Source organism: Hippopotamus amphibius, chromosome 5 (assembly GCF_030028045.1).
Source record: "Hippopotamus amphibius kiboko isolate mHipAmp2 chromosome 5, mHipAmp2.hap2, whole genome shotgun sequence".
Lineage (NCBI taxonomy): Eukaryota > Metazoa > Chordata > Mammalia > Artiodactyla > Hippopotamidae > Hippopotamus > Hippopotamus amphibius.
In genome coordinates this window covers 13360448-13412086 of record NC_080190.1, presented here as the reverse complement: position 1 = coordinate 13412086, position 51639 = coordinate 13360448, and the positions used below count along the sequence as shown (strand labels likewise).

Genomic DNA, 51639 nt, shown 5'->3' with positions numbered 1-51639 from the left:
CTGCTCTTTTCTGTTTTCCCACCTGTTGTAGGGTGGTTATAGGCAAGAACTCTACTGTGGTTATATCTGTACCATCTCCCCAGCCTTTAGCCCACGTCACAGTCCCTTTTGCAGATGCTAGCACACTGAGCAAAGGAAACCAAGTCTTTTTTTTTTTTCCCCATTTATTTATTTATTTATTGGCTGTGTTGGATCTTTGTTTCTGTGCATGGGCTTTCTCTAGTTGTGGCAAGCAGGGGCTACTCTTTGTTGTGATGCATGGGTTTCTCATTGTGATGTCTTCTCTAGTTGTGGAGCACGGGCTCTAGGCGTGCGGGCTTCAGTAGTTGTGGCACATGGACTTAATAGTTGTGGCTTGCGGGCTCTAGAGCACAGACTCAGTAGTCGTGGTGAATGGGCTTAGCTGCTCCTCGGCACGTGGGATCTTCCTGGCCCAGGGATCGAACCTGTGTCCCCTGCATTGGTAGGCAGATTCGTAACCACTGGGCCACCAGGGAAGTTCCAGGAAATCAATTGTTACTGATTCTACATTCTTGCTAATTTAATGCAAAATGATTACCCAAGCCCAAATATCGCGTAAAACTATTACGCATTTTGGGCTAAATGTGTCTCTTTTAAGATTCAGCAAATGACCTTGGTGAAGTGGAAAACACAGAATATCCGGAGTCTATGGATTTAACATGTTTTCTTCTTTTTTCTATTTACCATGTTTCATCAAATCTAGAAATGCAATAAATGATTAAGCACCTCATTTTTTGTACCATTAAGAAAGAAAAAAACACTCCCAATATAATTACAGGATGCATCCCAAGTTCAGAGATTTAAATATTTGAACTATTGGATGCAAGGAAATACAGCATTTTTAAAATTGTGAAATAAAGTAATAAGAGGAGGGACTTCCCTGGTGGTCCAGTGGCTAAGACTCTATGCTCCTAATGCAGGGGGCCTGGGTTCAATGCCTGGTCAGGGAACTAGATCCCACATGCTGCAACTAAAGATCCTGTGTGCCACAACTAAGACCCAGTGCAGCCAAATAAATAAATAAAATATTGAAAAAAAAAATTGATGGCCCCAGAAAAGACACTTAAAAAAAAAGTAATAGGAGGAGAAAAAAATTGCTGAAGTCTTACCTACCTAAAGAAAACCATGGTTACTAACAATTGAATATTTTTCAATATTTTCTATATTTTTACACTTATGGACCTTATAGCTAGTATATTTAATGCCTTAATGTACTAAATATATGCATTTATAAATATTTGTAAATATATACATTTATGTACTATCCATTTCTAAATATTTATATTTGTGTTTTTATTATACAGTCCACAATATTTGGGGTACACAGCCCCAAACCTTCCTTCACACCATCCCCCTATGCTCTTCCTCTGAGGAAACCGCTGTCAGCAGCTGGGTACGCATCCCTCCCACCCTATATATACACACACATACACAGAGCAGCTTGGAGCTTTACACACAGACGGGATTATAATGAGTTAGTACAAATATGTCTACCTCACTCTTCTTCATAGCTTTGTACCATTCTGTACTATGGAATATACCGTGTTTTTTTTCAATTTCTTCATTGATATTAGCTAAAAAAGATCCCACATGCCACCAAGCAACTAAGTCCGTGCGCCACAACTACAGAGCCTGCTCTCTAGAGCCCGGGAGCCACAACTATTGAGCCCACATGCCACAACTACTGAAGCCCGAGTGCCTAGAGCCCGTGCTCTGTAACAACAGGAGCCATGGCAATAAGAAGCCCATGCACTGCAATGAAGAGTAGCCCCCACTCTTAGCAACTACACAAAGGCCGTGAGCAGCAACGGAGCAGCAATGAAGACTCAATGCAGCCAATAAAAAAAAAAAAAGGATAAAGGACACGGGTCAGATTGGATTAGAACCCACCCTACCAGCCTCATTTTAACTTAATCATTTCTTTAAAGGCCCTATCTCCAAATAAGTCACATTCTAAGGTACTGGGGGTTAGAGCCATACTATTTAACAATGGGTTATTTCAGTAGCTGCCATATGTGATTTCATATAGTTATCCTAGTTGATTGGGTGACAGTGGCCTTCACTAAAAGCAGGTACTTAAGGTGCAGGTTGGTACAGGTTGATGTATTATTGAGGTTGTTAAAGGGAGCCCACAAGAGAATCTGTTTTCCTTGTAAACACTTTCCTGTAGACCCCACTAGGCATTGCAAAGGCCAATGAAACATGAGTGCAAGTATCTGCTTGGCTTCCAAACGGATTCTGAATCTGCATCCCACTCCTTAGCTCCTAATACCTGCATATTTTCTTTGGGAACTAGAAACATTAACAACTATTTACTACAATAGTGAGCACAGGGAATCCCAAAGTGGATAGTTCAGGGTGCTGCCCTCCAGGAGTTCGGTCTAATGGGAGAAACAGAAAAGCCATGTACACACCTGAATATATACCAGTCCTAGCTCTATGGCCAAATACTATTATTAGACCTTGGAAGAGAGACAATGTAGTTTTGCCCGAATTTAGGGAAGAAATCATACTTGAGACTGGATGATGAAGAATTTCCCAAGGTAAAGAGCAAGTAGAATGAGGAGACGTTTAAAATATAGCAGCACTGTAATGATAAAGTAAAAGACAGGAAACAAACATAATGTCCATCAACAGACAATGGAAATAATCATATTTTCACATACAAAATATCACTCAACAGTTAACATTACTGAACCAGAGCTATAAATATTAACTTGGATAAATCACAAAGCTGAGCCAAAGAAAAAAAAAAAAGAAAAAAAAAAGAAAAACAATTTACAAAGAAATACAAACAGCATGCTATTGCACAGGAGGGGCTGTGTAGCACCGTGACCCAGTGTGTGGCTGGAATCCCACAGCCTGGTGCCACATCCTGGCACTGCCACTTGCATGCTGTGTTAAACTAGGCAAGTCAAATCTCCTTTCAGCTTTCTCACCTGTAAATTGAAGATCATAATAGGACTTACAGGCAGGGGTACTGAGAAGATTTAAGAAAGTAATACAAGTAAAGTTTGTAGACCAGTGCCTGCCACTCAATAAATGTTTATTGTTGCAATGGTATAAAGTTTTAGAAGGAGTACAATATTTTGTTGAGTGATACATACATATATACCGAATCTTAAAAACATATAGGAAAACAACAATTAACAAAGTTCATCTCCCTGACCTGGGCAGAGTGGCACCTGGTTGGTGGTTCCTGTCTCATATCAGCCAGGGACAGAACAACTCCTTGTTTATTCCAGCTTGGCTTTTGGTTTGTGCCCGTGCCTGGTTCATGTCCTGGACACGTGGAACAAAACCAAAAAAACAAATTTAGAATAGTGGTTACCTCTGTAGAATAGGGAAGTTTAGGAGATTAGGGAAGAGAAGGAGAGTGCTTCGACTACATTAGTAATACTTCATTTCTGTTTATTTTACTTTATTTTTTGGCCACTCCTTGCAACATGTGGGATCTTAGTTCCCCAGGATTGAACCTGTGGCCCCTGCTGGGGAAGCCCGTAGTCTTAACCACTGGACAACCAGGGAAGCCCCTGTAATACTTTATTTCTTAAGCTGGGTGGTAACCATATGTTTTTCTTATATTGGTATGTATGTATGAAATATTTCATATTAGAAATTTTTTTTTTAAAAAAAGATCAAATGAGATGAGGATGGGATTGTATTCCTATAGACTCCAAGGATCCTTCCCTGATTAGTGTTGTGTGATTTGGGTTTGGAGGCACAGGGAATCCAGAAGGAAGGATCCTGGAGCCACCCAAACTGTCTGGCTCCTTCCCATCATTCAGATCTTGGTTCAAATATCCAAATATCCCTTCCTGAGGGAAGCCTTCCTTAACACCCATTTCAGATCAGCATACCCACATCCACTCTCTAACAAACGGCACTATTTTATTGCAATAGGCTTATCACTCTGGGCTGTTTTAGTAAGTCCCCCACTGGAATACTCTCTCTTGGTCAATGTTATATTTCCAAAGTCATTTTAAATTCTCAAAAAAAAGTTTTTTTGGCGGGGGGGATAGCTGGATGAATAAGCGAATGAATGCAGGAGACCATTCTTCCGTTCTCAGGACGCTTCTTTTGAGCCAGGCTGGAGGGCAGAGGTAGAGTGAGGAAAGCCAAAGGAGAAGAGTGAAGATTGGAGTGGGCTGAGGAGGCGCCCGATGAAGATCTGGATTAGGATCTGAGGATGAGAAACTCACGGCCAAGGTGAGTGGAGGGGCAGGAAGTCCGGGAGAGCCGGACGGGGGCGGGGCCTGGAGGGAGGGAGGCGGGGCCTGGAGGGAGGGAGGCGGGGCGGGAGCCTGCGGGGCGGGGTCTGCGGGAGAGTGGGGCCCGTGGGCGGGCAGGCCCTGGGGAGGGGCGGGGCCTGGGGAGGGGCGGGGCCTGTGAGAGGGGAGCTGGGAGCGGTGTTCTGCGGCGGCGGCGGCGGCGGAAGATGGCTGCAACTGAGGCTGCGGACCCTCAGCTGATGCTCGGAGTCGGGCTGATCGGTGAGGACGAAGGCGCCCTGCCCCGCAGGCCCGCGCCCAGTTCCGTCTCCGCCTGGGCCCGGGGCGGGCCCCGGCACCGCCCGCCGTGGGGAGGGCGCGGCCCCCTCCATGTTGGGCCTGGGCTGGGGGCTGCTGGGCCCGGCCTCCCCGGAGCAGGGGCCTGGCCGGCCGCCGCGGGCCCGCGCGCCCGCGGCTTTGTGTGGAGTCTGCCGGGGCCGGGAGGCGGGGCGGAGGATCCCGGAGGCTTCCTAGGTTCTGGGAGGGAGCTTCTCCTGGACGCCCCGGGCCGCACACAAGCCCGGACGTGAAGGGTGACCGTGCTGCACGGGCGAGTCCCCGGGCAGGCCGAGAGGAGCTTGCAGGCCGCGCGTCTGTGAGGCTGCTGGGCCGGAGTCCCCCCAGACGAGGGGGAGCCACGCGTGACGGCTGCCCCGGCGGCCGGCTGGCCCCGGTCATGTGATCGAGCGATTCCAGACGCCGTGGCCAACTGCCGCCCGGGTGCTGCGTGTTGTGCATGGATTATTTCCTGTCTGGCTCTCACCTCGGCTCCAGGGGGTCTGGGTAATGTTTGATGCCCACTTTACGGAGCAGATAGAGGCCCAAGGTGTCATTTGTGCAAGAACGCACAGTAGGAAGTGGCGGACCCAGGATGGGGGACCCTTGCAGTCTAGCCCCAGAGCTCCAACTCATACCAGTGGAGAACTCCTGCATCCTAAGGTAGAGGTCGTGCGTGTAACACAGGTATCTACGTAATCACAGTGGATGGAATCCCGGCTCGTTTTGAGGAATTAACGGGTAGGGAAGTGCGTTGGGATCTCTGGGCAGCCCGCAATGTGTGCCGGAGCGTTGTGCAGTGGTTTTTGAAGCAGCCGTTCATCCGACAGCGACAGTGCGCACGGGGTTGCTTGAATGAACGTCTGTCGGTTCCCTGCGTGCATTGTCCTTTGAAAAAGTATTCTCCTGAGATTTGTATGTACCCCTAAACCCTGGTGCACAAGCACATTGCTTGGGTTTAGCAAAGCTGGCGGAAATGTGGCGAAATGTTGCTATTTTCACTGTCTCAAAGGAATGTGTGTTTCTGGGAACGGCTTCCTGCGTTCATCTCTAAAGTTGATTTTAAAACTGTTTCAAATGAAGCAGAACCTGAGTACCTCAGGCATCTTTAGTCCTTCTTGAAGGCACTTCGGAATTAAGGCTGAATTAAACTCTGACTTTATCTAGTAACATCAAAAAAAAAAGATGACACGTATTTTCAATTCAGTTTTTTTATTTTTCATGTTGACATGAATTTAAAAGGGATTTGCTTTAAAATAATGGGGGGAGGAGCACTCCTTTCCCTTATGAACCGAGGAGGGCCAGGTGTTGATAATTGCTGAAGCTGAGTGGTGGTTCATTTTATCATTCTACTTTTTTTTATACTTGATATTTTCTATAATAAAAGGGTTTTTTTTAAAGCCTGTAGATCCAAAACTGGATTTTTACTGCTATATGTTAAGTTACCATTTCTCTAAAGTTTAGGCAGTTTTTGTCTGGAGTTATTATTAGCTTGTTCCTATTTTGTTACTGAGGTGTTGACTTTGATGGTGAAACTACATATATGATTGTTTAACCATTATTATTAAAATTTTAGATATAGAATTCATACTGTCAGTACATAGCATGATATGATAGAGATTTCACCATTTTCTTAATTTCCACTTTTCAACAAACCCTTTCTATGTATTTATTAAAGTTCCTTACAACTAGATCAAAAGGTAAAGTGGTTATAAGTTTATGCGAATTTGTGTGGGAGGAGATAGGGAAGACCCCTGCCAAACCTCCACGACTACCTTTTCATTCATGATTTGTTAGAAAAGCTTTTTACTCAGGTGGCCTAAAATTCAAGATCAGGAGAGGTAGCTAATGTGACCAGGAGAGGTAGGTGAGAATTTGGGGGTCTCACATGCTCTGGGTTGCTTTGTAAAATGGGGTGTTAAAAGTGATTCCACAAAGTGCTTCTGAGTAACCAATCAATTCACTTCCTTGCTGCTGTTTGACATTCTCACAGTGACCATCTTTCCACCATAGAAAAGGACACAAATGGAGAAGTTCTGTGGGTGTGGTGTTATCCTTCCACGACAGCTACTTTAAGGAATCTGCTGCTGAGAAAATGCTGCCTTACAGAGGAAAACAAACTTCTCCAGCCCTTCGTCTTTGGTCAGTACAGAAGAACATGGTTTTATATCACAACAGTTGAAGTTCCAGATTCTTCCGTTTTGAAAAAGGTATGACTGTACGAGGGTCAAAAAATGAAAAATATTTTAAGTGATGTAAGGTTATTCCAATAACCCTTGACTTTAGACTTCATAATTCGCAATACACTTTAGAAAAATGTTAAATATATGACTTTCACTGGGCATGTTCTCTTTCACATTTTGCTCTCATTCGTTATATTTATTGGTGTATATTATTTGACCAACCTGTGGTTGGCATAGAGAACCCTTTCCCAGGTTATACTTGGAAGGAGTAGAAATGTAGAAGTGTTTTCAAAGCCTGGACTCTGATTAAAAGTGGGGAGAAGTATTTTCATAATTAAAAACTATTTTAAAAGATATAATTATCCTTGTTAAGAAACCTTTTTCATTTGTTTATGGATAATGAGGATATGTTAAGAATAGAAAGAATAACTAAGGAAATTCGTATGTTTAGTAGACTGTGTGTATCATTTGATGTGAACACCATCAAGGTGACAGGCTAAAAACCAGTAAGTATGTGGTCGTTGTGGACTTTCCTAGCCCCACACAACCAACAGGTTCTTTCAGAGGAAGGCATATTGGAAAGAAGTGGCTGAGCTCCTGGTTGGTTTCTAGATGGGGACTTCTTTTACCATTTCAGGGCTAATTTTATAGTCAATCACCAGAAAGTATGAAACATGTCCAGTTTAAATGTAAGGAGTTATATTTAAAATAACAGGAAGGCAACAATTTAGAAACTATACGAGATTTAACACAAAACAGAGATTAATAATTAGAAAATGTAAATTGCAAAAGATATTAATGGGAATAATAGATATATGACTATCAGAAATTTATATGTATGATAATAGAGGCATGTAAATAAATGAAGGTTATCATAACAGTGCCCTCTAGCTTATATAGCATTCTACAGAGAATTTACTATTTTGGGAACTGTATGATTTTTACTGTATGAATTTTACTGAAACATATTTTTGTTGTTTTCTATCCTTCCATTTCATTAATGAAAAATAGTCACTAAGAGGTAGGTCTGATATAGTATTCCTAGTTGTGCTTCGATGAGGGTAGGGGGCTTTAAATAAAAACTCACATTTCTGATATTTGAAATATTTTTATGTTTTTGAGGAAAAAAATTCTAACTCTAAAAAGAAATTAAATATATATGTATATATAATTTTTTTATGTGTGTATATGTACATAAAAGTATAAAGAGGCAAGTGAGGCCCTGTTACATTTTGGTCTTCTCTTTTTAATGCTAGTATGTCTTGTACAAGAGGCTTGTTAGGATATAGTAATAAAGATTAATTCTATTAAGTGTCTTTAAAGAGTGTACTTTTTTTTGTTTGTTTTGGACAGGTGACTCATTTTTCTGTTGTTCTGACCGCCAAAGATTTTAATCCAGAGAAATATGCCGCCTTCACTAGGATATTGTGTAGGTCTGTATGAAAACTATATTAAATGCTGATATACAAAATGAAGATCTTAGTAGTAATATAGCAGATTTCTACACTCAGGAAGCATATTTCAGCCTTCTGTTTCCCCAACTTTAACTTTATAAGACACTGTTTTATAAAGAGGAACTTTGTCTTCTGCTTCCATGGTACTGCTCCTCTTATTAGGGAAAATGGTAGAGGAGAGGAGAAGAGGCAGTTTGTACAACTATTGTAATTTCTGGGTACTTTGAGTCACTTGCCACTTTGGGTCTGTTACTTCTCATTTCCAATCTGGAACTTTTCTTAGGTTGTAAGTGGTAATCTGGTTCATTTGCATCAAGGTCTCTGTGGGAGTTATTTGGGGAGGGTTAATGGGCATTTTGAATTATGCTAAAGCACAGGAAAATATTTCTTAGCTGGAATGCTGAGGAGCTGGTTAATGGTGATTCAGGTGGACTCCTTCAGTTTCACCCCAAGCTGTCAAAAAAATTTATCTAAAATACACCAGTCTGCTTTTTTGCCTTGATAAGTATATCTGGTGGAATTAACGAAATCTGTCTTCTACATTAGGGACATTGGCTTTTTCTTTAATCAAAGCTTTTGCAGGGTTTGGGGTTTTGATTTTTTTTCTAATATGGACTAGATAGAATTATAATTCTCAGTGTTAGGTATTACTCTCAGCCCAATAAGTAGGGTTTTTTTTTTTGGAAGGCAGAGGGGATAAGGGGAGTTGTTTTTGTTTTTCTCACTATAAGCCTGATAAATGGTTGCCTTCTTGCCATTTTTATGTATGTACACACACACACACACACACACACACACACACACACACACACACACACAGTGTAAGGATACCATCTCATGAACTAAGTGTTTCAGTTAGGTTGTATTTCGACAAAATGAAGTGTTAGTGTTTTTGCAGTCAGCTGTGATAAGAAAGCTTCTTGCTCTCAATGAGATAAGTCCCAGGTGTGTGGTCCGCTGTGGAATATAAACAGTTGTCTGCAAATACGGCACTGACACAAAGGGAGATTATTAGTGTTAGAAGGGGCTCTATTCAGGAGCCGTGAACTAAATGCTGGACTCCCATTTCATTTGATTGAGTCAGGGTTAGGTTACTCAACTGAATTCACTGGGAAATGTTCTGGGGCCCAGAAGGCAAGGTTGCTTTAGACCCCACTTCCTGCCCCGGAGGAAGCCCAGAGGGTTTCTCAGCTCGTGCAGGTGCTGTCACAGTTACAAGAGAAATGAGGACTCAAGCTATGGCCAGCCACCTCCTCTGCCTCCCACCCCTTCCCATACTCGAGTGCTTGCCGTAGCACCTGTCCACACTCACGTGCTCGTGTGCACACACACTCTCCCCATGAACATGTGTGCCAGTTCACACACACACAAACTTTTTTTCACTTTCCCTTTGTTTTTTATTTTTATTGAGGTGTAGCCGATTTACAACGTTGTGTCAGTTAGACAAACACTTTGACGGTGGTGAGGTGCTCCCTCCCGTTTGTGGTGAGAGGGGCCCTCCACAGCTCGCTGCTCACAGTGGCCGGGGAAGCCCGCACGGAGGGGTTCGTTCCCCGCTGTGGGATCTCGGTCCACAGCCATGACCCCTTTTCATAATTTTAAATTTAAAATTTGAAAAATTAAATTTTGTTTTATTTTTAAAATTTTAATAATTTTAATGGTATTTCTGCGTTTTCTGATTTGTTTTGGTGGTGGTAATGTAAGCACATAGTAAAAAGAAATACAGATAATACCGAAGGGTATATAGTGAAACCTAAGTCCCTTCCTTCCCCTATTCTCAGTCTCCAATTCTACTTCCCAACTCCCCACCCCAAGGCAGCTCCTGGGCTTGCCTTCTCTATATCTTACCAGAGATACTTTCTTCATATATACGCATGTGTATGGGGTTGACTGTTTTATATATATGATAGTTTATCATAGTCATTGTTCTCTGCCTTTTTTCCCCAATTTGTATGTTGAAATAATTTGAAAACACTGATGATTGACAAAATTTATTAAGCAGTTAAATCACATGCTTTTTTGCACTTAGTCTACAATAAATATAGTTTTCAAGTGGTCTTTCTAAAACAGTTATTTTATCTTCATCCCAGTTTTCTACCCCTTCAGCTACTAAAATGCCCAAGTAGATCCAGTCCTGCTTCTCCAGAAAACTACACATTTAGTTACTCACGGGAAGATATTTCAGGGGAATGGGCTGATTTCACATGTAAATGTAGCCAGTTTCCTGTGAGCATTTTCTGAAAGTTTTAACTCCATGAATGTATCTAGTGTGCATTTATCACCAGAAACTTAAAGGAGTTTGAGTTCTTAATTATCTAAATATAGCTACCTTTGAGAACTCTGATAATAAATATAGGTTCTACACCTAATTACTGCTTTCTCTGTGAACAATGCGTGAAACTCCTTTCTTGTCAAAGGAAATCCAACAATAAAACAGTTACGACTAAGGAAACCAGTTGTGAATGTAAGACACAAAAAGAGATAAGGATACAATATTTTTGAGAACAGCCGGGCCTCAGAAAGTCCATAGTTCATTCTCCTGCCTAAGTGGACCACAGCAGGCCTCCCCAGATGTAACAAGAGAGCTGACTTCACAGAATTGTTGAAGGTTTCTCAAGTGGTGGTTTTGTTTTTCTAATACATTTTCTAATTAAGTTGATGGAAGTAACCATGTCATAAAAAGATTCAGGCATTCAGAAGTGTATTAGCAAGTTGGCTCAGATTGTTTAGAATGTACCCATGCCTGGCCTTGGTGCGTATCTCCAGGTGGCTCGTGCTAACTAGAAGCACACTTGCTTTTTGTCTTTTCTCACAGAATGTACCTGAAACACGGGAGCCCAGTTAAGATAATGGAGAGTTACATCACGGTTCTCACCAAGGGGATATGCCAGAGTGAAGAAAATGGCTCTTTCCTTAGCAAGGACTTCGATGCCCGAAAGGCATACCTTGCAGGCTCCATCAAAGGTAAAGAAAAAAAAAGAAAGAAACAAAAACCCATCCCAGATGGGTCCATCCCAACAACAACAAAATCCCCAAGCCAAGGACAATCTGTCATTAGACTATTATTTCATCTTCCCATATATTTTCATCTACATGATATGTTTTTCCTATGCAGGAGGGTAGTTCAACTTCTGCATTTCCTTATGTGGTTAGAACTCTGTCAGAAAAGCACTTTTGTGGTGCTTCTTTGCATATGAGTCCAGCTGTTAATATAGAAATGTTCTTTCACCGTTGAGCTGAAGTTCATAGTCAAGGTCTTCACTGACTGGCATCATTTTCCTTTCCTTAGACCTTAGCAGTGGCCTCTTCCACCTGAGGAACTCAAGCCCCTGCCCCAGAGTTCCCAGTCTCACTACCCCCCACTCTCTCCTCTATGGAGAGTCCAGCCTAAGGCTAAGCTGAGACTTCGGGGTCCTTAAAAGAGAAGAGAAGGAAACTCCAAGGGTGACGCTGGCCTTCATCCTCATCCTCCCACAGCACCTGTCTTCACTCAGTTTTTTTTTTTTTTGGCTGCATCAGGTCTTAGTTGCAGCACTTGGGAACTTTCATTGTGTCACTTTTTTTTTCTTGGCTGCATCAGGTCTTAGTTACAGCACTCGAGAACTTTCATTGTGGTGTGCAGGCTCTTCACTGCAGCAGGCAGGCTTCTCTCTACTTGTGGCGTGCAGGTTTTCTATTCTCAGTAGTTGTGGTGTGCAGGCTTAGTTGCCCAGAGGTGGGATCTTAGTTCCCCAACCAGGGATCAAACCCGCGCCCCCTGCATTACAGGACAGATTCTTTACCACTGGACCACCAGGGAAGTCCCTGTCTTCACTCTTGATCCTACTGTTTTATGTGGTTTCCAAGCATCCCTGTTGAGGTGTTCAGTGTTTGTCCAGTTGTCTCACAAGGACTTTTGCGATGATGTGCATGTGGGTTTGGCGGGGGGCGGGGGGGGGGGGTGTCGGTGAACATTTTTTAAAACTTAAACTGTCACGACACCAAAGATGGTGGTTCCCTTCACATGATTCCACTTTCTTGGGAGTCTGGCTTCATCTGTGCGTCCAGCATATACAGTCCCTTGCGGAAGCAGGAATAGCTACTGTAACACCCATCCTGGTGTTACATCCTGGGGAGCAGATGTACAGATTGATATTTGGCCCATCCACCGAATAAGGTGCTTCTGTACCTGTAACATTTACCTAAACTTACTCTCTGTGTTGAAAATAATTTTGTGTTCATATGATAAGAATTATTTCCAATAAGAACTTGATTTCCTTATATAATGTTTAATGCAGTAACATAATTTTTTTTTTTTTTAAGACATTGTATCTCAATTTGGAATGGAAACTGTTATCTTACACACAGCGTTGATGCTAAAGAAAAGAATTGTCGTCTATCACCCCAAAATAGAAGCTGTCCAGGAGTTTACCAGGTATGGTCTCTTATCATTAAAAAGTGTAAACTTCGTTGGCAGCCACTTTGGGCCCCTCTGTGTCACTTCTGTGTGCCCTGTTCCTTTGCATATTGGTGTAAACAGGATGTGTTAGGTTGGGGGTGGGTGAAATACATTTTGGTCTATGTTTTAGTTTAGATTTAGTAGTTCAAGGTTACTGAATTTGAACAGATTCTTTTTTTCTTTTTAACTTGATTGATTGATTGATTGAGGCAGGGCTGTGTTGGGTCTTTGTTGCTGTGCATGGACTTTCTCTAGTTGTGGCGAGGGGTGGCTACTCTTCGTTGTGGTGTGTGGGCCTCTCAGTGCAGTGGCTTCTCTTGTTGTGAAGCATGGGCTCTAGGCTCCCAGGCTTCAGTAGTTGCAGCACTCGGGCTCAGTAGTTGTGGCATGCAGGCCCAGGAGCACATGAACTCAGTAGTTGTGGCTCATGGGCTCTAGAGTGCAGGCTGAGTAGTTGTGGCACATGGGCTTAGTTGCTCCGTGGCACGCGGGATCTTCCCGGACCAGGGATCGAATCCATATCCCCTGCATTGGCAGGCGGATTCTTAACCACTGAGCCACCAGGGAAGTCCCAGAACAGATTCTTCTTTAAATTTTGAAATATGAATGTTTTGGAGCAGGGAGTTTGCAAACTTTCCCTTGCCACAGAGTGAATATCTTAGGCTTGTAGCCATACACTCTCTGTCCCAACTACTCAACTGCCACAGGTTGCATAAAAGCAGCCACAGACAGTACACACGTAAATGCATGAGCTCGCCTATGTTCCAGTAAAATCCTACATGCAAAGATGGGCGCCCGACCCCTGTTTTAGGTAAGTTGTTTCTTCCATTCAATTTTATCATAGACTCATTGTTTATATAATAAATATAGATTTGTTTTCTTTTCTTTTCTTTGCCAAATCTAACTTGTTCTGTTTCTTTTGTAAAAGCGGGGGAACTAGCATTTATGCTGTTTACCATATGCTAGAAATTGTATAAGTCACCTTAAATTATTCACTTTACTCGTGACAAGAACCCTGGGAGGAAGTGTTACTGCCCTGTTTATAGATGAGAAGATGGAGGCTCAGAGAGGCTAAGCCGTTAGATTTTGAGAAGAAGAAAGGCTTGCTAGTCAGAAAGACCTGGGTTAACTTCTTAGTCTTGTGACCGCATGAAGGATACCTAATATTTCTACACCTCCGTTTCTGTCTCTGTAAAATGAGGATGATAACACCTCCCTCATAAGCGTGGTTTCAGGATGGGAAATAATTTGTGGAACGTGCTCAGCATGTGGCTTGCCCATAGTGTGCACTCTGGAAAGTTACGGTGATTGTTCGTATGATTGTGATTGCCTCAGGTCTTAGGTAACAGGACCAGAATCTTTACCCTGCTCTGACTCCCAAACCCTGTATTTTTCCACCCAATTACCCTTTTCCTCTACATTTGTGCTTCTGAAACTGGAGCATCCACAGCCTCTGAGATATGTAGCAGGCCACCAGGGGGTTCAGAAAACCACAGATAAATTCGGCACATACTTCTTCCTGAATGAAGTAGCTGTTTTATTGGAAGTTTTTTTTTTTAAAGAAAACTTATTTTTGTATGAAAACAAACACAAAGTAGTTTGCAAGTTTGGCTGGGTTTTTAAATATGAGATGGGAGACTTCAAATAAATGTCTTGCTTGCAGGGCCCACCTTGGATTTTACCCTCAGACTCCCTCCATGGTGGTCTGCAGAGTGGGGCTTTGGGAGGAACACTTTAGAAGCATCATTTCCTGCCGCCATGGAGATCTTTCAGAACTTCACTTTGAGCTTTTTGTAGCCAATCTGACCCATCAGTCGGTGTTTAAAACATTCCAGTACTTTACTTTGAAGCCTGGAGGTGTTGGCACGTTTAGGGTTTGTTCTCCCTCTGTATCTGGTAGCCAGTTTCCTCCTCCAGAAGAAGAGGGAAGAGGATGGCTGAGTCAAAGGTGAGGGCTGGCAACCATCTGTGTTCTAACCTTGACCCCAGGACTCTGCCTGCCCTGGTGTGGCATCGACAGGACTGGACCATACTTCACTCGTATGTGCACCTGGACACTGATGAGCTGGAGGCCCTGCAGATGTGCCCAGGTAGACAGCAGGCTCCTAAGGGAGGGGAAGCCTGGCTTTACCAGGGTTGTTGTTTGTTTTGGGGGATTTTTCTTTTCTTTCTTTCTTTTTTTTTTTTAATAGTGCATTCCTAAGGGGAATACTGATCATTTATTATTTCTTTGGTAAATGCAACCAGTTTTTTTCCCTTAAAAAGTTTTTTTAAGTAAAAAAAAAAATTGTGCACCTGACACTAATACAACATTGTAAATCAACTCTATTCCAATTAAAAATGATAAAGTAAAAAAAAAACATTGTGGTAAAATACACATCACATAAAAGTTACCCTTTTTTTATTTTTTGTTTTTTTTTCCTCTTCCTTTTTTTATGGCTGTGCCTCATGGCTTGTAGGATCTTAGTTCCCTGACCAGGGATCAAACCCACGTCCCTTGAGTTGGAAGGTGGATTCTTGACCACTGGACCACCAGGGAAGTCCCTAGAAATCTTAATTTTAATGTGTTGGGATTTTTCAGACTTTCATGATTTTAGTTTTTATATTTTGTTTAAGAAAAGTTCTGTCCCAACAGTAGAAAGATTCTCCTATATATTCTTGTAAAAAGTTTTAAAGTTTATTTCTTTCCCACTTACGTGTTTAATCTACCTGGAATTACTGTTGTTGTAGGGTATGAGTTTGGGCTCTGATTCCAATCCATTTGGATAGCAGCTTGGCTTAGGAGCACTTACTGAATTGTGTCTCCTCTCCAGGAATCTGCAGTATCATTTCTGTCATATATCACATTGCCTCATACATGAGGGAGTCTGTGTCTGGGTGCTCTGCAGTACGTTTTTGGTTTTGTTGCTGCTGTTTTTTAAATGTCCTCACTTGGTAAAGTAAAATTGGTCCTCAAAAGAAAAACCAAACTTTTTTTTTTAAATCGTATTGCTCTGTGAAATCCAAAAAGTCTGGGAACCATTGTCTTAACACCAATTCCAAAGGTCTGCTAATTCTTGAGCTGCTCTGATTCCTTTACCATTTACTGTATCAGATCTGAAATTGGTGAAGGTGATGCTGTTGCCACTGTGCTATCCCTGAGGAGCCCGAGTGTTTGGCTATGACTTCTTGGTGACAAAGGCCCAGGGGGGACAGTGGTCAAGAGAATCCTTGCTGCCTGCTGCCTCCTCTGTCATTCCTGACCCAAATAGCCGTGACAGAGGAGCAGATGCTTTGCCTTCTTCCTTGACACTAAAATCTAGTTTTGGAACATTGGAATTGTGTGAGTTTCTTCAGGCAACTGGCAAAAATGTCATCTTAATAAATGCCACGGGATACAGCCAAAATGCCCTGGATAAATAAAGCAGGGAAAAAAAGCAGCTGATGAGCTTTCAGATTCACTCCTCTTTTAGTATATTCACAATGTGATTTCTTCCTACTCCAGTAATGTTGGTCCTCTCTGTAACGCAGGTTACGTCGCTGGATTTGTAGACTTGGAGGTGAGCAGTAGATCAGACCTGTATGATGTGTTTGTGAATCTGGCAGATAGTGAGATTACCATTGCCCCGCTTGCAAAAGGTTAGTTCTCTCTTCTGTTTTGTTGCTGACACAAGACGTAAGCCAAATGGGTGTGTTTTTTAGGCTAATTTTCAGTATGTGAGGGCCTGCTTCACCTGTTGTGCTGGAGGGATCTTTCTGTGTCTAGAACACAGCATTCATTCTAATAGACCTAACCCCGTTGGGGATACATCTGAGTGCTTACGCTGTACAATCCGTGTTAATAAGATAAATGGTCTAATCATCTTTGTTTCTTCACTTTTCTATTTAAGCAAGGTGTATGTTATCTTGCTGCATAACAGATTACTTCTAAACTTTATGATTTAAAACAACAAATACTTATTATCTCACAGTTTTGTGGGCAGAAATTTAAGAGTGACTTAGCTAGGAAGTTCTGGCTCAGGGTTTCTCACTAGGTTTTAATCAAGATATTGCCAGGACTGCAGTCAAATGAAGGGTCAACTGGGGCTAGTGCATCCATTTCTAAGCTAACTCACGTGGCTGTTGACAGCAGGCCTCACCACATGGGCCTTTCCATAGGGCAGGTTGAGTGTTCTCACCACAAGTCTGCTGGTCTCCCGACAGTGAGTAATTCAAGAGACAGGTAGGGCCATAGTGCTTTCTGTGACCTAGTCTGGGAAGTCATACACCATCACTTCGTCCATATTCTGTTTGTTAAAGCAAGTCATTAAGGGAGAAGAATTGGATTCCACCTCATGAAGGAAGGAGTATCAGAGAGTGTGCAGGCATCTGTCACTTCGTGAAGGTTCAATATCACTCCCGTGTGGAAAATCTTTTTGAGGGATGTCTCAGTAAGCACCAGGGAATGAGAGTATTCTTGGGGCTAATGACCAAGAAAGGGTGTCCTAGTGTCATAGGGAACTGTAAATCTCTGGAAACTGTAAATTTTCCTAAAGGATAGTTCTATAAAGTAGAAAAGATTGGGTTAAATACGTTTTGAGCCCAGGATACTATGAGGTATTGGTTTTAGACGGGAATTACAGATGACAGCTTTTGTATTGTCATTTATCTTTCTCCTAAAAGTAGGAGCAGCTGAATGCCAGCCAATTAAGGATTTTTGTCAGCTAGTTCTGTTTATGTGAGGTTTTATCTAGCAACCTCAAATTAATAGAACTAGAACTTGTTTTCTCTTAATTTGCTTTGAAATTACAAACATAATACATATGATGAAATTAGGACCAGATAAAGTGGCCTCCCTGCTGCCCTCTGCTGCTCTGAGTCTATAAAACGGACTCATCCCAGTGGAGTTTGTCCCTCGGAGTGTCAGACAGAAATTTGTGTTAACCTTCTTGCTGCAGAACATAGCAATGTACATAATTAATGTAACTTAGGTGGTTGCCTTGGCTCATTTCTAAGGGCCTTTACAGAGTGAGTGTTGAGCTGCTTCTGCAGGACTGACAGGAAGCACTGTTTTCACAATATCCCTGCCAGAAAAATAACTGTGAGTTCTCAACTGTGAAGACCTGGACAGGAAAGTCAGGCTCTTGGTTTACAGTCACAACCTGTAGGTAGTCAGTTTTCATTAGGTTTTCTCTAGAATTCATATCAGAATTTTGGTTTGGTGTTGGTGTATTTTTATTTTGGACACAAAGTATATAAATCATGATCATGCCTTACTTCCTATTGTGTCATCATATTTGTGTGTAGTAATAAGATGGACGTGCGGGGGATTGTCAGTTGCTTTTTGAAAATTCCTTGGACGTGCGGGGGATTGTCAGTTGCTTTTTGAAAATTCCTTCTGTATGATCGTTTAGGTTTTCAGATAGATGATTATTATTCATTATGTAAATGTCTAAATATTCACACAGCATATTCTTGATCTCACCAGAGGCCATGACAATGGGCAAACTGCATAAAGAAATCGGTCAGTTAATTGTCCAGTCAGCAGAAGATCCAGAGAAGTCAGACAGCCAAGTTATACAGGTAATGCCTTAATCTTCCCACTGACTGAGTCTCAAAAAGGCATTGTTGGGCAGCAGCTGGTTATCCGCTGTTCACGGGAACAGACTGAAGTGACTGGAGAGGCCAGTGGGCAGCTGCTCAGATGAGGTCTGCAGGATGCCCTGGTGAAGATGAGCCAATCAGTTACCAGGCTCAGAGAGAGATGGACACAGGGGGCTGGTGCCAAAGCCAAGTGGTAAAAGATGTGATTGCCAAGTGGTGAGAGGGGCCACAGGGTTTGGTGGGGACCCCTCAGTAGCACTGTCCTTTCTCTTCAGTGCTGGTGGCCCATCCAGCTGTGGCCAGAAGGAGTGGGCAGGTTTTGTCCCAAGAACCCAAACACTGAGACTCTCATATTGGACAGATGGTCGTTGCCCCCCCCGGCCCATTCCCCTGTCAACAGTAGAGTGAAAACAATGTTGGTGAAATGTATAAATTTGAGTTTTGAATTACTGTGTTTTTCATGCACTAAAAATGATATATAGATGACTCAGTGTGATGTATGATGAGAGTGTCTGGCATGTTGTAGGGGTTCAGAAATATGTGAATAAATTAATGATGTCAGCAAACCAGGAAAAAAGACGTGGCTTTAATGCGAGATCTGGTGAATCTTTAGCCACCCAAAGGGAACGTCAGTCACTGAAAGGGAATAAAGCCCATGTGGCAGGTGCTGGGTCACTCATCCCAGGCAGGAGGGGACTTTGGGAAGAGATTTATTCTAAAAACAATAGCAGGTTCCTCAAAAAGTTAAACTTAGCATTAGCATAGATTTGGTAATTCTACTTCTGGGTATATGTCAAAAATTGAAAGCAGGAACTCAGATATCTGTGCACCCAGGTCCAATAGCAGCATTATTCACAATGGCCAGAAGCTGGAAATAAGCCAGATGTCCATCAACACGTGAATGGATAAACAAAATGCAGTGTCTACATGTGCTGGAATATTACTCAGCCTGAGAATGAAGTTCTGACATGTGATAGAACATGGATGAACCTTGAAAACATTATGCTGAGTGAAATAAGCCAGTCACAAAAGGACAAATATTGTGATTCCACATACATGAAGTACCTAGAGTAGGCAAATTCATAGAGGCAGAAAGTGCAGTGGTGATTGCCAGGGGCTGGGGAGAGCAGGGTGGGGAGTTATTGTTTAATGGGTACAGAGTTTTGGTTTGGGAAGACAAAAAAGTTCTGGGAATGGATAGTGCTGATAGTTGCACAACACTGTGAATGTACTTAAGACGCCACTGAGTTGTACACTCTAAAACTGGTTAAGATGCCCCCCCCAACTGCTCAAAATTAACCATGACATTTATTTTTTGTTGTTTTAAATTTTTCATTTTTTATAATTTATAGTCTGATAAACTTAAAAAAATAGGAAGAATTCTGGAGAACTATTCACATTTTTTGATACTAACATATTGTGTATTTTCCTTTTCTATTAAAGGATATTTCCCTAAAAACAAAAGAAATCTTCACCAACCTGGCTCCATTTTCAGAAGTTTCGGATGATGGAGAAAAGCGAGTGCTCAATTATGAGGCCCTAAAGCAAAGACGATTTCCACCAGCTACAGAAAACTTCCTCTACCATCTGGCAGCCGCGGAACAGATGCTGAAAATCTGATGGCGGGACAGCATGTATCGCTGATGACTGATCAAAAGCCCTAGCATCATGAATATCCATTAACTATGTAAAATACTGGAAATAACAAAGAAAATGTTATATTTTTAATGATTTATTTGAAAGCATTGCAATTTGACCTGAAAAAGCACTGAAACACATATGAAAACACTTCTGATTTCCTCCGAGCTGATTACTGCCATGCCTACTCTCAGTGTTTACAAAGTGCTGTAACCACCTATGTATATGTTATAAAACAGCCCAGTGCCCTGGAGTAAGAGCAGAACAGCTCTGTCAAGTTCTCCTGCAAATCACAGCAAATCCAAAAGCCTTCATTCTTATAAGTTACAATTTGTCTCATTGTGTAACCACAAACTAATGGTTTATTTTCAGAAAGCTGCCTGAAATTTTGCTTTGTATTCTTCTAGGAAGAATTTTAATTCCTCATGAGGAACTCTACTTTCTGAGCCAGACTACTAAGTTTTCTGCAGAACCGTCTAGAAGATCATTCAAAAGACCCTGCAGTTGCACTTTCTTGTAAAAGAAATTTTTTTTCTTAGCCTTTGAACATTTTGCCTATATTATGAGGGTTTTGCATAAATTTTGTACTTGCGTAGACAACTTTAATAGCCCATATTTATACTGTTGCAGAGGTAAGCATCTGGCAAGGTAAGCCATTAGTACTCTTTAATTAACCCAGTTGCTAGCAATATTCTTTTGAAGAAGATGCCAGTCCTTATGTAGTAGAGTAAAATAAGCAGCCCATTTTGAGTATATATGTCCCTCTGACTGAAACAGCAACCTTATATAATTGGTGAGACAGTGTGAGAATTAACTTCTTATAAAGGGCAAAACCAGAGAATGTCTTCAAGCAATGTCAGTAAAAATAATTTGGCCACATATGAAGGTACCATTCTTGTTTCGTTAGATACCTTTTTCATAATTGGAGACTTAAAATTGCAAAATAAGCACAGGGTCTAAATTATGCTGTTATATGTATTCATATTAATTATGAAAGGTTATTTTTCACTCAGTACTGTTGTCCTTAGAAATCTTACCCAGAAAAAATGTTTGCAAAAAAACTTGTCTTTAATGGATCTTTCCTTTATTCTTGGTTTTAGACATTTGTTAGGGAAAAAATTTTAACAATAGTCCCTCCTTGGGTGGGGGCAGGGGAGGATTTGAAGTAAGATGATGTTTACTGAGGCAAACAATTGAAAATTAAATCTGCACTTTATGAAAATGAATACTAACATCTTTTCTGCCCTCATTTTTCTGTATTACTATATTAGCTAATGATCAAAGTTGTTAAAATGACAAATTTATGATACAGAAATAAAATGAAATATTTTGATACTCAACAGTTTTAGGCATATGAAAAATCGTCCTTTTTTTCTAATTCTCCCCACTCCAAAGAAACAAAAGAAACCCTTTTTGTCAACTGCAAATCCACTGGGGAATTATCCAGAGACCGATTTGAAAGTTAAGCAGTCTGGCTCCTTCCACCACTGACTCGGCCCTTCTCTCCCTGCCTGGCCCGCCTCCACCCTCCACTCCCTGGAGCTGAGTGTAAGGTCCAAGTGTCTCCTTTGAAAAGATGCCCTCATATTACTACTCTGTTATCTGTCAATGGCCAAACCTCCACTTGGAACCTTTGCACATTTTGTTAAGTTTGTTTAGCATAAGCCTGTGGCTACATGGAGCTGACTGGTAGGTCGCTTTTACTGATTTTGTCCTTTTAGGCTATTGTAAAACACCTTTTACTGCATTTGGAGGTAACTGTCGTTGCTTAGGGAACTGAAAGCCACAGGTGCATTCTGAGATGACTTGGGGCAGGGTGTCAGGTTGGAAACATCCCTCCATCCAGTACACAAACGTTTGGGTACCTACTGTACACCGTGTACTGCGAATCCTGGGGCTTCCTTGATGCCTAAGACAACGGTTCCTACTTAAGGTGCACAGTCTACGGGGGCAAAGGGTCAGCAAACAGGCCACTGTGGCAAGTGCTCAGCACGATATGAGTGCTGTCGGAGCACACTGGAGGGGCACCTAATCCAATACTGTGAATCCTGGAAGGCTTCCTGGGGAAAAGTGATTGATGTCCAAGTCATACCTGAAGCACAGGGAGGAGTTAGCCCAGAACAGAGGGAACAGCTGGTGGGAAGGCCTAGAGAAGAGAAAGCACAGCACATCCGAGGAACTGGATGCCCTCATGAGATAAAGGCTCCTGCCTGCCATGGCAAGGAACTTGGACTTGATCCTGATGTGCTGAGAAGCCATTTAAGGCTTTTAACAGGTGTGGTTTAGAAAAGCAGACTGGAGATGGATTGATGAGTGGTACCAGCAGGGGATGCTGTTGGACTGAGCTGTGGTGGTGGCAGTGGATGTGGAGGGGTGAGCTCTAGAGACTCAACACTGTTGGGCTGAGTCTGTTGAATGGGTGGGAGGAGGGGGAGTAAGGGTGATGCCAGTGATCCTGTCTGATGAAGCTGGTAAGCAGTTTCCTAAGATTGGGAGGGAAAGACAGCCCCAAGTGGACATCCAGATGGCAAAGTGCACGGAGCACCTGGAGGTGGGCCTGTCACTCAGGGGAGAGCAAGCGCCACAACAGACCTGCACAGAGGGCAGTGGCAGCATGACCAGCATTGGCGGGGGTGGGGGGGGAGGGCAAGGATGACAGCAGTCTTGGCAGTGGAAGGTGGGGTGGAAAACTTTGGCTACAAAGCGGTTTTTGTTTCTTCATGAGGCAGGTGACTCAAGCAGTTGAAATGCTACTGGGAAGGAGCAGAGAAGGGAGGCTGGAGCCAGAGGGGCAGTGGAGGCTGCAGAGCAAGGCCCTGAGGAAATAGGAAGGGTCGGGCTCAAGCCCAGGGCACAGCCGACCTTGCATGGAGGAGGGGAGGCTGGGCGTGGGTGGAGGGAGGTCGGCAGGTTTGGTGCCAGGAGGCCAATAGCCTTGGCTTTCACTGCGGAGGAAGAGACAGGGTCACTTGCCAGTGAGAAAGAAGGAGCTGGGTAACAGCTGGCAAAGATTTTAAGTAGCTGTCCAAATAGTATAAACTTAGAAGGGAAACACAATTGCTTTGGGGGTTGGAGGCCTTCACTGGCTCCCCACACGTGTACCTTGAGGTGGGCCATCAGTTTAATGCCTGTACCGTGGACATGGTGGGCCTTTCTCCTTAGTTTTCAAATACTCAACTTTAGACAAGTTTATTGGTAATTTCACAGTATCCTTTTATAGGCTGACAAACAAATAGGAAACTGAATCTTATATCGCGCATCCCTTCAGCAACCCCGTGTCAGACAGGACAGCCCCCATTTCTCTTCTTCCATCCAAGGTGGTTAATCCTAGGCATGACCAGCCTCTTGGCATGTGTAACTGGAAGCCATCATGTTGGCGCAGACACCTCTGAGGTTTCCAGGACACTTCTGGCAGGGTTGCCCAAACTGAAACCTTGAAGGAAGGTTTTCAGGCAGGTACCAAACAAATTCATCTAAAACTCACCCCTATACCCCTCTGTTATAGAAGAGTTCTGTTTCTTCTGTTGCAGACTGAATTTCCTTTTCAAGTTCACTGTACTGTATCTAAAAAACAAAGTTAAATTAATACTTATATTGTTTTCTTGCCTTAGAAACCAAGTTAAAAAAAGAAAAGAAAAAAACAGTTTCAGAAAGCATTTATTTCACAGTCTAACCTTTTCAGTGATGCCTAATCTACAGCAAAAAAACATTAACCTAACTTCTTAAAAACTTTCTTATGGAAAATTTCAAATATAAACAAATGTTGCAGCCCATATAATGTCTGAGGAGGTGCCCTGGGCAGGGGCCTGGCAGAATCCCTTTTAGCCTTGGGCTTTTTTCTGCAAACCACCCCAGGCAGAACAGGACCACCACTGAGCTACCTCATGCCTACCTTTCACCAACCAGGTATTCTGAAAGTCCAGCAAATGCCAAGACTTGCTTGGTGGGAATTGGGGGGCAGTGGTGACAGCAATAAGCATGTGAAATTTCAGCCAAGAAATGCTAGAAATCTGTATTCACTACATCAATAATGTCCTTGATACCAGCAACAAGCCTGTGATTGTCATCTGTCTAAGCTCAGAGACTTTAAGCAGATTGACCAGGGCCATGGAGGAGCTGGGAATCTGAGTCCAGGCAGTCTGACTCGTCAAGATCATAATATATCCTGGCCTATAGAACAGCAGCCACTAGCTGCACGTGAGCACTTGAAATTAAATTAAACTAGATTAAAAATTCAGTTCCTGGGACTTCCCTAGTGGCACAGTGGTTAAGAATCCACCTACCAGGGCTTCCTAGGTGGTGCAGTGGTTAAGAATCCGCCTGCCAATGCAGGGGACATGGGTTTGATCCCTGCGCCAGGAAGATCCCACATGCCACGGAGCAACTAAGCCCGTGTACCACAACTATTGAACCTGTGCTTTAGAGCCTGTGAGCCACAACTATTGAGCCCATGTGCTGCAGCTACTGAAGCCCACGCGCCTAGAGCCCATGCTCCGCAACAAGAGAAGCCACAGCAACGAGGAGCCCGCGCACCGCAACGAAGAGTAGCCCCTACTCACTGCAACTAAAAGAAAGCCCACACACAGCAAAAAAGACCCAACACAGCCAATTAAAAATAAATAAATAAAGAATTAGCCTACCAATGCAGGGGACAAGGGTTCAATCCCTGGTCCAGGAAGATCCCACATGCCATGGAGCAACTAAGCCCTAGCACCACAACTGCTGAGCCTTGTGCTACAACTACTGAAGCTTCCGTGCCTAGAGCCCATGCTCTGCAACAAGAGAATCCACAACAAGGAGAAGCCCATGCACCACAATGAAGAGTAGCCCCCAAGCCCGCTTGCCGCAGCTAGAGAAAGCCCGCACACAGCAACGCAGACCCACTGCAGCCAAACATTAAAAAAAAAAAATTAAGCTCCTCAGTCACACTAGCCAGGTTTCAAGTGCTTAAGATCTACATATGATGAGCAGCTACACACATTGGACAGCACAGATATAAAACATTTCTATCACTGCAGAAAGTTCCACTGGATGGAGGCACTGCTATAGTATATTATGTATGATTTACAATATCTCAAAGGTTTTTTTTTAATGTCCCAGAAAAATGCTTCGGATACAGTCAAGAAAAATAGAATCCAAAACTATACACGTGACCTGGGAGATGGGATTATGTACAAATGATGTTATTTTATTTTATACTTTTGTAAACTTTGAAGGTTTTTTCAGAGAATAATTTATTTCACTCTGATAATGAGAGGAAGAAAGAGTTCCTTTTTTTTTTTTTTTTGGAAGTTGAAGGGGAACACTTACCCGTCCAATCGGTGGGAATACACTAAAAGAAACTGGCACCATGAGTCCCATGACAAGGACAGTACAAGAAAGCTTTAGGGTCCACAGTGACGATGGACACTGCAGGAAAAACTGGGTCCTGTAAGAGACAAGATACCAGGGCTTTTTTTTAGAGGCCGGCCCTCTGCTCGGATGGCATCCAACTGTCTCGCCAACAGCCGCAGACCCAGCCTCAGTTCCCACTCACCCCACAAACAGGTGATACTAGCAGGGGCACCCACAGAGCGCTCACTGTGGGTCTGGCCCGGGTCAAGCACTTCACACGCATTTGCTCATGTGGTCCCCCTGTGACCCTATGAGGTTTGTGTTATCATCACTCCCTTCACACGAACAAGAGGATGCAGCCACGGACTTGATCAGTCCCTTGTTAAAAATCACCAAAATCTTCAAAGTGAGAGGTCAGATTCAAGAGCCTGTGCTCTCCCTAGGCTACACTGCCTCGGATGTGACATTCTGACCGTGACCTTTGAGAGTGTGGGAAGAAGATGCAAGAAGCCCAGCCTGGGAGTCAGAGACCTGGGGTCCTGGGATCCAACTGGGGCTCGGCTACTGACAGACCGTGTGGCTCTTGGGCAAGTTGAGTTCCCTTTCTGAGCCTTGAGCTTTTTCAGATGCAAAATGAAAGGGTTGAGTCAGAAAAGCCACCTCGGTCACTCCAGCTTGGACACCATCACGGCTGTGGATGACACGAGGTCCTTCCAGGTACCCAAGGCCCACTGGGAAACCAGGGCCATCTCTCCCACCAGGCAGCTGGTGCCACTGTGCAGGCCTCTGGGGACGAACCACAGGGCCCCACAGTTTTCCAGAAGCCCCCACTCTGAGGCCAGCCAGAGAGGTTCAGGGAGACTGGACCCAGCAAAAGTCCCCACACCCACCCAGCTGGATCAACCACAGAAAGTAATAATTGGTTCGGCCCAGGACACTGCTACTTCCTGAAATGCGCTCCTTGTGCGGTCCTAGCAGGGGCTTCCTAGCTCACCACCCAGACAGAGAAGACTGGTTCTGTACCCCACACGGGCCAATAGAATCCTTCCCTGGGAGTTTGTGAACTGAGTGGAAGACATTCCCTGTCCCCCCATCCCCCAGGGTTTGTTGTGGTTTTCTCCCTCATCAGGACACTGCGAGGCTATGAGCTGGGAGGTGGCTGCAGTCACGTCCCCCAACACAAAGAAGCCAGCGTGTGGCGGCAGAGAAGGAAGACGACACCCACGAAGAAGAGAGGACCGTCCTGCATGAGAGCTCCTGATCAGATGCTGCAGGCTATGCACCCTGCCCGTACCCCGTATCTATATCAACGCATCTCCCTTCTGCCCTAAACTACTCACTGCAAGTGGGGCCTCTCATACTGGCTGACCCCAGGCTCCCCTCCTAACAGGCCACGTCCCGCTTCTCAAAAGGGATGCTAGTCAACTGATTCTGGGCCGCTTAAGCTAATTTAACCCATGCTTGGAATGAAGGGGGAAGAGAGGCTTGAGTAATACTCATAGCATATCCGAGTTGGGAGAACCCGCAAATCATCCAAACTCATCATTCTAGAAGCGAAGAATCGAGCCTCAGCAGGTGTCGGGACACGCCCAAGGAGCAGATGTAAGTGAGGACAGGGCTTGGGTGAGGTTCCGGGTTTGTTGGAATGTGCACATCAGGATTTCCACACCTGCTCTAAATCAACCCTACTGTCTTAACTGTGATGAGGAGTGTTTAGAAGGAAGATTCCTAAAACAACTTCTTTCCACCCCTCCCACCAGGTTCAGTATTTGACAAGTTTTATATGATTTTGATTGTCAAAATGTTTATTCCTACCCAGGGAGATGAGCGTACCTCCTACCTTTTAAAAAAGTATGAGAAGACTTCAGGGATAAAAGCTGAGGTCCCAAACAGCACAATTCTGGATGTCGCTGTATCTTTAACAGCCTAGTGGAAATGAAAAGAAAGCAGCTTAGCACGTGGAGTGAGATGTTTTCCAGGGATCTTTCAACTCATGACAGAGGCCGGCAAATAGCAACTCTCCCTTCTCTCTTAGAAAAATAATGTGCGTGCAAAGAGGTGGAGGCAGTGCCTGAGGTGCACATGTACAGAAGATGCTTGGGGTTGGTGCCAGGAGTAACCGGAGACAGGATTTACCTCCCCTGACTCCACAACGGTCTCCATCACTCCCACCAACCACCCCAAATAAAGTACTAAGTACAAGCAAAGGCAGCTTAGAGACAAATCCTTACTTAGAACCAAATGGCAGTCCCTTTGGTGGAAATGCTGAATTTGCCACTGAGGACCATTCCATGTGTTTCTTTCAGTCCAGGACTCTGCCACTGGCCTTCCTCTCCTGAACAGGCCCCCCAGTTATTCCCACCCCTTCCAACGGAGGAAGCCCAGCTCCAAGTGCACTGGTGTGGCATCACACCCACGTGTAACATGCATGAGTCTACCTGTATGCACCCATCTTGTGCTTGTGTAATTAACAGTGTGCTATAAAATTTTATTTCGCATAAACATGTATGTATATCTTCTACCATACTGTCATCTTTTCTATAATATGTTACTCCCTATATTGAACCTTTAAACATATAATTGACTGTTATGGGTTATATGCACAGAATCATGTGTACTCAAGGGCAACGTCAGAGACTTCCATGGGAAGTTTTGACTATAGATGACACTTGCGTGCGAACTTCAGAACCCAAGCCCTGGATAAGATACAACTCCACACGCAGCACTGCTCAGCGCAAGATGGACAGGCACTCTCCCCGCCATTCCCTCCCCTCAACTCTGTTACGTGCACATCCGGCCTCCCATGACCCCATGGCCCCGTGACTCTGGGGCTACAGCCTGCTGCCCGGGCTCCGCTACTGTGCCCGGCACGCCTGTTCTCTGCTTAGGACACGAATGCTCAGCTCATCTGATCCTCTGTGGGCGTGTCCTTCCCCCATGAGAACAGAGGGCGCCAGGGAGGGTGGCTTTGAAAATAAACTTTCAGGAATACAAGATCAAGTCGCTTGACTCCAGGAAGAGAAAAGTGGCTGCTGAGCACGGTGTTTTGGCGTCAGTGGGGCGAGGCCAGCCTCTCTCCGTTTGTCTCACGTGGGAGAGAAGACATTCCAAACGAGACACCGGTCATGAGGAGACACTGTGAGACGTGTGACAGCTTGCAACTGAGTAGCAGACAAGGCCGGCAAAGGAAAACACCATGGACTAGGCTCCTGAAACCTGATCAAAGGTGCCCTATTACAATCAGATATTGCTGGTTACGCAGTTTCTGAAATTTTAGCCAAAGAAAATAAACCTTCCGGTGACAGGGAAGCGATAAAAGAATGCTTATGATTACGCACGGTGGCAGACAGTTTATTCTTAAGAGAAAGATAAACATTTTTAAAAAGCAGACCATCAAACCCTTCTTTTACCCTAAATCGGCCTTCATGCAAAAAAGGAAGTTTCTCTCAATGAGATGGGCTAGATAAGTGGGTGGTTAGCAGGGCCTGAGGCTGCCTCCCCGCCCCCAGCCGCTGGAGAGAAGGGATGCTGACGGGTGAGGGGGTGGGTCTCTAGAGCCCAGCACAGCACCTAGCGGGCAGGAGGTGCTGAGGAACAACTTGTGGATTAAACATTTGCTCTCACTCTTCTCTCCAGCTGTGTGAACAGTTCACAACAATACCCACACCCTGCACTTAAATCTGAGTTGAAGAGAAATGCAAACATACATCCACACGAAGAGTCGTACATAAACGGTCAGAGCGGAATCATGTGTAACAGCCAGAAACTGGACATCATGCAAATGTCCATCGCTGCAGAGCAGACAAGCAAAACGTGGTACAGCCACACAGCGGAGCACTGCTCAGCAATACAAAGCCACACGCTACCGATGCGTTCAAAGATGGATGGACCTCAAAATTCAGAGGCCAGGCACAAAAATATTGAGCGACGTACTTGGATGAGACTTCTAGAAAAGATAAAACTACGAAGATATAAAGCACATCAGTGCTTCCTCGGGGCTGGGGGTGGGAGGGGGAGCGACTGTACACGGCCACACGAGAAAGTTTTAGGGTGATGGAAACGCTCTAAAATTGGACTGTGGGGATGGCTGCACAACTGCTTGAACTCACTAAAATTCATCAAACGACGCTCTTACAGGAAATTTTATAGTATGTAAATGTCTCCTCAATAAAGTTGTTAACAAATGTCTCTTTAGGGTGGATTCTCAAGCATAGAACCTGCATTTCAAAAACAAGGTATTTTATTTCTGGCCCCACCTGTGACCCATCTTAGGGGTCAACTTGGCTGGGCTGTAGTTCCCAGTTATTTAATCAAACACAACTGAGGTGTTGCTCTGGGGGTGTTTTGTAGATGTGGTTAACATCTTCAATGACTTGACTTTAAGCAAAGGAGACTGACTACCCTCCATAGGGTGGATGGACCTCATCCAGTCAGTTGGAAAGCTTTCAGAGCAAAATCTGAGGTTTCACAAAGAAGAAATTCTGCCTCAAGACCTCCGCATCAGCTCCTGAGTTTCCTGGTGTGACAGTTTCCAGGCAGCCTGCAGGCCTGCCCTACACATTCCTGGTGTGACAATTATGTGAGCCAGTTATTTAAAACAAATCTCTTAATATATATATGTAGATGATAGATAGGCAGATATACTATTGGTTCTGTTTCTCTGGAGAACCCAGACTAATGCACCACCTTTTAAACATCAGGGTGTAACATGTAAACTGTCTCTCTCAGCATCATGAGAAAAGACAAATAAGAAAAGGCTGAAGGGAGGGACTTCCCTGGTGGTGCAGTGGTTAAGAATCCGCCTGCCAATGCAGGGGACATGAGTTCAATCCTTGGTCCAGGAAGACTCCACATGCTGTGGAGCAACTAAGCCTGTGCACCACAACTACTGATCCTGCTTTCTACAGCCCGTGAGCCACAGCTACTGAGGCCCATGGGGCTAGAGCCTGTGCTCTGCAACAAGAGAAGCCATGGCAATGAGAAGCCCACGCATCACAACAAAGAGTAGCCCCTGAGCGCCACAACTAGAGACAGCCCACGCACAGCAACAAAGACCCAACACAGCCAAAAATAATTAATTAATTAAAAAAAAAAAAAAAGGTTGAAGGGAGACGTAAATTTGTTACCAGCTCTCAAACAGACAATTCAATTCTTTGTCCAAAAGGCAAGCAGCTTACAGCTCCATCACGTGCATCCCCCTACCTTTGTCCCAGCTTTTCTGGAATAGCCTATGACATTGCCTTCCTTGTCCATGACCTCAATGCCTCTCATGGGCTCCAAACTTCGGGATGCAATCACATTCATTCCACTGAGTTGGGCTGTGGATATAAAGAAAAAAACACACAACAGAAGGATGAGTGTTGGTCCAATGAAGCAATATCTTTTTGAGCCTCAAGCCTCTTTCTTTGATGGCGGCACTTCCTGGGTGGTCACATGACATGTACTGGCCCAACCAAGCTCTCATCTGGGCTTTGGCATAGGGTTGGAACTGCTGGCCTCTTAGTCTTGGAGCCTGAATAAACCCAGTACCAGGTTCCGACACCCCGGACAGGATTCCCAGAGAAACCCCAGGGTCCTTGAAATATGCCTGCCTGCTTTGCTGAAGCTGGTTTTGTTTTGTTTTAATGTTTTTTTGGCCAGCCCTGCAGCATGTGGGATTTTAGTTCCCTGACCGGGGATAAAACCCGTGCCCCTTGCACTGGGAGCACAGAATCTTAACTGCTGGACCTCCAGGGAAGTCCCTGCTGAAGCTGGTTTGACCAAGTTTCTGTAACATAATTTCCCAAATTTTACCACTGACATAATTCTGCCAATTCTTAAGCTGCTATGATTCCCAAACCCAAATGTGGAGCGTGAACTAGTGAACTTGCAGGCAGGCAAACTTAAAAGCAGTTGGTTAATATCTTTGTCACTCCCTTGGAGTCAGACCACTGGGTTAGAATCCCCTAGACCACCACTTCCTCCCAGTGTAACCCTAGAAAAGTTCCCTAACCTCCCCTTGCCTCATTCTTCTCATCTCAGTCTCCTCATTACCTACCCCTAAGTTGTTGTCAAAATTAAAAGAAATAGGGCTTCCCTGGTGCCACAGTGGTAAAGAATCTGCCTGCCAATGAAGGGGACACAGGTTTGATCCCTGGTCTGGAAAGATCCCACATGCAGAGAAGCAACTAAGCCCTTGCACCGCAACTACTGAGACTGTGCTCTAGAGCCCGAGAGCCACAACTACTGAGCCACATGCCACAACTACAGAAGTCCACGCACCTGGAGCCCATGCTCTGCAATAAGAAAAGTCACCGCAATGAGAAGCCTGCACACTGCAACAAAGAGTAGCCCCAGCTCTCCGCAACTAGAAAAAGCCCATACACAGCAACAAAGACCCAATGTAGCCAATAAATTAATTACTTGATTTTTAAAAATTAAATGAAATAATACATGGACAGGGCTTGTACAGAGTCTTTCAAATGTAATTTGTGTTTCCAGGTCTGTGTTCATCCTTTGGCAACTAAAGAGGTATCTACAGAGAAAGTGTCGCCTCTCAAACCAAAGCCCTAATTTGGGGCCTGGAGGCACCGGCAAGATGCAAAGGGCGGCTCTCATCAGCCACAGTGTGGCCCAGGGACCTGGGTGTCCCTGAAGATGGAGGAAGGCTCCCTGCTTACCAAGAATGACGACAGGAATGACGTTTCTGCTCAAAACACTATTCAGTGAAAACTTTACTTGGAGCAAACGAGGGAATAACTACAAAATAAGAGAGAAAAATCATTAATGCACGGGACCAGCAGAGAGCTAGTGTCGACTTAGTTCCTATTACAGGTCAGACCCCTGCAAGTGCTCTCCATGTATTTCTTGTTTTAATTCCTACAGCACTGAAGTGTTCTCCCTGATCATCAGAGAAGCACTCGGAGACAGAGAGGCTACAGAATTTGTCCAGAGTCACTAAGCTGTTAAGGATTTGAGCCAAGATGTAAACCCAGGCTTACCGGACACTGAAGTCTACATTTTCACCCATTACAGTGACCTGACATCTAAAGCAATACACAATTTGTGTAACATGTTTATAAACATGAACTAAATTTTTTTTTTTTTTGGCTGTGCCACAGGGCATGTGGGATCTTAGTTCCCTGACCAGGGACTGAACCCACACCCCCTGCAGTAGAAGCATGGAGTCTTAACCACTGGACCACCAGGGAAGTCCCCTGATTAATTTTTTTTTTAAAGATAACAGTACTGAGTCCATGCCTAGAAACGGGGAAAAAAATCACATAATTTTGGGGTGATATGATTACAGGTGACTTTAATTTTCTTCTTTTTTTTAAATTGGAAAGTTGAACTGCACAAAGAAGACTGGTGCCCCAGGGAGCTCCAAAGCTGGGCCAGGACTTCGGACTTGTACTTTTCTTTCTGTCTTAATCATACTTTCTAAATTAAGTTAGAACATAAAATTTTGATTCTGAGGAATAAAAAAGATTCAACAGATTTTTAAAATACATACTCCAAAAAAGGTGGAAGAAGTGATCACTCCTGCCCCTAGTAACATACTCTCATGGGGGCGACAATCCTAGGAAAAAACAGTTCATATTTAACAAATACCATAGTTTTACCCAGGAAAGATCATTAAAACGAACACACAAAATCCCCAAAAGAAATAATATGAAATTGCACACCCTCTCGGCTGCATACTACTCACGTAACTTGCATTTCCATTAACGATGCTGAAGACTGTACTGTAGGTGTAGAAGGAAGCCTGCAGGAAGACAGAGGCTGGTCTTATTTTGGTTTCAAGCATGACAAAATTCAACAATTATGAAATACAAAGAATGTCTACCTGAGGTAAAATCATGGACTTTAGACTTTTTACTGGCAGCATTGACAGAAATACCTGTAAAGAAAATAAAGCAGATACAGACTACTATATATAAAACAGATAACAACAAGGACAGGGACTAGTAGCACATGGAGCTAGACTCAACAGTAGCACAGGGACCTAGATTCAATATCCTGTAATAACCTATAATGGAAAAGAATCTGAAAAAATATATATATATAAACCTGAATCACTTTGCTGTAACCATGAAACATTGTAAATCAACTATACTTCAATTTTAAAAAATTAAAAAAAAAAGTGGAATTTTGAGTATCTGGAGGGAAGGAGGGCTTGTGGAGCAAAGCAATTCCCCAGGGAGATGCAGAACTGAGCCCCCAAGAGTGGGGCGAGGAGAGGAAGGTGCGGATACCAGGGCCTAGTGGGCAGTGGACAGGCGGTGTTGGATGGGCACCCGGGCGCCTCACAGTGGTCCCCGTCTCCAGACACGCAATCGAGCAGGGCAGCTGAGAGGCAACACTTGCAGGGGTGGAGGGATGCTGTCACTTGCTGAGAGCACTTCATGAGAGCCAAGGTGGACGGCCTCACTGGGGGCAATTCCGGGTCCTGGGGGAGGGTCTGCATGATGGGGAGGGCTTGCGGAGAGAAGGGGACAGCCAGTGACATGGGCTTGTGTCTTAACTCATCCGTCTCCTCCATAGTGCTTTGCACGTGGTAGGTATTCAAAGAAAGGATTACCTTGTGATTCTGTGGACCCTCAAGAGGCCCTGGTACCCGGGGGATGAGTTGGGGTGGGGTGGGGAGTCCTAACCATGTATCAGGCAGACACAGGACAGGGGTCCAGAGCTGAGGGACGGCAGCCGCTGAGCTCAGCAGATGAGCGGACACCTTCCTAAACCCCCGGCTGCACAGCGGAGAGCAGCGGCTTACTCACCAAGGGCGCCGTGAAAGGCAGGAAGGCTGGCGAAAAAGAGAAGAGGGTCAGCGACAGCAGACAGAGGGGAAAACCGCCCACCCAAAAACCTTCTCAGCCCGACTGAAGGCATGGACATCAAAGGATATGTTTTATGCGTTCTTTTTTTTTTCTTTTTTCCTAATAAAAGGAAAAACTATGTGCATCTGGCAAAACTGTAAATCAGCACAGCAGAGGAAGACCGACCAGGCTCTCTTTCACTGCAGCTAAGTGGTCACTTGTTTCAAGTCCTTGTTCACCCTTCCGCATGAATTCAATATGTCTGTGACACTGTGACTTACAATAAGACATGTATATTTGCTCTTCATCCCTGTTCCTGGCACGCAAATCCCCAAACCCTTGAAATTTCCTAAGTGAGAAGGGTGATAAAGGTGAAAAGAGCAGCTCTTATTCTTCATAACAAGCCCCTTCCAATCACACCTGAGATAATGTCAACGCAGCAACTCTGGGAAAGCACCTAAGGTGGGGGATGGTTGCCAGGGCAACCAACCACTTGACTAAAGGGAGGCAAGGGTTTCTAAAGGTTACAAACCACTTGTGAAAATTAGAATCAACTCACCTGCAGGTCGAAAAGGACCAGGGATCAGCTTGCCACTGTCAGGATGCACTGTTGACTTCAGAGGGGTAAACACAAAGCTGAGTCTGATGTTTGGTTTTTTAATTTTAGACTAAAAATTAGGACGGGGGTGAAACTTACGAGGCTCCTCTTCCAAGCTTCTTGTATCTAAAAAGCGAAAAAACAAGCAGTAGCTTTTACAGCTGGCTTGGCAGCCAAAATATCTCTTCTCTACTCTCACTTCTGGTGCCACCTTTGCTCCACCTTTCGGAGAGTGGAGGGCAAACTGTTCTCTACTACATGGACCGAACGAATCAAATGAACCAAACAAGTGAACAAACAAATGTACTAACAAGAAGGAAAGAGAAGATCTACATGAAAATGATCAAAACGTTAAAAAGCCCCAAGTCTCTGACCTAGGAGAGGCCAACATGTATCTTGCCCGCGGGTGAGTTCCTGAATGCAGTCAGCCTCCCCTGGCTCAGAGCAGAGCGGGCTGTCTGCAGACCACGCCACTAGCCAAGTCACTTGTAACAGTGCCAGGCTGTGAGCTCAGAGGTCTCAAGTTCTTAGGAAAGCCAAATTAAATATGTGAGCTTTCCGCAGGCTTCCTCGAGGGACTGATGTTTGTGGGCTCCAGAAAGTCCCGTACACTGCAAGGTGGATAACAAACACTCGGTTTGAGTCTTTGGGCAGGACGGTAACCCCGCCCGCTCCGGAACACGGTGTCTAATAGGAAGTAGGTTCTGACTTCGGAGGCCTGCCTGAATTCTGGAATTTGCCATGGGGCTCCAGGAATCAGCTACAGAGAATCCTCACAACAGATAATGCAACTGCAAATATCTGTTGCACAGGAGGAACCCTATGCTTTTTCTCCTCAATACTAGTTCCTAACACTAGTAACTAACATTAATCTGGTTTTAGAGAAGGAATCCTACCTACATTTAAAAAGTTAACCCAACTGGCCAGTGTTTACAGGGACAAAATCCCACCTAATTTCAGACCATGCAAGCAGAATCACCTGAAGACAACCACACCCAGCCTTGAGCCAGGCACACCTGGGAACAAGAGACATACCCTTTTGTCCTCCAAGTCACCTCTGGATGCATCCTCATTTGCTAACAATAGCTGCCTTGATTCTTCTATTTTTTCCTATAATCAGATATAAGGAAATCAAGCAATGATTTCAACACTGTTCAGATTTACCCACAGATTTAGGATGCACATGCTCACTCACACCTGATTTTAATTCAATGTGGAGCCAAGGCTCTGTACCGCCTGAGTTTCCATTAGATAGTCCCGTATATCATTCAGATTCAGACCACCTAGCTTCTCAGCACCAGCAGCTTACCCCACTGGAGCTGCCACCTGCGCACCGACCCCCCCCCCCCCCCGGTTCCTCTCCAACTGTCACCATCCTCCTGGCTACACAGGTCAGAAACCTGCAAGTCCCTTCTCTCTCATACCCACATCTAATCAGTTCAGTTTTATCTTCTCTCTTGTGTTTTACTTAATCTGAGAAAAAAATATTAACACAGAAAATACAAAGAATGATTACATACGCATAATCCCCTCACCCAGAATTTACAACTGTGAACATTTGGTTACATTTGCTTCTAATTTATTTTTTTCCCAAAAAGATCCATCACTTCCAGTCTCAATTTCCTCCCCATTCTATCAGAGGTAACCACTATTATGAATTCAAGGTATAAACTTCCAATCCATTGTTTATATCTGTACATGCATGAAGACATGTATCCATAAACAAATATGTAGTTTTGGTTTTTTATGTTGTAATTTGCATAAATGCTGTCCTATATGCATCTTGCTTTACAAAACATCATGGATACCATGTTTTTCCATTTAACATCACACATCGTATGTTTCCACTTCATATCACGGATTGATCACCAGATCATTATTTTTAACAGCTAATCAGTATTCCACCGCATGAATATACTACATTGTATTTATTTCCCTACCGATGTGCATTCCACTTGTTCCTTGTTTTTCTCTATTACAGACAAGACTATATGGAACACCTGAGCACAAGGATGGGCGCGTCCCTGTGGATCTGATGCTGACCCTGCTGGTGACAGGGTCTCTCCTCCTCTTCATCCCTCAGCCACACCTGGTTCAAACTCTCATCTTTCACTCGGACAGCTGAGCCATCCATCCCCTGAACTACTCACCGTCTGGTCCCCTCTGGTTACGCGCCACATGGCTAGGTACAAACCCCTCTTGTCTGAACGACACACAAGGACCTTCAGGAACTGCCTGGTTCGCCTGAATTAAAAGCCCCAGGAGGACTTCTCTGGTGGTCCAGAGGGTAAGACTCTGCGCTTCCACTGCAGAGGACACGGGTTTAATCCCTGGTCAGGGAACTAAGATCCCGCATGCCTCAAAGCGCAGCAAAAAGAAATAAAAAATTTAAAAAAACCCAGTAACTGGGTGACCTGGCTCCTGCCCTCTCTGTCCACCCCCCCTCCCTTTGCTTACAGTCCGTTCTTCCTAACATTTCCTCCCTAGCCCTCCCTCCCTCCCTGCCTTCTCTAAACAACCTCCCCCAATTCTCTGCTACACCTTGCCCTTAGAGCCCTAGGTCAAGGTCTGTGACTAGCTTTGCCAGTCTGTCCTCCATTACCAGGGAGGTTTGTTTTGATCCCCTTTGAAAACCACGAGCACCTGGCCCAGGCTTGTTACTACCTGTTAAATAGATGTCCGCTGTTACGTACCACCCTTCCAATCCAACAAGCTCATTTGCAAGGAATAAAAACATCAATAATATATATGGATTCTGTTATTTCAATTGCTTTCAAAAGGGACTGTGACAGTCTTCACGTTTCAGAATAAAGTGTGAAATTCACTATCTCTGAAAACAAGAAAATACTTACAAGTGAAACGACCAAATTTGTAGGATCCAATAATTCTGTCCACTGAAGAAATCTTTGAATAAAAGACTTAAGAAGGGCAAGAGCACCAGAGAGGTTAACAGCAGCAGAAAAACAAAGATACATGGTAATAACGTCAACATTATTTCTGAGACCCTAATAGGGCCTTCTTCTTGCAGCATCTCCTGGAATCCTCACAACGCCCCCGTCTTAAAGGTGAGGAAACTGAGGCTTCAAAGGGCTCATGAATGGACTCAATGAAACCCAACCAGGAAACGACCCAATGGCCTGTGGTCTTAACCACTCCAGTATCAAAGCGGTGTTGAGGTTCTAGCCCAGACTTTGGGGTCAAATGGGCCTATGTTCACACCCCACATATGACCTTGAAGCACTACCTAGAAAGGTCTCAGAATCTGTTTCTTCACCCTCCCGGGGTGGTTACAAGGCTTAACTTCTGTCATAAAGAACTGCCACCCCAGTGAGGGCTCAATAAACACAGTTCACACATGGAGAAAGCAGACATGGTTTGCTCCCCAAAAGTCCCCGAACTCTGCAGTGGTTCCGGCTTTGAGGCTTGGCTCTGCCAGAACAACTTGAGTTCCCTGTCCTTCCTCAACGTCCCCACCTGAGAGAACCAGGTCAGGCTCTATTTTAGGTAAAGGCTGAAAGAGAACACTCTAGAACTGTGCTGTCCAATCAGCCACATGTGGCCAGGCCAAACTGAGATGTGCTGTATGTGTAAAAACACACACGGGATTTCAAATACTTTCTACAGAAAAGAATGTAAAATATCTCATTCACAACTTTTTATATCGATCGCGTGTTGAAATGTTAACATTTTGTATCTATTGGGCTAAATGAAATACATTATTAAAATTTAAATTTAAAAAGCCAAGTTTTTTAATGTGGCTCCTAGAAAATGTGGAATTACCTACGTGGCTCCCCTCCCATTTCTATTGGACAGCGCCGCGCGGCCACTGCCTGGAGGCGGGGCCCGGGGTACCCTTAGGCGGCCGCGTCTTTCCGCAGCCCCAAGTCTCACAGTTTGGTGGCTGAGCCTACAGACGCGGGGAAGCTGGGGTCTCCTGGGAGGGCCTGTTCTTCTCCAACCTGATGCTCAGCAGCAGCTTAGGTAGCAGACCCCTGAGTGGTAGGGAGTGACTCCTCAGTTCGTGCGATCTGCAGGGTGACACTGTGCGACCCTCCCTAACCAGGCCTGGGGCAGAGGCGGCGCACGGGAACCCCCAAGGCCGTCGGCATCCGGCAAGCCTGGGTTTCCCTTCGTCCCGGGCCGGGGTCTGAGATGGGAAGGCGGGTGCTGCGACCACGTGGCCTTCCCAAGGTCACCGAGGCCAGCGGCGACTCCACGCCGCGCGGCCCACGCCCTCCCCGCCCCCAGCCGCGCGGGCCCGGGCCGTACTTGGCATTCGGCGATCCAGAAGCGCACATTGGGCTCCATGCGGGCGGCGCCGCCGCCGGGAGCCGCCCGGCCCCCCGCGCTTCCTCCTCCACTGGGTCCTCGTCCTGGGACGGACGAGCTGCCAGGAAAGGCCGCGGCCTCCGGGCCCGGCGCGGAGGAGGAGCCGAGCGGCGAGCCCCGCCCAGGGCGCGCGCCTGCCCTGTCCCCGCTCCCGGGGCCCGCGCGCCCGCCGCTCGGCGTCACCACGCGTCAACCCCGCGGCCCCGGGCGCCCGCTGTTGCCGTGAGCCCACCACTCCCACAGGTCAAGGTCTCCCCGCCTTGCGCCGCCCTTTCGGGTAGCCTGGTCGCCTCCAGGCCTAGAGGAGTCACCTATGGAACCCCCAGATCGCGGGACCTACAGCGAAGACCCGATCAGGGGGCGCGTGGCGCCCTCCACAGCCTCACCCTGCCCTCCTGCAGCATCTAACCCCCGAGCACAGGCTTTTGGATATCACCCTCCAAAATCCCTTCGACTGCACCTGAAGTTCAGCGTACACGGGGTCGGGGAGAGTCAGAACCCGTTACGTAATTTGCGCGTCTCGATGAAAAATGAAAATGTGACGTCTCTTATTAAAAAAAAATTGGGAATTTTCAAAAGTCGTTATCAGAGCATTAATCCAAGCCCCCCGGGCCCTTCTAGCTTAAGTGTGGGGCCCTGCCTCCAGCCCAGGAAGCTAGCCCTGCTTGCAGCGCGCGCTCTCTCTGCCCAAGGGTTTTCCCCCAGCTCTAGGGAAATCCAGTTCCCTCTGGATACCAGATCAGGAAGGGACCACTTGCACAGAAAAACGTGCCTTTCTTCCGCCTTCCACCCCTTTCCCAGCACTGGGGTGGGTGGGGGTTATGGGCGTTTGTGGAAGACAGTGTGGATGTTTAGGGTGTTCAGAGGGCTCCTCAGAAGTCCTAGGTTGGGGACCCAGCACCGTTCATTACTTGCTTGTGTGACCCCGGTCTCCAAGCCTACTTTCTCTTCTGTAAAATGATGACAGTAATTATACCTATTTTGTTTTCGTCGTCGATCCAATGAGATAAAGCATGTAAAGCCCCAACGGGGCTGGGTGCATAAGAAGTGCTCAGTCTGGACCACTTACAGGCAGCTGACCTTTGCCCTCCCTTGCTTTTGCCTTCCCCTCCAGGAAGGTGAAACCAGCTCATGGTTTTCTTCAGGCCCACCGGGCCTCTCAGCTCCCACTTTTGCTCAGCTCACTTGGCTCACTTTTTCACAGCCTTAAAGACTTCATCTCCTCCTCCAGGAAGACTTCCTTGGTGCCCATAGCTGGGTAAGGTGCCCCCTCCTCACTGTTCCCCTGTGTTCTATGCCCCAATGCATCTATTGTACCACAGTATTTAGCACACCTGTATTATCCCACTGGATCTACCCACAAGTATGTCACAAATCCAGCCCAGCTGACCTGCTTCCCTCTCTGGACTCTTACTGTCTAGTCTTAATAAAGGAGCCAGAGTGATCCTCTTAGAATAAATTGATGTAACTCTTCTCAAAACATTCCTGACATTTCCCATCCCAGAATAGAATCCAAAATCCTCAGCTTGCCCATAAAAGCACTCTGGACTCCCCATTCCCATGCTCCTTCTTCATGGCTCCAGACACATGGCCCTTCAATTCTTCACCCACCCCAAGTCCCCTCTTGCCTCTGGTCCTTTGCACCTGCCACGCCCTTTGCCTAGTACCTTCTTAAACTCCCAACTCCCTCACCTTCTATGTTTTATCTCATTTGATCATCAAAACCCTAAGATAGGTGCAATTACAGTCCTTATTTTACAGAAGAGAAAACATGTGGAAAGACTGACTCCCTGAACCCCTATTAGAACGCCTGCAACTCTCTGCTCTAGCCCCTTGCTCCATTTATTGTCCTTCCAAACATCCTATGTGTGTGTGTGTGTGTGTGTGTGTGTATATATATATATTTTTTTTTTTTTTTGGCATGTGGTATCTTAGTTCCCTGATCAGGGATCGAACCCACACCCCCCACAGTGGAAGCATGGAGTCTTAACCACTGGATTGCCAAGGAGGTTCCCCTATGTATTTTTATTATGTTTATTCCTTCCAGAATGTAAGTGCATAAAGGAAGGGGTGTGTAGTACCTAGCATGTGGTAGGCACTCTGGATTTATTAAAATGAATAAATGCTTCCATATGGCTTTTGCCCCCTAAACTAAGTTCCTTGGATATGGAGCCAGCAACTTACTCATCTTTGTAGCCACTGAGTTAAATGTTCAATAAATGTTTGTTGATATAATCAGAGAAGGAAAACTAGAGCCCCACAACAGAAGCTGATCCAAGAATTAATGGCGTTAAAAAGGCAAGTATTTTTAAATGTTTATTTTTTATTATATTTTTTACATTGAGCACTTCAGGAAAGAAAATAATTACAATGATTCAAATGCATGAATGATTCAAATTCAAAATGCAATCCCTGGATTCAATAAGTATCCTTTATAATTATATCCAATCAATAATAGAAATGTCTGTAGACACTAAATCAGCTAACAAAATAAGTAAAAAAAACTATATAAAGTATAAATCTCAGGACTGGGGAACATGCATGATCAGTTAAGTCACTTTGCCACTGTGTTTTTTTCAAAAAACATGATTCACATTTGCTTCAATCACATACACATTCATTGCAAGTGTTTTTTGCTTTTTTTTTTTTTTGCTGCACTGCAAGGCATATGGGATCTTAGTTCCCTGAGCAGGGATTGAATCCGTGCCCCCTGCACTGGAAGCGCAGAGTCTTAACCACTGGACTGCCAGGGAAGTCCTGCAAGTGTTAAATTAGACTACTGATGCTAACAACTTAAAACTATGATCTTAAAGGAAAATTCAGTTTAATACAAAGAAACTCAAGAAGAAAATTTCAGGACCCTTGATCAGAAGCTTTTGATGCCTGTCATACTACTCTGGTGTGCACAAAGGTTCAAGTAAGGCTGAGAAAGAAGAGTTGTTTCCTTCTCCCTTTGAAGACATGATCCAAGAAATAGATGAACTACACATTCTAAAGCAAACAGCCGTACATGCATACATTGCCAATAAAGGACTCCTAACGTCAGTAACTAACCACATTTTAAAAGCCTTGCCAATGTTACAGAAACAAAACATTTAGAGTAGTATTGACAAATACAAGCATAATTTTTTTTTGCCTTCTATAAATAATAATCCTTGAAATGCTGAAAGTGTGTTCTAACTGTGGTTCTTTTCTGGTGTGGGAAGCTGCAGGTGCACATGGGATGGTCTACTGATTTACCTTCTCAAAGTATTCTCTGGAAGCAGTCGGATGGGGCTTGATCTGAAAACGCAAAAACATTTCACTGGGTAAGTGACTTTATGATCTCAAAAGTGAGTTCAAAGCCCTCAATTTGTAACCCAAAGTTCTTTAACTTTTCAAAGACTGGTCTGTTTCCTTTAAAATATGTGGATGAAACATATTAACAGCCTGCCTGGTGCCTGGTCCCACCCCCCGCTGGAGCAGCTTCACCCATTTGCACACCATCTACACCCCTGCTCCAAGGGTAGGCTTCTTTTGTGGATATTCCAGGCCAGCAGCCCCTGAGGCAGTGAGGACCTGGGACCCTCTGCTGGGGTCCCATTACTTTCTGAAAAGAAACCTACTGTAGGAGAATCCGGTGTCCAGTTGGCTGGGCAGACTTCTCCATGGGTTTCCACAAACTGGAATGCCTTCACCAAGCGGAGGGTCTCTTCCACGCTGCGGCCCACTGGGAGATCATTGATGCTCAAATGCTTGATGACTCCGTTGGGGTCAATTATGAAGAGACCTCTGCATCAGAACTTATTCTCATCAGTATGTCAACATTACCAGAGCTAGAAAGACTCTAACACCTACCCCTTTTGGTCTTCAATTCTCCTTGATAGAGCATTTATTAAACTCTATCATATGCTTAAAAATGGGGTTTTCCTTGTTGTACAAAAAGCTTATCATCTCTTATTGATGACAGATGATTCATCAAAGACGGGATTGGACTAGGCCACCATGGAAAACAGGCAGTAAGGTCACATTTACAAATGTGACCTATATGTCACAATATCTGTAAGTCACTGAACTACAGAGAGCAAAGACTTCTTATTAGTGATTTAATAGGCATTCTTTGGGCTGCTGTATCAAACTTGGCAAGAAACCATCGGCAACTGGGAAGGGACAGAGACGTATTTTATCTGTATTCAGTAAATACTTATGAGATCAGTAAATTTTGGCGTAGAGGGGGGAAAAGTCCCATGGGAAAATTTACTGGCCTTAAGACTATGCAGAGCAGAAATCTAAAGGAAAAACAAAGCCCATCACTTTTTTTTGGTTACCCTGAGGTACAGTTTGTACAGGAAAGACAAGAATAAGTGCTTAGTGCTATTCCATTATTCATAGTTTTCAAAATAATGAATTGGTTCCCTGGAATGCTTCAAATCATCGATTTAAACATGAAGGTGAGTCAAAAATTATCCACACTCCAGTTATATGAAAACTTCTGTTGGCTGCGCTGTCTAATCAGTGCTTTCTGCTCAAGGCTACTGTCTCCCCAGTCACTGCTGTGCAGGTGTGAACGTGTTACATCAGTTCATTTGTAACTGCAGTGCGAGCAAAAATGGATGCCCCACCTGTGATCTGCACGAAAGAAGACCAGCTTGCAGTGATTCGTTTTTTGTGGTCTGAGGGTGTACCTGGTGCCGCTATTTATCAAAGACTTTGTGCGCAGTATGGAGAGTGTTTTATAGCGAAGAAGCCTGTATGAATGGGTAGGGATGCTCATTGAAGAGCTGAAGCCTAAACTTCAGATTAAACGCAGAGGACTGCTATCCAAGGGCATTGTGATCTTGCTGTCCACACTGTCGACACTCCACAAAAACTTTGTTTTGAGGTGTTAAAGCATCCTCCCTATAGCCCTGATCTCGCTCCATCGGACTTTCACCTGTTTGGTCCCCTGAAAGCAGCCCTATGAGGACGAAGATTCACTTCTGATGAAAAAATGAAGACAGCGGTGCATTCAGGGCTCGCAGCTCCACCTAAAACAGTTTTTTAATGAGGGAATACAAAAGCTTGTTGACAGATGGACCAAGTGTATTGAAAAGCAAGGAGATTATGTTGAAAAATGATATGTCTTTTTTAAAAGTTAATTAAAATAAATTCTATAGTGTGGATAATTTGACTCACCCTTGTATATTTGATGTTTCAATCATTTATAGTTATTATTTTGATCCTCAGATTGTCCAACCCTATCACTCTTTATCACTTAGCAGCCATGTAATGACCCTGGGGTCTGTCTCATCTTCTATACGAGGGTTGGTGTGACACATGCAGATGTCATAAAACTCAGGTTTTTAATAGTCCGTCTTTAAAAGGGTGTGGCATTCGAAATGTTAATCACTCAGGAAAAAGGCAAGTTAGAGAAAACTCAGAAGATAAAAAGGTGGTTCTCCTCCCTGGGCCTGGCCTTTGGGGGTCTAGGCTTTGAGGCTAAGGAGTCCTAGCACATGTTCCTACAGGGTGGAGCCAAGGTGGGGTCCACTGTGTAGGTGCAGACACACAGCTGGGATGGAGCAGGGCCCACAGACTCCAGGAAGAAAGTCTTATCTTACAAGCCAGCCCCGGCTCCTCTTCCTCTGTCAGTCCTAACAGTGAAAGCAGTAGGGAGGCAACTGCAAAACTAGCAGGACTCTACAGGAAAGGGGATCCTGGCAGGAAAACGCCAGCACTCTTCTCCTTCCCTGGCCAATGCTGTCAATGCTAGGCTTTCGTTTATTAAAGGAAGGCAGTAATCTCCTTGGAGTCAAAAAGGATTCAGCTCCAAGGTGGCTCCCAGAGCTAAAATTCCAGGTGTAACCTAAGCAGCCCAGAGGTCAGCTACAAGAGTGGGCAGGTGGGTGGGTTCAAGCCAGCCCCCAGCAAAACTGTGAGGCACATCAAAGTGCGCTCCTCATTTGCCTCCTGGAGGTAAAGTTCGGCCCAGTCCCTCCTTCATTCAGCAGCCATCAAGGTGCCAGTTCTAAGGCCTAAGTTCTCATCCCTCCCAGGAAGGCTAACAGTCTGGGACAGGGGTCACAACAGCTACTAGGACCTGTGCTAAAAACTCTTGTAGCTTCACCTTATTTAATCCTCACAACCTACCTAGGAGGTACATTCTCATTTTAGTTATGGGGAAAATGGGACTCAAAAGAGGTTAAATATCTTGCTCAAAGGCACACAGCTATTAAGTAGCTGAGTTTAAATAAATAAATTCAAACTCCAGTCTGGTTCCAGTGCTTGTACACAATTCTAACCATTCCAGGAAAATGACTCCTACCCTTGCTAGTCCCCCATCTCCAAACAGTCTAATGGCTTCACTGCCAGGAGTGGCTCCCAGACACTCAGAAAGAGTGGAGCAGAGTGACCATCAAGACCGTATCCTTCGGGACCTCCCTGGTGGCGCAGAGGTTAAAAATCCGCCTGCCAATGCAGGGGACCCAGGTTTGAGCCCTAGTCCGGGAAGATCCCACATGCCACGGAGCAACTAAGCCCGTGCACCACAACTACAGAGCCTGCACTCTAGAGCCCACGAGCCACAACTACTGAGCCTGCGAGCCACAACTATCGAAACTGGGGCAGCTAGAGCCCGTGCTCTGCAACAAGAGAAGCTACTGCAATGGGAAGCCCACGCACTGCAAAGAAGAGTAGCCCCAGCTGGCCACAACTAGAGAAAGCCCACGCAGCAGTGAGGACCCAACGCAGCCAAAAAAAGAAAAACAAAACAAACAAAACCCATATCCTTCAGAAACAGGCACAGGGTGATGCAGAGGGCACATGTGTCTCATTCATTTCTGAAAGACTGCCAACCATTGCACGAGGCATCCATCAGTGCTTATTAAAAGAAAAATTAAGGATTTGGGGTTCTACAAGTTTCCCACTAAAGTCTCTATAAATCCCCTACAAAGTAGGATGATGCTAAACATGAAAAAAAATTTTACATTCATAAGAAACAGATCTTACCGTAGTGCAAGGCCGGGACCTTCTAACAGCACACCGTAGTCTCGGGAAATTTCTTTAGTCAAATCTGACAAGAGTGCAATGTTCATGTGGCCCAAACCACCATTCTAATAAAAATGCAAACAGGGCTGGTTGTTATACTGTGACTCCCACAGCATCCTCAGCGACATAACAGGATGTCTGACCAACAGTGGCAACAGAGCACCAGCAATGGGTCGAGCACTGCTCTAAGCTCTTTCTATTGATTCACTTCCACCTCTAAGCATCCTGGAGTAGATACTAGCATCACCACCATTTTACAGATGAGGAAACTGAGGCACACAGAGGTTAAGTAACTTGCTTCAGGTCACAGCTAGAAAGGGGCAGAGGCAGGATTTAAAGCCAGCTGATATTACAGACCTTTCTTTTTCTAATTCTCAAAGTATCCTTTTGGTTGAAGATTGATTTCTGAAGCATAAAAATGGAAGTTAAAAAAAAAATACTTTGAATAATTTGGTATTGACAGTCCAGCAGCACAGCTAGAAATTCTGATTCTTCCAGGCAAGTTTCTAGGCAAGAATACTGATCGTGCAGAACAGTGAAATCAGAAAACTTAACCACTGTCCCACGTGCCTCACAGGATACAGGGGATCTACAGGGTACGGTGAGAGGGGAGGCACTGGACCCCAGCTGCGCCCCCTGCCCTGCAGACTCTGTTCTCCGTTATTGTTCATACTTCGGAAAATTCAAGTGTCGTGGGGAGTAAACACATGCAGTGTTAAAGTACTATGGATAGAGTTTAACAGAATTTGCCAGTAAGTTAGGACTAACAAATAGCCCATTTCAGACTAGTCCTGCTTTAACACCTTCAATATTGGTCTCTCCTGGGATCATTTCAGTGTTTAAGATCGCGAGTGCAGATGCCGCATGAACAATGTGTATACCTTCCTTGGTGTGTTTATCCAGGCCAGGTGGGTGAAGTGGGAATCCACTGACACCGCAACAACGTCACAGTTCACATCGTGAAATTCATTGGCTTTGTCACTGAAAGCAATAATTTCTGTAGGACACACAAAGGTGCTAGGAAAAAAGGGTAGAAATTCTATCAGAGAATTGAAAAACAAGGCTTTAAAACCTGAACAATAGGTGTCTAAAAACTAGTCCTATTTGCTTAAAGGTGAAAAGGGCAAAATGGTTAACCATCCTCACTGGACTCCTGGTCACAATGATACTCCAGCTCAAAAAAAAAAGATTTATCACCTTTCTACTTAAGAATCATATCAAAAAATGGGAGTGGGGGAGGCACAGTCCAAGAATAAAGACAAAATTTTATTTAAATAAAGTAGTTTTATGAGAAAATTCACTTTATCCTTACTTTTCTCACTTCCCCCCAAACCAGTGAAAACTTCCTCATAGACTGGCTTATAGGAACCACTGCTCCAGAGTACATAAAACAGAGCCACATTAAAACCCTGCTCCACTAAAAGGAATGTCACTCCACCCCCTGTATTTATCACTTGTAAATTAGCTGCAGATGCAAGCTGTATCAAAAAGGCCATCAGTGACAAAGTGTTAGCAGCAACCCTCTCCTTGACGAGAGTAACTAGAGATAGGCAACATCAGTGGGGAGGCTGGGATCTCTCCTTGCTCTCAGAATGACGTTAAAGCATCACAGAAAACACGCTTACAAATCCAACGGATAGAAGAAGAGCACCAAATATTTCCCCTTAAAGTCATCAAGGGTTACTTCTTTGAACTCTCCGTTGACAACGGCTGTCCCCTTAAAATAGGGTGCGTGCTGGGTGACGGCCGGGGCATGGTATGAGGAACCTGAAAAAACAAAACATACGCATATACAGTTCATTTGTTAAATCAAGCACTTATTTGATGTTACTTAAACCTTTCATAGTAATTAATTAGTAGTATAATTAAAAGATTCAGTGCCACTGTCCATCTTAGGTAACTTTTCTCTTTCCACAGTTCTAGACTGTACACAAATTCAAAGTGCTATGGAAACTAAAAAGAAGACAGGAGATAGTAGGGATGGAATGAACACAGAATTAAGGACAACATGAGCCTAGAGGGGGATTCTAAGAATGGTTTGGATTTTGCCAAGACCGGGGCAAAAGGCACAAAGGAACAGGGCAGGTGTGAGGAAGAGCCCGTGGCCGAGGCTGACACAGAGCGTAGGTGTGTGTGGAAGACAAAGCCGGAAAGGTGGAGGCCAGGCTGCGAGGGCCCTTATACATCAGGCCGACGAGTCTGTTCTTAAGAGTTATAGGAATCACCGGAGGCTTTCGAGTAGGAGGTGGATGATGTGTCAGCTGTTCTTAGGAAGATTAGTCTGGCCAGGGAGAGCAAGGGGAGCAGGGAGAGTGGAACCTGATGTTAGGAGGTGACTCAGATATCTAAGTGAGAGGTGTGGAAGGAGAGGTTACGGCAGAAGGAACAGAAAGAAAGGCAGGGATGAAAGAGCTGTGTCAGAACTGGGAAGGACATGCTTCCACCTGGGAAGGGGGGACAAAGGAGGCCAAGTGTCGAGATGCCTGACTTCTGAAACAGGAGTAGCTGTTGGGAGGGCAGTTTGGGATAGGTGACAAGGAAAGTTTTAAAACTGTGGCATCAAATCACTACCAGAAATTTCTTAAAACTCCGAAGAAATAAAACCGTGAAATTTTTTAGAGCGTTTCACCCACAAAGGCTTTGGTAAAGTATATCCCCTCAAACCATCACATGTTAAATATACTTTTTATTTTTAATTTTTATTTTTTTTAATTAATTAACTTATTGGTTGTGTTGGGTCTTCATTGCTGGGCGCTGACTTTCTCAGCTGCAGTGAGTGGGGGCTTCGTTGTGGTGCACGGGCTTCTCATTGCAGAGCACTGGCTCTAGGCGTGAGGGCTTCAGCAGTTGTAGCGCATGGGCTTAGTTGCTCCACAACTTGTGGGATATCCCTGGCCCAGGGATCGAACCCATATCCCCTGCATTGGCAGGTGGATTCTTAACCCTTGTGCCACCAGGGAAGTCCCTAAATATACTCTTTTTAAAAGGTAGGACAAAGGAGGCATTTTCAAATACCACTCATTATCTGAGGCTGTACTTAGCGAACCTCATATTCTAGAGAATGGAGTGTAAATCTCAAGAAATGGCTGTGCGTCACTCAGATCATGGAGGAGTCCATCAGACTGGCCTAACGTGGCCACGTGGAGCCAGCCCACAGGTTTGAATCCAAAAGCCTTTAGAGGAGCTGCACTACCAGTCCCCAGTCAGCTCACACCCCTGCACACAGCAGGCCCAGCGGCCTCTGAGTGTCCCTACCCACCTTCCATGTTCCTCGATACAGGGGATTAAAACCTCTGGAAACAATGAGGAAACGTGACACAGGGGCAGTTTGCCGCAGTGATTCCCAACCCTTGGCTGCATATTAGAATCACTGGGTGAGCTTTTAATAAATACTGATGTTCTGGTCTCACCCCAAAGATTGACTTAATTTGTTTGGTGTGGGACTGGGGCAGTGGTATGGTTGTAAAAGCTCCCCAGGTGAGTCTAATATATCGCCAGGGTTCAGAGACCCTGTTCAGAGATGATAAATGTTTCCATTATCTGGCTCAAAACAACGCAGAGTAACACTTACTGGTACTAAAGGCGAATTTTGCTTGACCAGAACCAGACCACAATGCATTTGTCAAGCACGTTCTTCGAGAAGCAGCAGGTCTAAGGGCAGCAGAGGCAGAAATGCCCCAAGGAATGGCACTCACATGCCGGAGAAGCTAAAAAGATAAACACTTTATATTAGGAAATATTCCAAGAATGGTGGTGGAAACCCTGCTGAAAGGTAATCAGGCCAGTAGTGGCTGCAGCTGTCCTTGTTCCCGTGAACAAAAATACCAAACTCCAGGGAGTTCCCTGGTGGCCTGGTGGTTAGGAGTCTGGGCTTTCACTGCTGTGGCCTGGGTTCAATCCCTGGTCGGGGAACTGAGATCCCACAAGCTGTGTGACGCAGCAAAGAAAACCCAACAAACTCCAAACTCTAAGAGCATAGACTAAGTCTCCATGTTCTTAAAATTCCCTTCTGCTTCCTTATCCTTCAAGACTGTAAAGGGGGTCGGAGAGGACAGGTAGAAGTTGGTCAAAGGGTACAAAGTTGCAGTTACGGAGGATGAATAGGTCTAGAGATCTTATGTACAAGCATACTGACTACACTTAATAATACTGTATTGAAGCTGGCAACATGCTAAGAGAGTAGATTTCAGGTGCACTCAGACACAAAAAAGGTAGCTATATGAAGAGATATGCTAATGAGTTTGACTAGTGATCATTTCACTACATATAGCAAATCATGATGCACAGCTCAAATATGTAATTTTTATTTAAAAATATATAATAATCAACAAATAGGGAGAAAAAAAAAGACTGCAAGGTAGAGGGGAATTATAAGAACATAAAGATTCCATGCTTTTTAAGAGTAACCCAGGGGATTCAGAAACCAGGAGACTTGGCCAGGTTCTGTGTATTAAGTCCCTTACCAGCAGACTGGCTGAGCATGTTCTATGTCAAGGTTTTCCTTAGAAAAGACAAGGCCCTTCCAGCTCCACAGAGAAGCAAACAAGCAGAGTAAAGTTCAGTCTCTGGGAAAGTTTGGACAGGGCTCAACGGAAACGTCTGCTCAATTTCAGGGTCCAGCATGACTCAGGAAGAAGAGCGAGCCTGCGCTGAGCCCCACCACGAGGGCGGGGAGCAAGAGGTAGCTACTAGGCTTCCCCGGGAGAAAACGGCAGGGACCGCCCTGGGGGAAGGAGAAAAGTGCCCTTTTCACTTACGCACTTTGGTTACTTTGCCATTTTGGTTTTCATCCACTATTTAAGTGGATGCTCACGGAAACCCTTGAGGTAGACATCATTCTTTCCATGTTAAGGTGAGGAAAGTTAACTGAGGTTTGGAAGGGAGAAGTCACTTGTCCAAGGTCACAGAGTCGATTACAGAACCGGGACCAGGGTCCAAGTCGCCTACATCCAGAGCCAGGTGCTTACATGGAGAGGGGACTGGGGACCCACGACCTGGAGCAAAAGGGATTTGGGGGAGGGGACCACAAGCAAGGGGAGGGGTGGGGGAAGGGCGGCTCTGCGCAGGCGCAGGGAGCTTTCCGTAGAGGAGGCGGCCTCTGGTCCGTTACCCTCTGACATCCTGCAAGAACCGTAAAAGGGCCCTAGGCTGCAGGGGAGCGGGATTCCATCTGGGAAGCACGTTCTCGGAGCCACCGCAGTGTCTCCCCGCCTGTGCGCCGCCGGCGGCCACTCACCGAAGCCCGGAGGAACCTTCCCGCCGCGGCCGCCATCTTCAGTGTGCACGGGACGGGTGGCGGGGGTGGCGGGGGCAGACGGAGACGCGAAGGGGGCGGGGCCTACAGGGAGGGCGAGGACAGGGGCGGGGTCTCGGTAGGCGGGGGCGGGGCCCTCCGGAGATGGGGCGGGGAAGAGCTCTCTCCTCCCAGCCTTCTGGGTACCCTCTGGCTCCCTCGACCTCTATTCCGAGGGGGATAATTTCCGTTAAGGCGTCTAAGTAGCAGCATGCTTGGGAAAGCGACAGTTTATCTCTGTTAGTCGCACGAACCTAAAATGGTCTAATCCAAGTGGAAAAATAGATATTTCCATACTTGCTACTGACTTTTTGTGAACCTGCGGATTACTGTGTCTGTAAAAAGATCCCTTTCCTTTTTCCGCTAGAGGTAGAGCCTTCTGCTTTCTGGATGAAATGGAATTAATTATTAATGTGTCAACTACAATTGGCACTCGCCATTG

The 51639-nt window shown here is 44.9% G+C and overlaps 3 protein-coding genes and 1 non-coding gene across 7 annotated transcripts; 2 read left to right on the top strand and 2 right to left on the bottom strand.

Moving 5' to 3' along the window:
• The first annotated feature begins 3180 nt into the window (after nucleotides 1-3180).
• On the top strand, nucleotides 3181-3315 carry LOC130854712 (small nucleolar RNA SNORA48). Its single transcript, XR_009054150.1, has one exon. It is a non-coding gene; the product is annotated as a small nucleolar RNA SNORA48 (small nucleolar RNA).
• Nucleotides 3316-4404: 1089 nt separating this feature from the next.
• On the top strand, nucleotides 4405-21182 carry DENND10 (DENN domain containing 10). Of its 4 annotated transcripts, none has more exons than XM_057736221.1 (9): nucleotides 4416-4514; nucleotides 6582-6778; nucleotides 8105-8184; nucleotides 11021-11169; nucleotides 12508-12619; nucleotides 14633-14733; nucleotides 16154-16261; nucleotides 18090-18184; nucleotides 19649-21182. In XM_057736221.1, exons 1-9 carry the CDS (start codon nucleotides 4460-4462, stop codon nucleotides 19823-19825), a joined length of 1074 nt encoding a protein of 357 aa, XP_057592204.1. In that variant the 5' UTR covers nucleotides 4416-4459; the 3' UTR covers nucleotides 19826-21182. The 4 variants fall into 4 exon arrangements, with proteins under 4 accessions (XP_057592205.1, XP_057592204.1, XP_057592202.1 ...); XM_057736219.1 differs by lacking the exon at nucleotides 4416-4514 and adding an exon at nucleotides 4692-5231 and having other exon boundaries at nucleotides 6562-6778; XM_057736222.1 differs by lacking the exon at nucleotides 8105-8184 and having other exon boundaries at nucleotides 4405-4514; nucleotides 6562-6778.
• Nucleotides 21183-22763: 1581 nt separating this feature from the next.
• On the bottom strand, nucleotides 22764-39006 carry SFXN4 (sideroflexin 4). Its single transcript, XM_057736505.1, has 14 exons — nucleotides 38840-39006; nucleotides 37423-37488; nucleotides 35606-35680; nucleotides 34670-34696; nucleotides 34532-34586; nucleotides 33934-33959; nucleotides 33003-33056; nucleotides 32865-32921; nucleotides 32670-32735; nucleotides 31837-31915; nucleotides 30380-30495; nucleotides 27018-27103; nucleotides 25154-25271; nucleotides 22764-23407 (listed from the first exon to the last, which is right to left on the bottom strand). Exons 1-14 carry the CDS (start codon nucleotides 38876-38878, stop codon nucleotides 23330-23332), a joined length of 942 nt encoding a protein of 313 aa, XP_057592488.1. The 5' UTR covers nucleotides 38879-39006; the 3' UTR covers nucleotides 22764-23329.
• A 2207-nt stretch (nucleotides 39007-41213) lies between these two features.
• On the bottom strand, nucleotides 41214-51214 carry PRDX3 (peroxiredoxin 3). The gene is made up of 7 exons (XM_057736925.1): nucleotides 51141-51214; nucleotides 49476-49611; nucleotides 47530-47671; nucleotides 46786-46921; nucleotides 45866-45969; nucleotides 42505-42670; nucleotides 41214-42181 (listed from the first exon to the last, which is right to left on the bottom strand). The coding sequence occupies exons 1-7, from the start codon at nucleotides 51174-51176 to the stop codon at nucleotides 42128-42130; spliced, it is 774 nt and encodes a 257-aa protein (XP_057592908.1). The 5' UTR covers nucleotides 51177-51214; the 3' UTR covers nucleotides 41214-42127.
• Nucleotides 51215-51639: the final 425 nt, after the last annotated feature.

Excerpts from the sequence above, each read along its gene's own strand:
- DENND10 (XM_057736219.1), top strand. The coding sequence starts at position 5,164 with ATGGGGGACCCTTGCAGTCTAGCCCCAGAGCTCCAACTCATACCAGTG. Across the intron at positions 5,232-6,561 it reads GAGAACTCCTGCATCCTAAG|TGACCATCTTTCCACCATAG; the intron begins GTAGAGGTCGTG and ends ACATTCTCACAG. Across the intron at positions 8,185-11,020 it reads TTCACTAGGATATTGTGTAG|AATGTACCTGAAACACGGGA; the intron begins GTCTGTATGAAA and ends CTTTTCTCACAG.
- SFXN4 (XM_057736505.1), bottom strand. The coding sequence starts at position 38,878 with ATGGAGCCCAATGTGCGCTTCTGGATCGCCGAATGCCAA. Across the intron at positions 34,587-34,669 it reads AAGCTTGGAAGAGGAGCCTC|TCAACAGTGCATCCTGACAG; the intron begins GTAAGTTTCACC and ends ACCCCTCTGAAG. Across the intron at positions 23,408-25,153 it reads TATTCCCACCGATTGGACGG|ATACAGTACAGTGAACTTGA; the intron begins GTAAGTGTTCCC and ends TTTGTTTTTTAG.
- PRDX3 (XM_057736925.1), bottom strand. The coding sequence starts at position 51,176 with ATGGCGGCCGCGGCGGGAAGGTTCCTCCGGGCTTCG. Across the intron at positions 46,922-47,529 it reads TTCTTCTATCCGTTGGATTT|CACCTTTGTGTGTCCTACAG; the intron begins GTAAGCGTGTTT and ends CTTTTTTCCTAG. Across the intron at positions 42,182-42,504 it reads GGACACCGGATTCTCCTACA|ATCAAGCCCCATCCGACTGC; the intron begins GTAGGTTTCTTT and ends TTGCGTTTTCAG.